Here is a 72,089-nt window from a genome sequence, read left to right as displayed (position 1 = left end):
TTTTTTTTTTTGCTCTCTCTCTCTCTCTCTCTCTCTCACTTCTCACTCTCCTTCTGTCTGCTTACAGACAATGCAATGAATGTATTGCATGTGGGGAGTGTTAGCACTGGATGCTTTTGTAGGTATCTGCATAGGTCCATGTGATGGCCTCTGCACCAATTGTAAGCCAGCATTTGCTAATTGCATACAGCCAGTTGTGTACTGATTGCAGTTCTCACTGTGATTTCAGGTCAGTGCTATAAAGGGTATGTGGGATAGGCGTTGCCCTTTCAGATTGTGAGGGGGACCATGCTGGTATGCTGTGGACAGTGTTCTGTGAGTGTAAAGGTTAGTATCTCTCTCATGCTTCAGGCTGTGTTGTATATTCACAATTCTCCATTCCTCTCTCATGTTCCCTGTAGCAAGTGTGTATGCACATTGACTCCTACAACTATATATAGATATATATTTATATATATATATATATATATGTACATATGCATACATATATCTATGTACTTTAACTGACCTTATTATCTACAAGCTGCCAACTAGCATGGCTGTTTCTGTTCACACACTACTATTATGGAAATCCAGTAGTTTTGACAGTAATTTTAAATGACATGCTTTGTGTACTACACATCCTATATTACCTTTACATTCATCCCTACTATTACATGTTATATTTATTTTAGCACAATGTTTTTGCATAAGAGTCATGGCTTAGTGGTAGGTCGTACAGACTAGTGTTTCCAAGGTCCTGGGTTCGGGACTGACAGTGGGATTTTATTTTGCTTTTGAACTGAGTACAGGACCTGTCAATCAAAGTGACTAAGGCACTTTTAAGCAGTTGTAACTGGGTTAGCGCTGGTTTGCGTGGAGCTCACGCATGCACACTGGCGGTTAGCTCCGCGCACACGCCAACACCGCTACAACCGCTTAACAGTGCTTACTCTGGCGCACACCAGCGCTAGTTTCTTTGAAAGAAAAGAAAATGGGGAGACAGGAAAGTGGTGAAAAGGGGTCACAAAGAGGGTAAGACAGTAGGGAAACAAGCTTGGGATGTGCAGGAGGGATGTAGGTAAGGCCCATAGCTGCCCATTTCTTCATCAGCAACAGCTGTGCATATGTATGTAATTTGGTGTGACATTTGAAACCTTCCACCCCTGAGAGAGGTTTCAGGACAACAATAATACTTGTTGTACAGCCAATTGTAATTGATAGGTTCCATGTCCAGCAGACATGTGCGGAATGGGCAGCTATGTATGGGGCATAATTTTTTTGTGGGTACAGAGTGCCTTTTTTTTTTTCAGGTGAGAGTGGTATGTCAGGTGAAGGAAGTCGGTACAGCTGGGGAGGTAGGTTGGGTAGGTAAACAGACAAGACAAACAAGACACATACAGGGGCGGTGTATGACACGTGTGGGGGGGTTACACAATTGACGGGGATGGAGGTTTGGATATCCAGAGCCCATGAGCCCACAGATGGCAACAGTGGAACTGATATCCCCACCCATAGGCAGTTGCCACTGTTCCTTCACTGCCCAGGACGGGGCTGTGCTGGGGGCTGTGTAGGCGGGGCAACAGGCATGCCCGTTACTTGCGCCACCCGTGCCTCGAGCTGGCGTAGGGGCTCAAGAACAGAGTCCTGAATCTCCCTACGCACCACAGTCCAGACGCTACGGAGGGTGAGTGGTGGTTCTCCTCCGGCCACACTTGCAGAGGGGGGGCGAGCCCCATCCCCTGCAGCGCTTCCACCCGCAGGTGGCACAGGGCCACCGGAGGAGGGTCCGGACTCGGCACTAGTGCCAGGTGCACTCGCCAGCTGTGGTGGGAGAGGTGGGTCCGCTGGAACCCACCTTCCCTGTCGTCCTATGTTTTGCATTATGTCATGACAGTTTGGGTTAGTGACATATAATACCATTCACAATTAGTTGTAACAGCATGCATTAGTATTCCCATCAACCAAACACCCAGATATTCACACCATTGAACAGCGTGCATAACACATGCATAATTTGAACAGAAATACACAGTCCAACAACATGCAGGGTTAATTGATGGCAACAGGCCATCAGGTGCGGATGTATGAACAGGGCAGATGCATCAACAGACATGCAGATATATATGACCCAACAGGACAAACGTCCAGGGGTGTTAATTGTGACTGCACATACCATTTTCACGTGGAATGGGTTATATGTGGTTATAGGGTGGGGTAAAGAAAGTAATATTAACACCTTCGAATAACAATACATATGCTGTACATTTCTAATAGCTACAGTTATATACACACTACTGTTCTAACTACAGTTTCCTATGTGATAACTATTTCAACTTGGTGATAGGACTGTTACTGCAACATCAATATACATTTTAGTGTTCTTCATACACATTCATATCTAGCTTTGTTCAGCTACATTATCTTGCTACATTTGCTTTATATAGCTGTAGACAAGTGTGGATGTTTGGTATATCAGACAATCATCCTATCTGCATATTTCAGACTGAGAGCAACATATCCAGATTTTGGGATACACATTCCACATGCAGCAACACTTTGAACAGATTTCGCTGTTTGGTTTTGAATCTCACATGCATTTCATTCTGTCTTGACTGCAGTATACTTTATTCAGGGTTATTACTACTGTATTGCTGGATTCATGACACTTTCTCACACTCTCTCACTTGCTTTCATTTTACTATTCAGGATGGTACTTACTTCTAAGCTTTATTGACATGTTTTACCTGTAGTTATTACAATCCTTTCCAGCAGTCTCACTTCTGTCATGTTTCAGTATTTCCACAGGGATATATTTCACACATGTGATTTCATCATCTTCTGCAGCTATACTTCTCAGCCTGCTGCAGGTTGTGTACTATTTTCTTACAGGTAGGGCATTTTTATTTCAGAATATATGTCAGACAGTTTCATTTTTTGGTTTAACTTACAGGCTGAAATACACTTTTGTAATCAAGCAAGACTTGCAGACCCTTTCACACTGTTACTTGCAGATTTTATTCCTTACTGACTACACTGCACTCTTTTGCTGACTGTCATACTTTTATATTTCTTTACGGTTACTGGTAGTGGATTACTGACCTGCCAGGTGGCACAACCGCACCAGCCTATCGCCATAGGCTCTGCGGTTCGCAGAACGGACACCTGCAGCTGTAATATAAATGAAGTAATATTGGAATACACATCTCCATAATATCAGCTAGTTTAATTTCTTACATACATAATTAAATGTTACTTACTCAGTAGTGGGGCGTTGGGTGCTTGCCGGGCCTCCTGGATCCAAAGGTTCAGTTGGTCCTGCTTGCGTCTCTTCAGGTCTGCATGGTGGTGACGGATCTGCTCACCAGTCCTTGGAATCCCTGTGGCACTGGTGAGATCATGAGCTAACCGGTCCCATGCCTCAGCCCTGTATGCTCCCCAGAGGACCTGGCCCTGCATGAGTTGGGCCTCATGATTATAGACTAGGAGCCAGACCATGTACCTGGACTCCTCAACACCCCACCTCTGTGCTCAGAAGCAACTACCCTCTCCTACTCCTGTCATTCTGCCTGCAGGTCAGTTCTACAATCGTTTATGTTGTGTATTCCCGCCTATGGGGCTTATATAGTCCGTTTTTCCCGCACATATCTGTGATTGGCCATTTTGGAATTGTATCAACTTCAGTAAACCTGCATTGTCATGCTGTAGTTTGTATTCATTCCTATATATTAGCTATTATTGCATTTCTAGGTACTGCTGTCATGGCTTAGTGGTTCTGTACCTTGACTATGGTGTATAGTATCCTGGGTTCGAACCTGGCCACTGCTTTTTATTTTTCATGACTGTCTGGACATGCTGAGGGGTGTGTCTGTGTAAAGGCAGTTTTGATACGGCTTGCTCAACGTTGCCCATCGGTTAGCTTGTTTGCGTGGTGCGCAGCTCCGCGCAAATGGGGTACGCTGCTTTAAGCCTCATTTAGCTATCGGCACGCATATTACGCTCAGCTCAGTTAGGGGCACATAGATTTAGCATGTTAGACCACTGCTCAGCTACGGGCACTCATTTTGCACCAGTTAAACCACTGCTCATCTACGGGCAGATGCACTCACTCTGTTAAACTGTAGCTCAGCTATGAGCACATCTGGCATTTTTTATTCTTTTGTTACCTCACATGTCTTCAATATAAATGGGCTATTTCATTACATTTTACATATATTGTGGTTTTATGTGTACATATTTGTCAGGGACTTGTTTCCTGCTTATTTTGCAAAAAAAAAAATTGGTGTTGTGGGGGCTCGAACCATGACTGCCTGCTCTTCAGCCAACATCTCTACCACTACGCTATTGCTTCCTGGCTTATTTTGCATATTTAGTTCTTATATGCTTTCCCACTGACTGCTAACTGTAGCTGCGCTACGAGCACGCCAGCATAAGCAGCGCACTCACGGTTAAACATTTTTACAATTTAAAAAAAATATAAAACATGTTTATTTATATGTTTTCTGTTCATAGTCTGTGGGGGCATGTGTTGTGTTCTGTTTATTCACATTTCCGTGGACTCTGTCGTGGGTGTTTACTTTGAGTACTTTTCCTCTTCTGGGGGCGTGTCCGCTTACAGGGCTCAGCCTACGGACATGCCCCCTACTGTCTTACATGGACCGTGTTGGCCTTAAGTGTGATTCAGCATGCTCTCATTAATATGCAGAGTATGCTGACATCACTCCGTTTAACTGCAGCCTCCTTGTATGAGTTATAACTCTTACACGGAGGCTTCGTGAATCCTGCCCTATAAGTTTTTATTATAAGTTGACTATCCAAAACCTTATGTTCATTAATGCATTGTTGCCAGCAAATTAATCGTTTCTTTTCCCAAGTAATGAAAACCGTCCTATGCATTTTGTTTAGAAAATTTCTTGTTACATTGAAAGGATATAAATGTTCTAGCCATAACTTTATATCTGTATTAGAAGTTACAAATTTCCTAAATGAATTATACATATCATTTACGTATTTTAGATTAGTAGGTTTTGTTAGATTATATTGAAGGCTAGCGCATAAGATATGCCATGGTTTATTAATATGATTGTCTATCATTAAATTCTTTAAAATGGTATTTTCATTTGAATAAATAACAGTGTGGAGAGATTTCCAGTTAGAAGAATAGCACGGATCTATTCTGTTGTGCTTCTTACCTTCACTAATTACAGTACTTTATTGAGAAGTACTTATAGACTCATGTGATCTGGCCCCATATGTCTGAACAGTATCCTGTCCTCTTCCAGGAGTCACTCCTACTTGAGTCTACTAAGTCCTAACTAGTATACGAATAGAGGTGACTACAAATGCTTGGTACTACCACACTCCACATCAGTGTGATCATGGCATCATCTCTACTTTTATCATTTCCAGCTGACTCTCTGTGGCAGTGCTTTGAACCCTAAGAATGTCATAGCACATCTGCTGCTGGGCAGCCAATGTTTTACATGTTTCTTGTGATAGCTGTAACAACTCCCCTTTGTAACATTGAAACTGTTGATATTGTTTCATAGTTTCATAGTTTCATAGATTAGTACTAAGCTAACTGCCCTTGCGAGCCATTTTAAGCATAGCCAATTATCCCTTGTGAGACTCAAACCCTGCACCTTGTGCTTGCAAGGCAAACACCTTAACCATTAGGCCACCCTCCCAATCCTCTGAATGTCTGCCATCATCGTGAAGTGTGAGTGTGATGTCATCATATGCATGACTTTATGATACACTGTCACTTCCTGCAGAGTTACTAACATGTTGTGGGGTGAGAGAGTTTGCCATTAAATTTGGACACTACATGTTACTTTCTTCAGGCTGCCTCATAAGTGTAACTATGGAACTGTCATCATATCTTCAACAGACACTGTGCTACTATCCTGCAATTGTATTGGTACAACAGTAGTATTATTTCTGCTGTTAGCCCTATAAAAATGATTTGAAAACATTACCCATGAAGAAGTACCATAATCTGCAGTATATGCTTAGTAACGAGGTATGAAGGAGTATGAAGGACACTTACCATGCTCAGTGTCTTCATAGCCATTTTGTGTAGATGTGAAAGGTTCACATATTAATAGTAATTATCATGTGTTTAATCTAACTATCCCATGTCAGCATTCAATACTCTCTATAAGTAGATACTACGTTTTTTAAACCAACCTTCTTCAGTAGAAGTCCTACTGCTGCAGATGTCGGTAATAGTGAATGTCCGCACCACCTCTGGTTATTCCACAGCTGTTAATATCTGTGTCATGGTCATCTCCATGAATGGAGAGGAGGTATTCCTCATCTGGAGTTAATTAGATAATTCCTGTGCCACCCCACCCCCTGTACTGGGATGGGAAATTGCATTTTGTCTCACTTGCTTCTACCACATCCTACCATATCATCTGCCCTCTTCTTGCAATGTACAAATGTATGGTATCTTCCACCCAATGCAATAATGTTGAGGACAACTAGATTCCAGGCATTTGTCCATCCAGCTTGTTTGGGCCCCCCATTTACCAAACAGTCATTTACCATATGTTCTTAGGGATGTGTTTTTCCTCATGGCTGAAACTGTGATTTATCTGCCTTTATCCCTTGTTCTGCATCATTACTGTATATAAAAATATATGCGACAGTCATCCATAAACAACTTTTGATGTAATCATCAGTCAAATAACACAATAATGAAAGCATGCCTGCCTTCCTCATTTTTTATGGTGATATAAACTCCATAATTATCCACACATGCAAATCTGAGTCCAGCCATGTATAGTTGTGCAGCAGTAATGTATGCAGTATCATAAATACATTCACAACAGTAAAGTGATCATTTTAAGACATGCATCCTTCTCATAGTCCTACCACTGCCTTGTATTCATTACACTGACAATTTTTATTCTTCAGTGACACTCAGAAATCTCCACGTAAAGGCACATTTGTTGAGCCAACAACACATGCTTGCCACTTCCTTTCTTCCCAATTAAAACACTGCATTTCTACAATGCATGCACAACCTATACACGACACCAGAGTAATAGATGTTCCTACTGATCACTAATCATGGTTTGCATTTCTGCTATCATGATTTTCTGTTTAGAAACAACAGCTTTACATTCTTCACTAAAGCTCTCATCCTGCACCAATCATATGCTTAAAACAAACCATTTCTTGAAGTAAGTCACTAATTTGGCATCAATTTGAAGTGTTTCATATTAAATTATAAAAGTAAAAATATTTTAAAGTAAGAAATTGAATGCTGTGTGACATGATGTGTGAATTTATTGTGTGCATTTTCTCCTTTATCCCCCCCTTTTCTTTCTTTTTCTTATTTTAATTATGTCCTTGTTTCTTCTTTATTATTTGCTTTCTCTTCCTTTTATGTTCATGTTTTACAGAATCAAAATCCTAAGGAGTGGGCCCAGCACTTACCAACCAGATTAGGGAGCACTCACACTCTGCCTGTCTGCAGATGTCCTTGCCAGGCTGGGGTGGTGGCACCAGCCGTGCAAGCTCCCCAGCACACATAGTAGCCTGGCAAGCCTCCCTGAACAGGAGCTTCAGGACTTCATTGAGGATGTGCTGGAGAAGACTGTAGACAAATGAGTTCAGCCAGTTGAAACCTCTCTTCAGAGTGTCCAAGAAACACTGTCCTAGTTGGTGCCACCACTGCACAAACAGAGGCCCCTACTCTATCAAGATCAGGGTCCTCCTCTGCACCACCATCTGGCAGTGGAAACATTTGAGGCTCTGTGGACTGAGGACTCCTGCACATCTCCTCCATTCTTCTTACTCCCTTACGCTCGGAAGATGGTAGTGAACCAGAACTGCTGGCTGCAGAGTATATTAAAATATCTTTATAGACTTGGGAGATTAAAGTTTTATATATATATATATATATATATATGTATGTATATATATATATATATATATATATATATATATATATATATATATATATATATGTATATATATATATATATATATATATATATATATATATATATATATATATATATATATATATATATATATATACACACACACACACACACACACACATATAGATATATGGAATCACTTCATAATCTTGAAATACTGAAATATCGAATTTCAGTATCTCGAGACTATAAAGCCAAAAAATCAATATACCAAAACCCAAAACCGGGAAATTCAAAACCGCAATTTGTAAACACAGCCTACACCACACAAACAAACACAGACAAACCTTCCTCCCCACACTACAACAAACTAACAAACCAGCACTAATACACACACCTACCCTAAATGCACCCCCCCTGTGCCCCCCACACCCCCGCTATGTATATATACCAACTCTGAGGTCGCACTAAAAATGACACAGACATGAAACCCACCACTACACAATCTACATTCCTCTCACACAGACACATATCACATACTTACAAACAACACCATTCTCAACACGTAGACACTCACACTCTTACCTACATACCTTAACCTACATCTACAACTTCCCACAACACTAACATACAATAAAATCTCTACCCAAAACCCTGAATCTCCAGCTATCCAGTAACACAGCGCACCACCATGACTGCTAATTTGACATTTCCAGATTTGGTTATGGTGAATCCATATATGACATACTTTAGCGAAAGTTCTTTTCACCGAAAAAGCACCTTTGCTAAAGTGTGGGAAAAAAAAACACAGAGCTCACATTTAGGTGTGGGGGGGGGCAAAACCCCCTGCACCCCCCACACCCCTTCTACTTTAATATTCTCAATCCAAGATCGCACTACAGTGGGAAAAAGGGAATATTCCCTTATTCCCACTGTGCTAAGATCTCAGCAACATCCATTTCCCCATGTTTTTCTCTTTTTTAGCACACTGTCACAAAAGTGCTTTTTCAGTGAAAAGCACTTTTGCAAAAGTGTGCTCGGCCATTTCACGTTCGGTGAAACAGATGTTCAGTAGACAGTACAGATCCCATATACATACACACGCACACACATATATATATATATATATATATATATATATATATATATATATATATATATATATATATATACTCAAACACACACACACACACGCATGGATGAAAACATATACATAGGTGCCTTACCTTCAACTACTTCTAACTTTTTTCTACCACTCCATTTCTGGAAGGGTCAGTTGTATAACTGCTGCTCACTGTGTCTTAAACCATATATATAACTTTGAAAATAATGTTATGTTTTGTAAAATGTGTTATAATAAGTTAGTACTATATGTGGTAAATGCTGGTCTTGCTTATGACTGTAATTTGCTTGAAACTAGCATTTACTAAATGTTCAGTGTGTATTATTATCTTGAAGCTTTTCTCCCCGGGCTTCCGCTGAAAATGGACATATATCCAGTCAGAATATCCCAGTCAGCAAATGTAAAATAAAATAAATGTATGAACTTGTATGCTTCTTGTTGCAAAATCATCAGCTCTCCCATATGGTAGGTCTTAGTGCCTGTCCTTCATCTAACAATGTATGCTAATAAACTGCCTTAACACCAATGCACAACTGCTAAGCACCATTTCTGATAACATGTTTAACAACTATTTTATTCACTGTCATGTGAAAGTTAGCATTTTGTGAAATATTGATGGCTCATTTGGACTGCAAAGCTACAAAATCATCTGCTGAATTTATTTTATTTTTTTTCTGAATTTGTTAACTGGGGTAAAGCACAGATCCCATTGAACCCATTTCAGTCTCATCCTTAGGAAAACACAATAGATACATGACATTATTGTGACGCCCGTGCCCTGGCTCATCAATCAAGGAGCCTCAATCATCACCACTAACACCAGTGAGGGGCATCTCATATAGGAGGAAAGGATAACAAATCCGCACAGTAAAGTGCAATTTCCCTTAAGAGCACACACAGATCACAATCAGTCTGGGGCTGGTCGCTCCCTTACTCTCCAGGTCCCCAATAAGACTCCCCACTGGCACAGCTATAGGGTCCAGATCTCAGCCAGCTGGGCAAGCTAAAATCTTCAGCACCATCTCTGTCCAACCAGTGTTTCATGTCCCTGCCAAGTAGCTGACACACACACACTTTGAGATAAGAGTTTATACAACCACACAGACACTCCTGGGGAAGGCTGGCACAGGTTTTCCAGCCGTGCCCCTTTTACCCAGACTATATGGTAGAAATAACTGCCACCACCCAGCTAATATTTATCAGCTACTCAAAGGCCCTTAAAAGGGTGTCCTATTATTACTGTGCAATATTATTATCCAATTGGTAGCCAAGGCTTATTAGAGTGACTTGGTACGGTAATCACTATGAATATGCAATGTACTCTAGAGCTTAAATTATCTCTACACAAAACAGCCACAGTTGAAAGGTTTTAAAATATTTAATAATGAATAATAAAAACACCAGACAATACTTCTTACTACACAGTGCTAGTCAAGAGTTCAGAGATCACAGAGAAATACTTAAAATAATTCAGTAGTACAATTCTGACATCACAGAAAAACACTTAGTCTCAACTTTCTAGTTTCTAAATAATGCTAAGAGAAAATACAAGTGTAAGATAATTTACATAAGAGCAAGACAGTGCTGTGAATTGGATGGTCATGACAAAAATGCTCAATCCTCTCTGGTTCTCTCTGTTTAAATTGAAATTGCAGTTCTGATTCACATTACATCATTCTTCACACTTTCCTGAGGTTTCCAGGCTACACATTACATAATTCTTCACACTTCCCTGGATTCCCAGGCTAATAGAAACTGCATTTACATTCTTAACATCTCCTTGTGTTATCTTGCAGCTGGTCAGGCAGCAGAGCAATAAAAATACATTTGCATGTTTAAAAATATCAATTTAACTCTTGGTTAAAACAATAGAAAGAATGTCTTAATCTAGCCAGGCTGGAGCCGACTTTAGATCAAAGGGTCACAACATGCTTTTACTTGGTCAGTAGAGAGCACCGTTGTTACATTTTTTTCAGTTCCACAGGTAACACTATTTCTTTACATTTGAGACAACAAGCCTGTAGTTTACATTCATATTTACAAATGACAGAATTATCTGCAAAATTCTATCTGGCTAGGCTGGCACCCTTCATCTATCTTTACCCACTTTTCACAATTATATACTGAATGAATGATGTATGCAATATATGCATATATTATATAGAGAGTGAATATCATAGTTGGCCTGAGGATATGAAGGAAATAGGTAAATGACATTATATATACAGAGTGATCAAAAATAACACAGTATATACATACATTAAATACAGAGTGGCATCAGAGCTGATATGCTGAAATAATCGCAAAAGTAAAGTCAGAGCAAGGTATGTAGACAAAAGAAAGAAGTAACTAATATTACTAATGAATAGCTAATGTTTGTAATTTACTTTTCTGCTGATATAGGATTAGGAAAAGCACCTAGTTCCTTCTTTAGTTCATGCTTCAATACCCACATGCCCCATTTCTATAGGTTCCTATTGGTACTTACTAGGCTATTGCTCCATGAGGACCATTAGAAGCTTAAGTCATACAACTCCGTAAAGTTTTTTAGCTTTAGAAATGAGCAGAATATTTATATCACCCCTATACATGATGGACAAGGGTGCTAAATCAGGGTGAATTTGTTGTTACCTATCTGTTCTTCCAGATTACATTTGAACAGTGTAAGACAAGTACTTTTCTTTATGCAGAAAGGAAGGCAATTACAAAGTTATGATATTCTTTGTGATACATGCATATCTATCCCTCCAGCATGTTCTCTAAATGTTGCAAAAGAGATATAGACCTCTTGACTGGGTGTTTATGCCCCCATCAGACTTGTGAATGTACAACAGATCTAACAGGATACGTTCTGCTGAGTTTATATATGCAAGGCAGAGATCACCACTCAGAAGCCTGTATGGCACCAGGAAGCGGGTCAAGGCTTTGAGATGATCTGCATAGTTTTATGATTTAGACCATTAATTTTCTTAGTAAGAAAGCATTGCAGACATTCAAGTTGTGCCAAATGTTTGGACAGGTGCATGCCAAAGTGGGCATTATACTCAATGCTTTGCCTGATGAATGTGGAATACAGTCGAATGATCATGTCCGGGAACTTGAATGCCTTACTCTTTGTAATATGCTGTGCAATAAAAAGCACTTTCTTACAATAGTGGAAAGGTGGTAGTCAAATAACTGTGTGCACAGGTTACCAGGCCTCTAACTACTGGATCAATTTTCAGGGGTGTGTTGTAAATGTGATAGTTACAAGGGCCTTATTACTTGCCAAAGGATATTATTATACATTTCTTCATATTCAGTTTTAGTCCATGGTTTTGACATAGGTATTGGTGTAGGAAAGGCCTTCTTGGAGGATCTTAGTGCCCTCAGGGGAGTTTATGATGGAGCAAAGTTTCCAGTTATCTGCTAACTCTGTCAGCTTTGGCATCTGGGATGTAAATGCCAAAGGGGGATGGCCCAAGGATTGAACCCTGGAGGCACTTTGCTAGTGGCAGGCCTTTTGGAGGAGGTAGATCCACCCACTCTAATTTCCTGAATTCTGTTTATCAACCAGTTTGCTGACCAAGAAGTTACATAGGGATTGAAATTTATCTGTGATAGTTTATCTATAATGCCTGAGTGTGAGATTATATTGATCACATTTGTGAGGTCTTGACATGCAGTGTGCACTGATCTGCCTTGTTTCAGTAACCTTCCCAAAGAAGTCAACCTATTTAAGTAGGTAGGACTTCCTTTAACAAATCCCATCTGGCTTGGTCTGGGAGATTGTAGGCTACCTATGTCATTATGTCATTATTTATTAATTCCATCTCAGCCTAAATATAAAAAAAGATATTTTATAAGTTGAATATCCAGAATGCAGAATGCATTTGTAGAACACAGAAAGACTCCTTTACTGTCACTGCCAAATGGGAGGTTTGCAGACCAGCTCTGCTCGCGCTATATATTTATATTTATATATATATATATATATATATATATATATATATATATATATATATATATATATATACATATATGTGTGTGTATATATATATATATATATATATATATATATATATATATATATATATATATATATATATATATATATACATACACATATATAGAAACACATACACACACACACAATATATATATATATATATATATATATATATATATATATATATATATATATATATATATACACATGGGAACACTTTACATGCTCAAAATTCTAATATATCGAATTTTAGAATCTCGAGCTTGTAAAGTCGAATGGAAGGAAATCGCGAACCCGGAAATGTTGAATGCAGAATGTCGAACCTGCGGTATGGATAGTATGTTAAGTAAGTGTACCTTTTTAGGGTTTTGGGGAGGGTTTGTATGTGTTTGAGTGTGTTGGGACGTTTGAAGTGTGGGTTAGGGTAGGTGTTGTGCAGTGTGAATGTGTTAGTGTTGGGAGTGCTGGTGTTTGTGTGTATGTGATGTGTGTTTGTGTGGGGGTGTGTGGAATGTGTGGTGCTGGTTGTGGAGTGTTGTGCAACCTCGGAGTTAGTATATATAAGTAGAGGGGGGGGTGCAGGTGGGCTTTCCCCCTGCATATACTAAGAATAGGTGTGTGTATGTGTTTGGTTATGTGCGTGTGTGTTATGTTTGTTGTAGGGAAGTGTTGGGAGGTATGTACAATTGTCTATGTATGTGTTTTCTAGTATGTGATGGGTGATTTTCGGGATTTTGTGTATTTGCGATTTTGGGTGTCGGGTGTATGAATGTTCAGTGTTTAAGGTATTCGGCTTCATAGTTTCGTGATACTGAAATTCGATATTTCAGTATTTCAAGATTATGAAGTGAATCCGTATGTATGTATATATATATATATATATATATATATATATATATATATATATATATATATATATATATATATGTGTGTGTGTGTGTGTGTGTGTGTGTGTGTGTGTGTTTGGTTGACATCTGTTTGACTGACCCCATTTGGTCCATTATACAGAGAGCTGACAAGTGTGCAAGATTGACAATCCCCAGGTAGGGGGTAGAGGAAGCAGCTTGACTGCGAAAGTGCTCACCATTGTGCTTGTTTCATTAAACTAGTATTTTATCTAGCCGTGGTTCAGTGCTCTTTACATATATTTTCTACATATATATATTTATGTATTTATTTATTTTACATTTGTCGACCGGGCTAGTCCAACTGGATATATGTCCATTTTCAGCGGAGGCCCAAGGAGAAAATCTCCACATGCTAAAAAGAGACAGTACATACATCACTGAGTGATAAACTCAGGCAGACATGTTTAAAAAAATATTGTCAAAGAATACAGGCAGATATCAATATACACAATGTGCAGACATTACATCTGATTGGCAAAGACATATCAGAAAATGTGAACATAGAATGCAATCAGATCTCATAATTCACAATTAGACATTCAAATGCTATGAGGCATAGATACTTGGCTAAACAGCAGGTTGGGTAGCAAAACATGTATTAGTGAAGTTGTTAGTCAGGTTTAGAACAAGAGCACAGCCAATGAGATGTGAGGTATTTTTTGAGTTCTCTTTTAAATAGGGGTAGTGAGGTTTTCTTGGTAACGGTAGTAGGGAGTAGAGTCCAGATTTTACCGTCTGAGTTGGCAAATATAGCATTGCCTGCAGAGTTGTTGGAGTTTTGGGTCAGTATCATTAGTTTATCAGCTGAGCGTAATGGCCTGGAAGCACTATGAAGGGTGAGAATATTTTTGAGGGCAGGGGTGTTATCAAGTTGATGAAGTATTTCATGCACTACTATAAGCTTGTTGAACTGTAGATGGGTAGGATACTCTAGTCATCCCAGTGCTTTGAGGTTCTGGCAATGGTGGGTCCTAAAAGCGAATCTGGCTATATGATTGTAACATCCTGATAATTTGTTGAGATCAGTTTTGGATAGGTTGGTGAGAACAGGGGAGGCATACATAAGGGTAGAGAGGAGGTGTGATCTTGCAACAGCTACCCTAGCTAGGGGGGGGGGGGTGAGGAAAGGTTTGGCTCTGTACAGGAAGCCAAGTTTTTTGTTGACGGACTTTATAGTGTGATTGACATGTTTATCAAATTTAAGGTTGTTGTCTATTATTACTCCTAGAAGCTTTGTGTGGTCATCAGGGGGGGTAATGGTGTCAAGCTAGAGCTGATGTTGAAGGAAGGAGGAGAATTTCTATGGTTGGGGGAGAGAAGTAGTAGCTTGGTTTTGTTAGGATTTAGAAGCAGGCAACCATTAGCTAGCCATGTTTCTACCGTGCTGAATGTAGTCTTGGTGAAGGTTAGAAGTTGTGTAGGAGAGGAGATGGAGCATATTAGCATTGAGTCATCTGCATGTTGGATGCAGGTGGCTCCTGGGATGGTGGTGTGCAGATCACTGATAAAGATAGAGAAAAGAGGGGGACCTAGTATGGATCCTTGTGGGACACCTAGGGTTAGACGAAGTTGAGATGACAGCTTGCTCTGCCATAAGACAGCCTGCTGTCTACCGTTTAGGTGGGAGACAAACCATTGTATTGCGTGTTGGTCTAAACCAATGGTTTGTAGGGTACTGAGCAGTAGCTGATGGTTGATCAAATCAAAAGCTTTTGAGAGATCTAGGAAGAGTGCTGAAGATAATTTGTTGTTGTTACAATGAAGACTGATGACATTAGAGAAAGATAGAAGAGCCGTGGTGGTACTGTGGAATGGCCTAAAGCCAGGCTGAGCGTTGGCGAGCTTTCGGTTTTGAATAAGAAAGTGCATGATTTGTTTGTGTATGCATCTTTCCATGATTTTAGCAAGTGGTGAAAGAATGGTTATAGGTTTAAAGTTAGATAATTCTGTGGAACTTCCTCCTTTATGGAGAGGTATAACATGTACTATTTTCCATATTGCTGGGATGGATCCTTTTGAGATGGATCTATCGATCAGAATAGAAATAGGAAGTGCTATGGCATCAGCTGCTTTTTGAAGATATTCAGCTGGGAGGTGGTCAGCAGTTAGTGTAGTAGGTCTTAGCTTTTTGAGTAAGGTCTGGATCAGGTTGGTAGGCATGGTTTGAAAGGTAAAAGTGGGTTAGGTGCTGGGAGGATCAGGGCTAGATGTGCCAGAGTTGGTGTTTGTGTCCGATGGAGTGAGATGGGTAGCTAGAGACTGGATAGTTTCAGTATAGAAGGAGTTGAAGCTGTTTGCAATTTCAACAGGGGATTTATCAAGGGCAGCTGATGGGGTAGGAGTGGCGGAACTGCCTGGGTGGAGAAGATTGTTAATACCAGCCCAGAACTTTTGAGGTTTTAGCTGATATTTTTGTTGTAGGAGGGTTTAGTGATTTTTTTGTCTAGAATGACAGATTTTTTGTTCTGGTTCCTTAGCTGCCGGTATCTTACTTGGTCATAGGGGCTTTGGTAACATGCCACCTGGCCCAGGTTTTCCAGCCTTGAGGGTGGTACACAGATTCCTTAAGAAAGAAAAAAATCAACAAAAAAGGAGGACTACTTGTACAGGAATGACTGCTTTTGATATTGGTATACAAACGTCTAAAATAGGCTGCTGTCACAACATCTTATGTAAGATCCGTGTCAAAGATCACTTTATATTCTTATTATTATATTAAGAAAAAAGAATTCAAGCTGGATCTGCTTGTTTAAACCTTGGTTTATTAAGTGACTACAAGAGATGAGTGCCCTTGTCAGAGCTTCATTAGATCCATCTGAAGTGTGGAGTATACCCAGTTTGAGGATATGAGTGCAACATTCCTTGCTGTTGGCATAAGGTGCTGTACTCTTAGCCTCAACTGACCATCATCTCCAGTGTGCACTGAAGTAATTATCTGTGATGAGAATAAACACTTCCAATTCACAGGCCATGGTGAAAGAGTTCAAGTATCTTAAATCTTGTTCACGAGTTAGAGTAGAGGGGATGAAGATACAGCTCAGTGGACTGGTGTAGTGGTGATAGTTTAATTATTTTAGTTATTTATTGAGAGTTGTTTACTGAGAAGGTCAGACTGGGTAATCAATACCCATTTTCAGTGGAGGCCTGTGGAGAAAATCTCTACAGAGTTAAGTAACATCAAATAAAACACTAGTACAAATGTAATTAAAAATATATACACATAGTAATTGATAGTGGAATATATGGGATACAATAAAGCACGTGGAGAAACCAATGATATAAAAATAAAAATAAATTAAAAAAAATGACAATTAAATATGACATTATATACAGAAGTATAGTCGACTATGCTAGGAAATAAAAATATACAAGTCCCCCCCAAGGGTGGGCAGAGGACAGGTGTTGAAAGGTACAGATAAACAGTATGACGGGATGTTAGGCTATTAAGAATTTAAAGTATTTTTTTAATAAAGATCATACAGCTGAGGTACACAAGTAGAGCCATGAGTCTGGGAGAAATTATTTGAGAGGGGATGTAAATACATGGAGTTAGATACAGTTCTGATTGAATTTGGGATAGAGTTCCAAAGTTTGGACATGCAGTGTGAGTATAAATTTTGTCCCATACTTTTCTGGTTTATAGATTTCAAGCAGGTTTTGTCTTGAGAGGGCAGAGAGGAATCTGGGAGATAGTGATGAAGTACTGAGAAGATAGAAGGGCAGGTAAGGATTATATAGTATTTTAGGGATTAGATGAAGTTGTGTATGGGCTAGCTGACATGGGAGTTCTAACCAAATGACAGCATGTAATGCAGAGCAATGCTGAGCTTTATGTGGCAGGTTAGCTACAAATCTAGCTATCTTATTATAGCATTGGCCCAGTTGTGATTTAAAAGATATTTGGATGTTAGTTAAAATAGGAGAGCCATAGGGAGGAGAGGGTAGAAGATAAGTGTTAGCCAAGGTGATTCTACTAGAAGGAGTAAATACTTTTTCTGCTCTATATAATAGACCAAGCTTTTGATGAGTTATTTTTATATAGTTTTGTATGTGGAGATCAAACTTTAAGTTGCCCTCTATGGTGACTCCAGACATTTTGCTATACGTAACTACTTCAATAGCTGTATTGTTTAAACAAGTATTGTAGAAGTTACTTTTAGCATTAGCATGGGACTCTGAAAAAATAGCAGTAGCATACTTTTGAGATTAAGTAAAAATAGTTTTTGATTTAGCCACAACTGGAGGCATTTTTTGGTATGGATTTTAGTTGCAGTGGGCTGTCAGATGAGCAGATGAGCTAAGTCATCTGATACTGAATAAGGCAAGCTTGATCTTTTAACTAGCAGAAAAGGAGAGAAAGACGAGAGCCATTTGACAGATTAATATATTTCAGATACGTAGTTAGAGAACCATAGAAGAGTTGGTTTGGAATGGCCCAGAGAGGACATTTGAGTCAGAACTTTGTCATCTGGCACAGAGTCGAAGGCTTTTGAGTGAGCTAGAAAAGCAGAAGAGATAAACTTCCCTTGGTCTCCAGCCTTATTAATGTTCACAAACAATCACAAAACACAAAATCACGAACAGACACACACCATACACCACACAACGCATACATCATCCAACCCAAACCACAACAAACAAAACACACACAAACACAAAAACACAAACAAATAAACCTACACTTCATATAAGCAGGGGGGGCGAGCCCACCTGCAGCCCCCATGAAGGGGGCTGCACCCCCGCACTTATATATACCAACTCCAAGATCGCACAAACAAACACAGAAAGGAAACTCACGCCCACACATTCTACAGCCCCTTGCACACACACACACACACACACACACACACACACACACACACACACACACACACACACACACACACACACATCACACATATACAAACACCAACACATCCAACACTTACACACCCATACTTTCACCTGCCTACACTAACCCACACGTACAACTAACAAACACATTCACATACACTCTTAACTCCCACACAAAACCCTAACAAAACACTTACTTACCTTAAATCACACCTAAATCCATACACAACACAAAACGCCATCCAGTCACAACACCGCACACAACGCACCGTAAAGACATAACCACGAATTCGAGATATTCAGATTCATGATTATGCACTTTCACGATTTTCAACATTCGATTTTATAAGTTAAACTGAAATTCGAGATTTCAGTTTTTCGAAATTATAAAGTGAGCCCGAGATAGCATACTTGTTGACCCAGTCAAGGATAGAAATTCTATGATTCACATTGTTGAGTCGAGTGAAGTGGGTGGAGAAGAGTGTCAGGAGTGATTTGTGACAGATGAGTACCAGTAAGAGTGAAAGGGAAGGTCTACAAGAGGGTACTGAGACCAGCTATGTTATATGGGTTGGAGACACTGGCACTGATAAAAAGGCAGGAGTCAGAGCTTGACGTGGCAGAGTTGAAGATGTTAAGATTTGCACTGGGTGTGACGAGGATGGACAGGATTAGGAATAAGTATATTAGAGGGTCAGCCCAGGTTAGACGTTTTGGAGACAAAGCCAGAGAGGCGAGATTGCATTGGTTTGAACATGTGTTGAGGAGGGATGCTGGGTATATTGGGAAAAGGATGCTAAGGATGAAGCTGCCAGGTAAGAGGAAGGCCTAAGATAAGGTTTATGGATGTGGTGAGAAAGGACATGCAGGTGGTTGCTGTGACAGAGCAAGATGCAGAGGACAGGAAGAAATGGAAACAGTTGATTTGCTGTGGTGACCCCTAACAGGAACAGCCGAAAGAAGAAGAAGTGTCATAACATCAGTGGAATGGATATTAAAATCATATTCTACTTTACATTTGGTTCTGTTTTTGTTTTCTAGTGTCAGTGTATTTTCTCAAAGATTATGACATTATGAACTCTTCATAAAAACCTTGCCTTAACCCTTTATTTGTTAAATATATTTTAAATTAGTGTAGAATGTGTTGACTTTGTAACAAGCACTTAAATATATGCTTTCAGTTTTATTATCAAGGATGCCTGCAAGCATATTCTATAAAATCATGCAAAGGCTGGTATGCTCCTGATAAATATATTCACGCTGCCTTTCTGCTTTCTAGCCATACATTTCATCTTCAGTTTTCTTACATGACAGCCTAATATATGGTAATATTTCCATGCTGGTCTAAGCATGGATTTTGTCACTTTGTTGATTAATAAGACAAGACAAATGAAATTAGATTATAAGTACAGCTTGTTAATTTACATTCTTCTTATTATCTCAGTAACAGCTGTTGAGCGAACTCTTGTAACAAGATAAGCACATGTGCATACGACTTTGCCCATTCATCTGCAAGATGCCATTGTTTTTTTTTTTTTTTGTTTTTCTTTTGTACTCCATGTCACCTAGACAGGTATTAGCAATCTGTTGAGAAGTTAATGCAATTGTTTATTTATCAATTAATTTATTACTGAGGTAAACAAGCTAATCAAACGTATATGTTTCAGGTATGTGTCAAACCATATAAAAATTGCTCATTGCTTTGTAACCACTTAGACTAGACAACATATAGCAAACACAGCTAGCTTACCGAAGCTTTAATTAAACTACAGGTTCTAAAATCTGTTAGCTAGCTTACCGAAGCTTTAATTAAACTACAGGTTCTAAAATCTGTTAGCTAGCTTACCGAAGCTTTAATTAAACTACAGGTTCTAAAATGTGTTAGCTAGCTTACCGAAGCTTTAATTAAACTACAGGTTCTAAAATCTGTTAGCTAGCTTACCGAAGCTTTAATTAAACAACAGGTTCTAAAATCTGTTAGCTAGCTTACCGAAGCTTTAATTAAACTACAGGTTCTAAAATCTGTTAGCTAGCTTACCGAAGCTTTAATTAAACTACAGGTTCTAAAATCTGTTAGCTAGCTTACCAAAGCTTTAGTTAAACTACAGGTTCTAAAATCTGTTAGCTAGCTTACCGAAGCTTTAATTAAACTACAGGTTCTAAAATGTGTTAGCTAGCTTACCGAAGCTTTAATTAAACTACAGGTTCTAAAATCTGTTAGCTAGCTTACCGAAGCTTTAATTAAACAACAGGTTCTAAAATCTGTTAGCTAGCTTACCGAAGCTTTAATTAAACTACAGGTTCTAAAATCTGTTAGCTAGCTTACCAAAGCTTTAATTAAACAACAGGTTCTAAAATCTGTTAGCTAGCTTACCGAAGCTTTAATTAAACTACAGGTTCTAAAATCTGTTAGCTAGCTTACTGAAGCTTTAATTAAACTACAGGTTCTAAAATCTGTTGAACTGTAGTGAAAAAGATAAACCTACTTAATGATGCTGACATTCATTCTCAGCATTATTGCATACAGGGTTATTATTCAAAATATGACCAGACATTAGAAAAAAGTAAAGTCTCAACTGTAGGATGTTCCTGGAAGTACCCTCCAGACAACTGTAATGCTTTATTCAAAGATCAGTAGGTGCATTCTTGCTGTTTACCAGTTCCTTTGGTGTGTACAGTGTGTGTGTGTGTGTGTGTGTGTGTGTGTGTGTGTGTGTGTGTGTGTGTGTGTGTGTGTGTGTGTGTGTGTGTGTGTGTGTGTGTGTGTGTGTGTGTGTGTGTGTGTGTGTGTGTGTGTGTGTGTATACAAGTAAGTGCGTGTGTGTGTGTGTGTGTGTGTGTGTGTGTGTGTGTGTGTGATTGTGTACATGCCGAAGTTAGGAAAAGACATTTTATATTTCTTGTTCATTTTCAGTTATTACTCTGAATGCAGATTACCTTTCTAATGAGTATCACAGAAGAGAGAATCTAAATTGTAATGTAAAGAGAAATTATTGTTATTAAGGGTCAACAAATATAGCACTGAATATCTGGGGTGTACAGAAATATTTAGCACATAGCATTACACAAAACAGCATAATGAGTGATGTGTAGGCTGCGGCTGATTCACAGATGCATATAATGTGAGCACACAAAAGGAAAACATTGGGCCGTAAACATAAAAAAAACTACCCACAATACAGTGTGCCAAAGGAACACTTCAGTGAACTTAGAGTGGACATGATTCTAAGAGCTACCACAATTCAAGTGCAAATGCTAATGAATTTGGCATAGGGTAACTGTTGACTCCATGAATGCTTGCCAGATTCCAAAGCACAGAATGTGCACCCAGCGACCATGAAATGCAACAAAGTGATATGCCATTACAGCCACACAGGTACTTGATGAAGGCCATTTATGCTACTCTCACACAAAATTCAGTTTTAGTATGTATTGCCATTGTAAATAAGTGAATTAATCTGAGAATAGCAGTCACATGTATAATAGAGTGCAACCACATTTTGGTTGCTGACTGCAACAGATATCAGCAAAGTTTCTAATTTCATTGTAAGACCAAAGTATTGTCAGAACACAAAAGGGATTACAACATAACTAAGCTTATTAACTAGATTGCTAAAGTTATTAAGTAAAACAAGAAAGATAAAAAAATGTATAAGGTGGTATATACATGCAAATTTATGTGATAAAAAAGTGCAATATATCAGAAATGCATGAAAGACGTAACAAACTGACAGAACATATTGAACTTTATCGCAAATGCTGTAACGTGCTGAATAGTACAGTTAACTATGTAATGGCTGCAGATTCGTTCATAAGCTGCCAGAATTTGCAATGAATAAAACAGCAGTAGGGTTCAAAATCTGCAGCTTTTAACAATGTGTGTGTGTGTGTGTGTGTGTGTGTGTGTGTGTGTGTGTGTGTGTGTGTGTGTGTGTGTGTGTGTGTGTGTGTGTGTGTGTGTGTGTGTGTGTGTGTGAGTGTGTGTGAGAGAGAGAGAGAGACAGAGAGAGAGATCTCAAGACATTTATACACAGACATAAGAAGTGTAGCAGATCACTGACTGACAATCATAAGAAATAAACTCCAGCAGTGTAATCTTTGCAATCCTGATCCCTAGGAGTAAACCCAGAAATGTATGTGAAAACTGCAGAATCCACAAGTGTGCAGTCTAATCGACACAGTACAACACAATACTAAGCCACATCCTACTCACAAAAATTTATTGCATCTTATAAATAAAAAATGTGTACACCTGTTTAAGTACATTTATCTATACATAATTCATGAGCTGGAATATCAGAATGTAGATGCACAGTTGGCAGAGGTTTTCTTTAACTTAACTTCTCCCAATGTGATTGCATTGACATTGCGGAATAAGGACAAATATGACTTAAGTATAATTTGCACAACACATAATTAATGAAGTTCATTAACAGAGAATGTCCCTGAAGTCCTCATAAACTCTTTGATATTGGTTCATTAACCAATAGTTTGGGTCAGCTGGTCAATAGACTAAATTGTTGAAATCAACATAGTAGTCAAGACTACACAATCGACAATTTAGGTGGTTGACAGTTTTGACTGAGATCTTGGTACAGTGGGGATTGGGGAATGTGCCCTTTCCCCCACTGTACTCTGCTATTGGAGTTGATACATATGTAATTATCAGGAATGTGGGGAGCACAGCCTCCCACGTAGGGAATATAGAGAGGCTTGTTCCCCTGCAAAAACTTTGTTTTGTTTTGCTTGCTGTTATTATTTGGATTATTCAAGTTGATCACAAACTAAATTGTTGATCTTGTAGTCTCGACCTTGTCAGTTTCAACAATTTAGTCTGTAGACCAACTGAAGCAAACCCATTGGTTCATCAGAAATGTACAGAGTTCGGTGCAGATGCTTATTACTAGCTTATATCTGAGTATGTGAACAAGACATGTATGATGTGCACCAAAAGGCTAATGCCAATCTTGTTGCACCAAATTAAAAATGCGACAGTGAAACAATTCCAGATCATTCCTTTGTTACCTATAAACTGACTTAACACCTCGATGAGCAGTTTTCTAACAGTGTATTTTACAGTTAACTACTGCTATCAAGGGAGAAGATGTCAACAGAGAGGAGGCTGAGGCAACCAAATGGACCAGTGAGGCCACTCTGCAGCTGCTGACCATTAGCATTACAAGGTGAGGATGGGAGTGAGACAGAGGAACTTTGCAATGATTGATGCCTGGAGCAGGAGCACCAGGGAGCTTCACAGATGAACTGGGATCTTCAGGATAGGCATGCAGGTCTGCCATCATTATGACTTCTTTTACTGGGGGACATGCAGCAACTTCAGAAATGGATTGCTGCGGTTCACAGATATCTATCAGATCCCTACAGTAAGTAAGATATTCCACAGTTTAATACTTTCTCCCTATAGTTTTCACCTATATAGAAAATGATTATTCTGTTTTAAATGTGTTATCACAGCAGAATGTTTCCATTCATAATAAAAATTATCCCAAGTGTGGCTGCCAACAATCTTTATCATGATATTACAGTAGTTTTCCTGAAAGAAATGTTGTATTTCCCTTTTTCCATAAGGAATTGAGAAGTAAACATGCATCCGCATTCTACCTGGTATTGGAGTATTGTTACTGTGGTATTGTTTGCTACATACTTTAGTAATACATGGTTAAGCTACAAATGATTTTGTATTTCGTAGGTATCAGTAGTTATGTGATTCTATACTATGTGATGCAATATATATATGTGATGTTATATATGGATTATGTTCAAAAGGCATCAGTATGTGTACCTGTAATACTTTTGTTGCAATACCTCTGGCTCCTTAATATATGATGCAATATATACGTGATGTAATATATGGATTATGTTCAAAAGGCATCAGTATGTGTACCTGTAATATTTTTGTTACTATACCTCTGGCTCCTTATTATATGATGCAATATATACGTGATGTAATATATGGATTATGTTCAAAAGGCATCAGTATGTGTACCTGTAATATTTTTGTTACTATACCTCTGGCTCCTTATGAGCCTATTATAAATATTAGAGTATCAAAAATATTCCGAAAAAAAGTATGTACCAGAGTAGTAAGAAACAAAGCTGGTAAAGAAACTAAGCATGGCGGATATTTTCCCTTTATACTACTACATATAAGAATGTTGTGTTCAATGCCCAATTCTGCTGATATTTTTAATTGTCTTCCCAGTGGTATGCCATTATAGCAATTTTCCTAGATATAGGTCACAGATGATTTTGCAGGTATTAGTAGAGCACATTAAACTTGTATTATGAACAGTACACTGAAAGCGCATGTGTATACACAAAAATGCAAAGGTAGCTTAACTGGTAAAGCATGTATCCTTTAAAGCAAAAAGTAATGTGCGTGTGAGTTCAATACCCGCATCTGTTTTCTTTCATAACCATATTTCAGTTATTTCAGCTGTTTTCTAAATTATGCATAGTATACACTATATCAATTAAATATTTTTCTTTTTGTGAATATGTATGTGGTTATGATTATTACTACCCACCTACTCCATGTAGGCTGTGAATAACTAAGCATTCCGCCATTATCCACAGACTTCAACAAGTATAATTGTCCCTTTGCACCATCTTACATGTATCTGCTAACCCTAACCTAAACCCTACCTCTGCCTTGAACCCCTACTCTGCATATTACATTAATACCTTCTACATAATAGTACTAATAATCAAGACAAAGGCACCCAAAACACTTACAAAACCAACCAGGTACAACATAAAACCTATCCAATTACAAAACTCTAACCCATGAAAACTCGGACACATATGCATGCACTCAGATGCGCATGCATGCACACACACGCACGTGCGCGCACACACACACACACACACACACACACACACACACACACACACACACACACACACACACACACACACACACACACACACACACACACACACACACACACACACACACACACACACACACACACACACACACACACACACACATGCACATACACATTACTTGTTAAAACACAGGCTTACACCAACATTTAAGCCAACCATTCTTTCCCCTACTTGGTCTTTCATACCTACACTGTTTAAAACTTGATTTCAACCAATGTGATTCTTACAGATGTGCAGTGATGCAGTTGAACTTCACTCTTTTTTATCACTCATCTATGTTTTTCACATTTGTATTTTCTGCCAAATGAATGACAACCATTTATATGTGTGTATATATAGCATTGAGTTTTTTCAAAAGGGTCTGATGAAGCCGAAAGGTGAAAGCGCTAACCCATGTCTGCATTGTTACTTCATTAAATAAGTCATTTTAGAACTGAATGAGTCTGTGCTTTGCTGCTCTGAAGGATTAACGTTATCATTTGCCTATTTGACTACTGTGACTCGAATGAGTTGTTTACGTTCCACATTGCACTTTATCTGCTTGGACTCTTGATGTTCTGAAGTTATTTTATGGACTTTTGGTATGTTTACCATGTGTCGCTCCTTCCATTTTTGACTGTTTTTTTATTTATAATTTTGGCTGCTTTGGTTGGAGCATTTACTCTGCATAGGCATTATTATTTTTTGAGTAATATACAATAGCTGAAAAGTGTGCAAACACATGATATGTACAGATTTATATAGGTAAAACTATATAAATCTGTACATAAACTAGTAAACTGATTGTAATATTAAACACAAGAGGTAATACACTGAAGAAAACAATAATTTAGTGGTATTTTCAAGGTGTTTTGAGAGTATAGGCAGCAGAGTGGAATGAAGGTGTAGATGGAAGGACGAAGATGGATAGCAGAGCAAAAGTTAAATTGTTTGTTTTATGTAGTGATAAAAGAAAGTCACAAGAGGTGAGGATGTAAATTAAGGTGTGAACAAATTTAGCATGTAGGCAGTCAGATTATGGATGGATGAGAATTGAAACGTGCATTACCATAGGGTAGAGAGATTTGCTGTAGAGATATTAATGGCGGTTCTGATAACTAATGGGAGAGAGTTCCAAAGCCTGGCAATGGAGAAGGAATAAAGCATGTTGCCAGCTGGAAGTTTAGGTGTGTCTACTTCCAGGAGTTGATTTTCATATCTAAGTGGCCTATTTGGGTGGTAGTGGGTTAAGGTGGAAGATAGGGCTGAGCAGTCTGAAGGTTTGTAAATGTATATATATATATATCTATATATATATATATATATATATATATATATATATATATATATATATATATATATATATGTCTACTTCATTTATGCGAAAGCTTAAAACAGCAAATTCATATTCATCAAACCATATGCATGGAAAGTGCAAACCGTCGAAAACTGTAAACGGAAATTTCTGTAGGTGGAGATTTCTGTTTACTTCAATGTAGTGCGATCTTGGAGTTGGTATATTTAAGTAGCGGGGGGTGTGGGGGGTGCAGGGGGGCTTGTCCCCCTGCCTACAGCTGTTACATGTCATGTTTGTTGTGTAGTTCTGTTTTTATTGTGTTTCGATGGTTTCTCGGTTTGATGCATATGCATTCACTGTTTTAAGCTTTCACCTAAATAAAATAGACCCATATATATATATATATATATATATATATATATATATACATATGTGTGTGTGTGTGTGTGCTTCTGTGTGTATAAAATGTTCAACAAAAAAAAAAAAAAACAACACTCAAAGTAATTAAAGTTTCCTGAAATTTATTAAACACCGAAGTGGTAAGCTCAGTGTCACAACAGACCCAGGAACTAGGGTTTCACTCAGTTTATCAGTGTTGTGAGGTACCAGGCCCCACATATATATATATATATATATATATATATATATATATATATATATATATATATATATATATATATATATATATATATATATATATATATATATATGGGTCTACTTCTAATGACCAAACGCTTGCAGTGAAATCACCGTCGCCAGAAAACCGACAACACACAAACCCGACAACGAAACACCGAACACCATAACACCGACACACTGCGTAAACAACACAGTACACTACAACACATATCCACTAGCCCTAACCCAAACCCTAACCCTAAGGTCCGACACTACCGCACACTCTCCTACCTGCACCCTAACCCTAACTCACTTACACCCCAACCCCAAGCTCCGACACTCACTCTCCTACCTGCACCCTAACCCTAACTCACTTACACACCCGAACCCCAAGCTCCACTCTCCCTACCTGCACCCTAACCCTAACTCACTTACACACCCGAACCCCAAGCTCCGACACTACCGCACACTCACCTATCACACACCCTAACCCTACATCCCTGAGTATTGCACACTTACCTGTCCGCTCCCTACTCCTAAATCCCTCACTATCGCATACTTACCAGGTCAGCACACACATTCCCCTTGTCGGTCTTCCGTCTGTCGGGATCGACGTCGGTCAACTGCGCTTGTCGGTGATTTCACTGTCGGCGAATCGGCGTTTCGGTCATTAGAAGGAGACCCATATATATATATATAGATAGGAAGTGAACCAGCCATAAAGCAATCACCATCGAATTAAAATTAAACCATCTTTAAAACCTGAAGAATTCATTATGTTTGAAATTTGGCTAGTGTTAAATTATACATAATTGTTCAGACGTTGCAGACCTTTCAGTGACAAGATAAAGCATATGCTTATGCGTAACTCCCCTCTCTCTTATATCTGCTGTCACTCAGATGGGTAACAATTTCTTAACTTCCAAGGAAGCGGAGTTTTCCTGCATAAAAATTTCCAAAATAACTTGCACCTAAGTACACTCTCCAGTGTGTAAAACATATATTTAGATTTTGAATTTTAAAAACATTAAAAGTGTTAACAGAGGTGAAATGTTTAGTCTTAGTAACATGAGTTCAGTAAACACAGTTTCTCAGGGAGAATAGCCTTTTAAAATTGTATTCACATCATCTGCATTCTCACCATCTTTCAAACTCACTTTATATCCAGAAAAATAACTTTTCAAGTTTTTACCATTTATTAGCCAAAACTGCATATCTGTGTTACTTTATATTCTAAAAATCTATCATCAGGCATGATTTCTGTATGACTTCTTTAATGTTTTTTTAAACAAGAAACATCTTTTTTGAATTATCACTGATGATATAGTGAATCATGCATTAATATAAATGAAAACAAACCATATTGACATATTTTCAGTTCCAAACATTATAGATCACATATAATCTTCTATATAGTCATTACACATCAAACATTGCAACAACTCCTGCCTTCCCTTAAACCTCATTCATCCTTCAAAACATAATTCTGTATGTATTGTTCCCACAATTTCCATTTTTTTTCTATGTAATTTGCTCCTACCCTTTTCTAAAGATCCCATTTCCAATTATTTTATCTCTGTTACTATATTCACCACTCCTAGTCTGGGTGATTTAAACTTTGATTTCCATTTTCTAGTGATTGCCTTTTCGGCAGCCACCACAATTAAACCCAGCAAGGCCTTACTATGTCTAGGCATTTCTTATCATGTATCACAGCTCAAAAAGATCATTTCCTTAGTTACAGCAATTTGCTTACCTAGTATCTCTGACAGAGTAGTCTGCAGGGCATATTTAAAGTCTGCCAACTCATTACACTCTCAGAAAATATGTTCACAATTATCCACTTCCTCCCAATCACATCTCCAATACTTGCACCTACCCGAGGAAAAACTATTCAGAATCTGCTTGGGGTATAAAAATACCTATGCAAACACTTCCAAGCAAAGATTCTAAATCTTCTAGATCTGGTTGCATGTCTGAGGGCCATACATATATCCTCCCATTGTTTCTTTTTGAATTGTTTAAACAATCTATCTTCCCAGTCCTTTCTAACCTCCTCATAAATATGTGCATTGATGTACCAAATTGTATATGGCATATAGTTTACAGCTATTTCCCGTGTGTTATGTTCACTAATTTTGTATCCCAAAAAGACTTGAAACTGTTTCAGAATGTTCCACAACACTGAAATGATCGTTTCTTGTTTAATCAGGTACAAAATAATGCTGTCTGTCAATAAAGCCAACTTTCTTGATTACAATATCAATTATATCCTTGAATTTCTGAGTGCCTTATATTATTTGCCAGTGCTTCTAAATATAACATGTATAACACAAGGGGAAAAAAAGACACCCCTGCCTGGTTCTTCTGTTCAAACCGAACTCATCAGGGAGGATCCCCTCTCTTTACTCATCTCCAAATCCTGATATGTTCTTCTAATTAACCTTATTATTGTGTCAGGGAATGCAAATGCTTCTATTGCCCTACACATAAAATCTCAACTTACTCTGTCAAAGGTTTTCTCTGCATCAACACCCACCACCAAGAGTGGTATTTTCTTAAATTCTGCTTTCCTCTGGATCACCATTGTTCTATTAATGTTGTCAAATATTTGTCTCCCCTCCAAAAAAACACATTGATCCATGTCTATCAATTTTGGCATTATCTTTGCCATTCATTTAGCCATTATATACATAAACATTTTATAATCATGATTTGGATTCAACATTGACTAATAAGAAGCTGGATCTGATGGGATTTTAAAATTTCTGAAATATTTCTAATACCTCTATAAGCTCTCTGGTTATTTTCCTAGTTATAGACTCCCTAAACCTGGCAACAACCCTTTCTACTTTCTGTTACCTGAAATGATATGCTAAAAGCTTCTGTGCTCTGGAGTCATTATCAAAAAACAGTTGCTGAAGAGCAGTCTTACTAAATGCTTTATGTTATCCAGGTAGTCCCTTATTTTCTCTTTATCATGCTGCAGTTGCTCCTCCTCTTGTTCTGTGGGATTTCCCCCTGTTCTGCAATACTTTAAACTTTTTCAGTCCCTCTAAATCATTCTTGTTACTGCTTAACCATATCTCTTTTTTTCTTTTATTTCTAGTATATTTTTTAAACTCTACTTTTTTTTTATCCCACTCCCCAGCTATAAAAAAAATGTCTGTCTTCCCTAATAACTCTTCAATATCTTCCACTATCTATTCCTGAACAGGTAGGTGGGAAAGCACCAGTGTCTCGGTTTTATTTAATTATTCTGCATTTTTATTTTAGTTAGTATTTATGTGTTATTAGAGCCGGATCATGGTCAAGTGGGACCCTAGACAGGTTAATGAATGAGGCCCCCTCCCAACAGCAGTCCTCCACTGGCATCACCACCCCCCAGCCATTCCATTGTCCCATTACTTGGCTGTTTCTCCCCATTTACCACAAACACTGTTCAAACCTGTCAATATTTTCTTCTTTACTTGTGTGATGATAAGAGAAATTTAAAACTTTTATTTAAAATTTTATAGCACAAACATTGATCGTCATTTGCCTAATAAAACAATACAGTCTCACAATGAAAACAGACTTAGCAGGAACTGCCCTTGAAACACACATTCATTGAAACAGCAATGAAACCCACATTCAAGGAAAATGCATCTGGACAGTGATGATTTAGGTTTACCTTTGGGCTGTTTTTAAACCATAGGCCCATTGCACACACTTTTAGAATCATGCAAAGAAGCAAGTGTTCTTTGATGTACCATCTGGAGTGTATTAAATTATATTCCTTGTATAATATATCATCACTTGTGTTTTAAATTTGTAGGTTTGAACATTTTTCTAGTAAGCAATGTAACAAAATGTTTGAACCAATAAGGACAAAAGTACCCATTACAGAACATTTCAACCATCAAAGTCAACTCAAACTTTTGTCATTCTAATCTACAAATATTAATCAATATACACAATCTCTGTAGAAGTAAAATTGATCTAAATAATTCTACTTTAAAGGAATCTATAACTAATAAAAAGGTTGCTGCTGGCAAACAATTTTACATTTCAACGTTTCATGTACAAATTCAGTGCCTACTGCCCCTGAAGAATAAACTATCCATGTTATATTTAAAAAAAATGGTAAACTGATAATATTGCAGTTGGGAATGTCTATCAAACAGGCAACAGTTTCATAGTTACTAGGCATCTCATTCAATGGAGGATACACTCAGGAGTGCAGCACCCCATTCCCCCTTAAAGAAGGCACTACAATATCAGCACTCTATGTACATGGTGAGGGAGTATAACCCACAGCCTTCTGCACCTAAGGCAAGTATGCTGCCTGCTGTGCTACTAACACTACTTTTGAAATTTATAGCACAAACACTGACTATGACCATTTGCTCAACAAAACAGTTACACACTGAAAATAGACTTAGCATGAGCAACAGTGATCTTCTATTCCTGCGAAACTCAACACTCCTTGAAAATGCACAGAAACTCAACATTCTCTGAAACTACAGCGGAACTAAATATTGTTTGCAAATGAACAGGAGTTCAACATTCTTTGAAAATGCACTAAAACTCAGCAGTGCTTGATATGCTTTTGCTGATGACAGTTTGTCAGTTGGTACAGAGGATAAAGGGTCTAGGGTCCTGTATTGAAGGTACAGCATTTGAACCTAAATGAGTTAACCAACCTGCCATCCCTAATTGAGGCATAGCACACACACACACACACACACACACACACACACACACACACACACACACACACACACACACACACACACACACTTCTCCACTAGCCTATAATTTAATGAATGACCCGTTCTCTGCAATTGTATGCACTCCAAGTGTGTTTGTTTCTTAAAAATGATGTTCTGCATTTCATTTTAAATGTGTGTGCATCATAATACAGACGCGTGTATGGATACTAGTAAGGATGCACTGTGTGTGTGTCCTTGAAGAAGATATTAAGTTTTTGTGGCAGCCCCTCTGGCCAGTGGACCCTAGTTGACTGTCTAGGTAACTTATTACTGGATCCAGCTCTGTATGTGATCTGGAATAGTTATTTCATTTTAAACATATTGCATCCATAAGTCAAAACAAATCTCCCCGTTTAGATTGCTGAGTGTCAATACAATCTCTATAATTTAATATACTTTCCCTTGGAATGAAAGCTAGTTGAATTTGTATTTTATTCATAAAGCTTAATTTATAATCTCTTTGAACAAAACTTCTTCCACCTGTAAATTATAAATTGTATTGTCACTTCACAGCCTTCTCACTCTTAAAAATTAGAGACTTAGGAAGTTTCTTAGATATACGTCTCAGATGACAACTGCTTGCCTGTAATAAAGAATTTTTTGAAAAGGTTTCTTATATACTGTAGTCGTTATAGTACCATAAATGCTTTTAGTAATTAAATTATTCAAAAAATTCTTATTAAAGTGGTTGGACAATGCCTCAACCCTTATCCCAAACTCATTTTGATTTAAAACTATAACAGACTTTTTTAACTCATCCAAATTCCCATCCCAAACCATCTGAGAGTCATCCAAAAAATGAGACCAAAAATCAACAGATTCAAAAAAAGAATTCATACTGGCACTCCGAACAAATCATTCTTCAAAAAAGCTCATGAAAATATCAATATGATTGGGACAAAATCCCCCCATGGCTGTACCACTCATCTGTAAAAAACATTCTTCCTGAAACAAAACATTTTTTGTTAACCTGTCATAAAAGATTTACTAAAAATTCACCAAAACCAGGCTTATATTCTCAATACTTAATTTAAGAAATACTCAGCTGCCCCTAACCCCCCCACCGTGCGATACTTATACATAATGTGTTCATATCTAATGTAGCCATATAAGCTGAATTTTTCCAGAAACAGTATGGCCCCCGAGAGGTGGAGAATACTTTTATGAATTTGAGGTAAAAAAATTACAGAATCTGTTTCTCAGGGTCATCCACTATTAATTGTGCTTTCTGATCATCACTAATTATCCCTTGTTCGACAGTCATTAGTAAACATTCATCCATTTCTTAAAAAGAGGTGGTGGATCCAAAAACATAGGGGAATACACCTTCCTATCAGACAATTGTCTTCTAACTTCATTTAAATGAAATTTCTGCACCACAGTGGTAAAATATCCATAATGTGGATTCAAACCCTGCATTGTGTGGGCTTTTTGTCAGAACGTGTTTGTGTGGTGCTGGTCTTTCCAAAGCGGCAGTTGGCAGTGCTCTTGTATAGATACAAAGGCCTAGAAGCTCAGTTTTTCCATAAGCAGCTGTCAGCGAAACACTTCCAAGCTTTTCTGCTGCTCTAGGATCAACTCAGTTGTGCTCTGAGCAGTGTTTCCTTAGAGATCAATCTTAGCCTACACGAAGTATAGGTCTGTCTTGTAGTCTCGGTGTTACCAGCATAGTCCTGTCAAATTAACCCATTCCCTTCCCTAATAAAACATACAGTAATAGTCTGCTATCATAGATGGACAATTTTCCATGATCTCTCTGACCAGCCTGATAGACATGGGCATCCTGAGGCAATGTAGCAATTGTCTCATGTATACTGACAATCATTTACTCCTGAAAAAAATACTTTATGTGAGAGATGTAGTTTCACTATGAAATTGGAGGCAAGACTCTCATATAAGGACAAATTGAATACCAAGCAGGTTGTCAGCACACACACTTCCCACACTAAATAAGGACATAACACACAAACCCAGATATACGGAGGTATTCACTAGTAACTTACCAAAAAAATAGGAAGCCTCCCAAACAAAACCCCCTTACACACAATGCAAGAAACCACCACAATACATAATAACACACACACATCAGTGTCTCAAAAAATAAGCCTATATGGCATAACGCCACAAAACTCAATGTATTGGTCATAGGCAACTCCATTGTGAGAAACATGGATGTTCTCCTCACAAACTGGATAAGGAGTGGGTTACAGTTAGCTGCCTGTCAGGTGCCAGGATCCATCACTTCACTCAAGTACTCAAGTCACTCAACTACAAGTACTGGTATGACTCTGTCAGAGTCCATGAGAGGGAGTATGACTTGAGACGTACCTCACTGGATTATATGAAGAGAGACATGACGGAGCTCTCAGATTGTGTCACAGGCCCTAAGCAGCTTCTACCTTCCTCAGGGATGATGCCACAATACAAACAAAAAAATGGTTGACTTTAACAACTGGTGCATCTTTTGGTGTCAAGTCCAAGGGGATCCAATATGTGTTAGCCTGAGAAGACATAGTTGACAGACCACACTGCTTTGCCAAAGATGGTCTGCACCTGTCTCATCTAGGCTTTCAGATACTGGCAAAAGCATTAGCACCCCTATTGTGCCTTTTTAAGGCAGTGTCAAAATGACCATCTTCCCAACATGAGGAGTCTAAACAAGAAACTGCACTCCTTGAAAGCACTCTTCACTTTGGAAGATACTGAAGTCTGTGCAATCACCGAGGCATGGTTCAAAGGCACAGAAAGTATCCCAGATGTGCAGGGCTACAATGCCTTCCATATGTTCAGACCACAAACTGAGTGTGAGAGAACCAAAGGAGGAGGTGTATCCATCTTCATTAAGGATAAATACACCCTGAGAGTGGTCTAACAGTATAACTCTCAAGCTTCTACATGTATGATTAATGATAGTCAAAGCCCCCTACCACATCATAGCTAGTTATAGCTCTCCCGCAATGAAACAAGAAATGCATACTTCATACCTGGACTTACGGGAGTCACTTGTCATACAGCCCAACACCTCACTCATGGGTGATTTTAATTATCCTACCATCAACTGGGAAATATACATGACCACAGATATGCTAGCTCAGAAGTTCTTGGACTTTGTCAGTGCAACTACTCTAGAATAGCTAGTCAGCACATAAGCAAGAGGCATAAATGTCCTAGACATAGTACTCACTAACAAGGGAGAGCATTGTGCCATTCACCTCCCATGTGATGTCTTCCCTGGTAAGATCAGATCATAAATTAGTCTCATTCAATATAATTATAATACCAGATATGCCATCAAGCTCAAAAATGCTTAAGAATTTTTCTTAGACAAATTACCTCCTACTAAGTGATGGTATAAAAAAGTTTCAAATCCACCTTGAATGCAAATAACATGGGCTCCTTTGCAGAGGTTAACACCGATAGCCTGTATAACCACTTAAGCAGTTGTACAGAATCAGTTGTACCTGACTGGATTATAACCAGCTCTTGCCAAAAAACAAGCCACCCTTGTAGACCTCTAGTAAAACCAGGTTATACAGCAAGAGAAAGAAACTAATGTCTAAAAGGGAACTGGCTCAGCAGAGGAAGAAGTAGCTCTCTAGTTTAAAGAAACAAATTAGTGGTCTTGTGAAGTCCTCCAAAGCCGCAAAGCAAAAATAACCTCCCTAGCTAAGGATAGTCACAAGGCATTCTTAAACTACATCCAAAATCTAAAAGGGATTACTCAGCTCTGCACTGAACTGATTGTGGATGGCACCACCATTACTCAACCAGACACAATAGCCAACCTGCTAGCTCGCAGATTTAGAGCAAACTTCACCCCCTCCAGTCATACCCCAAAGTATATGTCACACCATTCCTCAGCCTATTATCTCAAGACAGCAGTTTGGCTTGGCACTCTCCAAGGCCAAAAACACTGCATGAATGGGACCAGACAACATCCCAGGTTGTCTTTTAAACAACTGAAAACATCACCTAGCAGAACCACTTGGAATTTATTTTATGTATGTAGCTGCTTCTACGTTGTGCTGGATCCAAAGTCTTCTTAAGACACACAGTCTTGCTGGCTGTTTACTGCTGAATCAGAGACACACAGCTTTGCATGACTCCATCTGTAGTCTGTTTAAAGCACCAAGCCTTTCAAATTGCACACTGATAAAAAAATATATTTTGCAGCTATAAGCACAGTTACAGATACTTATTTTTATAACAAATGATACATACTCTTTCTGTCAGATTTTAGCATATATTTACAAAGTTTTCCTTCATTACAGATATGAATGATGACTTCTACAAAATACCTCTCTCTGTCCCTCTCTCACATAACTGAACTACTACAATTGTTATATATAGTGCTAGTCACACACACATATATTTTGTTATTTCCTCTTGGTATCTTTTTTGGCCTTCTGTGGGAAGTCACATAATGTCTGTTTTTTTATTTTTCTATTGTCCTGTCAGCAATTCTGCTGATGTGAAAATGCACAAATGCACGCAATCAGAATAACAGACATATGAAAGGAAACATCTCTTCTGTTCCTATTGAAAAAACATCACATAATGCTGAATTTAGATATTTGTTCTGCAAACATGAGAAAATCATGTAATACTTGCTTTCCAATATTGCTTTGTTAGGCTTTTCTGATGCTGTGAAGAGAAGCCTGCCTGTTATACAAACAGTATGAATGCCCATTTTACATTGCTAAACTCTATACATATATTCAAGCAAACTTTTTATTCTATGCTTTATCTTTCAGCATATTTACAACAGAATTAATTTCAGCCTTATATTCATAATGTCTAACGATTCCCTCTATTTTTAAACATACTCAAAACACTTTATACTGATATGTATTTTTGATCACATTATATAGAAAACGCATTAAGAAACAAAACCTTTAGTCTTCTTTAGATACAAGTCAAAATGCAATTTTACATAGTTAATACAATGATATAAAAGTATTACTACCAAAACTGAATGTATCTAACAACTTTTTCTTTTGCAGACCATTCTGAGAAAATATTTCATCAATAATGAGCTGTGTCTGCTTTAGTTTTATTTTTTAACTTGATTAATTTATTCATTTGCAATTACAGAATTTAATTTATGACTTAGAACTGTTCCATTAACTCTTTGCAACTGTTGAATTAACTATAAGAGACAAGAATGATGTGCTACTGCAAGCATTTATACACTGCTGAAAATATACAGTTTTAATGTAATTTTAACCATAATATTGTGGTTATTTTTTCTGAACTGCCCATTAATTTTAATTGACAGAAAATATACTCTGAAAAATGCTGTTTACATATTAGTCCATTAGCTGTATGAATACAATATTTTAATATTTTTTCTCTAGCTGGGGTAACCAATACTAGTATAGATAAAATGATGGTCCAAAAACCAATAATAAAACTACAACTTGAAACCAGTGATAATATTACAACTTGACACATTACTTTGAACGTATTACAATATATCCTGTACAGTATGTATTTACACAGACTATTTGATATTCATGCATTTCAGTCTAGTAGGTACCCTGGGCCCATGTTTTTTAAACATGGTTTTTCACATATATTCATTACTAGACATTCATTTCATTTGTACTGAATTTTTCTGCATTTGTACATACAAAGACTGTAAAGTACATTTAGTCTAATCTTACAAATTTAATAACATTAATATTAAGTAAAATCTTGGAAAATGTTTGTCTCTTTAGAAATATCTAGTGGAATTGGCACCAGAGGCATACATCCTGTTATTTTAAACTACATTCTCAGCAATTAGAAACATTCATGCTTTTTTATACCAACATTGTTTTGCCAAAAACATATTAAAATAGTGACCCGTCTTGTTCAATTTTTTACATATCTTTACTCTCTCTCTTGTATAGCTGTAATAAAGCAATTTTAAATCATCTTGTGTATAGATTTACAGTTTAAATGGTTGTAAATACAATTTAATACTAAACAATACAATAATAACTAGCAAAAAATATCTTGGACTTTCAGATTTAATCTGTTTACCAGTGTTTCTTATGCACTAATACCTGTTTTTTCCTTCCCTCCTAAAAGAGTATTGTCAAGAAGGAATGAAATATTATTTCTTCCTTTAGCTCTATTTCAGACCCTTGTGCAGTACTGCTTATACAGTCAGTGTAAAACTGAGAGAGTGCCCCTCCCCCTGTAGTATACTGCAGTATTGTTTATCTGCTTTATTAGGTTAACAAACTATGGACCTTTGCCTGATTTGATCATTTTTATAAAGCTTTTGCTGTTTATTACCACTAGTAGGTATTTATACCCTCCTGCACAATTGATTTGAACTGTATGTATACTATAGCCCATCTGCTGGCTGTACTTGATGCAACTGAGGTTTTTTTACTTTTAACATTTACTTGCAAACAGATTATCAGTGACATCTATGCACAATTGTGACATTTTATTACAGTTACCAAATAGTGTTGCCTGTAAACATTTTAAAAATTAGGTTTTAATAACAATAATAATTTAGAAAAAATATAAGCCACTTGTCTGGCAATCAGTCTTGTTTTTGATCTTGTTTTTACATTTCCTGTAACTATTTATCCAGTCTGGGAAGGTCTGAGTTCATATTTTATACTCTATAAACTATAGTTAACGTTTTTAGCATTGTTCTTTAAATTATCTGTTAATATACTTACAGTTTGAAATTCAAATGTAGTAGTAAAACATTTAGAAATATAATAAGTGTTTGTGATTTGCAGAACTATGCATTTATACTAAATAAATAGACATTATTTTACAATTAGCTTGCGTGGATTTCAGTATTTTTTTATTTAACTGCCCTACCATTAATTTTACAAAAAACTGTTTGACTAATACCATTTGTGATTGTATTTCTTTTTTAAAATTCAGAACTTTAACTGTTTGGTGTGGTGTTACAATACAATTATAAAACAAATTGTAAAAAAACAAAATAGATATTAGCTTATGTTAGAAAAATGTGTATTTGAATATATGAGAAATGCTAGTTTAAAAGCAAAGTAGTATATAATGCATTTTATTCTATTAATCATATAACAGAAAGGATTAATTCATGTGTAATTCATACTTTGTACTGGGATACTGAGGGGAACAGTGTAGTTAGCTGTTCATTACCTCAAGAATTCCTTGCATTATATAGATCAAATCGATTACCACGTCAGCTTGACAAAGAACAAAAGTGTAAAATGGGCAGACTTAGGAGAAAACGTAACAAGATGGGAGAAACAGACTGACTTAGAACTATCAGAACAAGGGATACAGAAACAAAAACTGAATTGGTTGACACAGACACATCCAGCTGTACACTTGCAATCTAGCAAGGACATCTGATTAGTATTTTTATTAGAAGAAGAAGAAAAGGCCTTATGTGAAATTCCGACAACTCTTTGGTCAACAGGCAAGTCAGATGTAGGACTTATTCGAACAGCAGGACCAGTTACAATTACCCCGAAGTCAGCATTTAGACCACAGAAAAGACAATACCCTTTGAGAAAGGATGCAGAAATAGGAATTAAGCCTATAATAGCAGCATTACTCAAAGAAGGAGTACTGGTAGAATCTCCTGATTCACCATGTAATACACCCCAATTTCCTGTTAAGAAAGCAAACGGGGAATGGCGGATGGTACAAGATTTACAAGCTGTAAATAATGCAGTAATACCTAGAGCACCTACGGTGCCAGACCCACATACTTTGTTAAATGATTTAAAACTGCAACAGAAGTATTTCTCTGTGGTAGATATCAGCAATGCTTTCTTTTCAATACCTATACATCCTGATAGTCAATATTGGTTTGCATTTACATTTCAGGGTAAAAGGTATACATATACTCGACTACTACAGGGATATTGTGAGAGTCCAACAATATTTGCACAAGAAATGGCTAGCAACCTGGCAGGGTTTACCCCACCAGGAGGTATTCAAATTCTACTTTATGTGGATGACATCTTGCTAGCAGCCCTTACCCAGCAACAATGCAGGGAGGATACTGTAGAATTATTGAAATTTTTAACAACACAAGGACACAAAGTAAACAAAAGTAAGTTACAACTTTGGAAAAAACAAGTTAGATACCTAGGATATGTAATATCCAATGAAGGTAGAATACTAGACGAGGAAAGAAAAACAGCAATCTTGCAAGCACCTAAACCAGCAACCAAGAAGGAAATGATGTCTTTCTTGGGTACAACTAATTTCTGTCGGAGCTGGATACCAAATTAAGCTTTGGAATCTGCTCCACTGACTGACTTGATATATAAGACACCAATGGCAGCACAAGATATTTTACAATGGACACTCGAAGCAGAAACGGCTTTCTGCAGGTTGAAGCAGTTGATAGCCTCTTCATTAGTTTTAGGACTTCCAAATTATCACAAACGGTTCTTTCAGACCGTAGATTGCAAGCAAGGATATATGACGTCAGTATTGACGCAACAACATGGGGATAAGCAACGCCCCATAGCCTATTTTTCATCGCGGTTAGACCCAGTGGCGCGATCTTTGCCTCACTGTGTACAAGCAGTAGTTGCAGCTGCAATGGCAGTACAGGCTTCAGCCTCAGTGGTGTTATTCCACCCTCTCACATTGAGAGTGCCTCATGCAGTTGCAATAATTTTACTACAAGAAAAAGTGGCATACCTTTCTCCTGCTAGACACCTTTCATGTATGACTATACTGCTGAGCCAACCTCATATGACAATTGAACGATGTATGACATTAAATCCATCAACATTACTTCCAACTCCTGCGGATGGCACACCACACAGCTGCTTGCAGGAAATTGAACAGTTAGCTTTACCTAGACAAGATCTCACAGATATGCCCTTGGATAATGCCGAGGTGACATATTACGTGGACGGCTCATGCAGAAGGGGTCCTACAGGAAAGAATCTGGTAGGGTATGCAGTAGTTACAGACACTGAAATTCTAGAAGCCCAATCCTTACCACATAACTTATCTGCACAAGCAGCAGAATTAATAGCTTTGACACGGGCATGTAATTTAGCAAAAAACAAGTGTGTAAACATATATACTGATAGTCAGTATGCTTTTTCTACAGTACATGTATTTGCGCAACAATGGAAAAATAGAGGAATGATAACATCTAGTGGAAAACCTATTAATCATGCGCAATTTATTTTGGAGTTATTAGAATCTATTCAGTTACCTATCAAAGTAGTTATTTGTAAATGTGTAGCTCATACAAAACAACAGGATAAGATTTCAAAAGGCAATGCACGAGCTGATGCAGCTGCAAAGCAAGCAGCCACAGACTCAGAAACTTTACTTTTGAATGAGGAATTACAACCCTCTGAGATTTTAGATTTAGACATGTTAAAAACAATGCAGACACTTACTACAAAAGCAGAAAAACAAAAATGGGTAAAACAAGGTACAATTCTTGAAAACGGACTGTACATTTCCAAGGAGAGAAAACCGATATTGCCGTCTAATTTATTTAGATATGCAGATTTGTTGAGCCATGGGCAGTGCCATGTCTCAACAGGGGGGATGGTACAGTTAGTAAACCGAATATTCCAAACATATGGATACACAAACTACACAAAAAAATTTTGTGCAGCTTGTCATACTTGTAACAAGCACCATGCACAAGGGGCATTTAAAACCAAGCAAGGAAGTTTTCCTATACCACCATATCCGTTCCATACTGTTTGTATGGATTTCATAGAATTGAATAAGTGTGAAGGGAAAAAGTTTTGTTTAGTTATCGTAGACATGTTTTCCAAATGGGTAGAAGCTTTTCCAACCAAAAACCTGGATGCAGCAACAGTGGCAAAAGCCCTGATAAAAGAAGTAATCCCTAGATTTGGCATTCTGGAAAGGATTTATAGTGACAACGGCACACATTTCGTGAACCAGACAATTCAGCAACTTGGGAGATTTTTTGGTATCTCCTTAAAGAACCATTGTGCCTACCACCCACAGTCAGCAGGACTGGTGGAAAGGTACAATGGGACCCTTAAGAATAAACTAAGGAAGTTAGTTGAAGAGACCCAAAAGAATTGGATACACTGTCTGCCTTTGGCACTGCTGAGTATGAGAACGGTTCCAAATGTGAAGGGTTTGAGTCCCTTTGAAATGATTTTTGGGAAAGCATATTATGTGCCTCAGTGGAAAGCTCTCATGCCTGCAGAGCAAGAGGCTGAAAGTTCATTAGCTAGTTATATGAGAAAACTGTTAACAAATAAATCTGTCTTGCAGTTTAACTCTTTTTCAGATAAGGAACAGACCAGACCGGTAGAAGCAGTCTTGGCCCCCGGAACGTGGGTGTGGCTGAAAGTGACGAAAAGGAAGAATTGGGCGAGTCCAAAGTGGGAAGGACCGTACCAGGTTCTGTTGGCAACGCCTACTGCAGTTAGAGTGGCCAAGAGGACGTCCTGGGTTCATTTGACACACTGCAAACCGGTAAAGAACTTTCAACTTGATAAAAACTTTGTGACAGATACACAACCAGAGCAAGATGGCCAAAAACAAAGTGAAAAGAAATCTAGATCAACCCCAGAGATGTTGCATAATCATTTTGTTGAGTATACATTTATTGACTGTAATTGTGACAATTTTCCTCTTGTTGTGGTTTATCCTACACACAACCACACAAGTGAAACGTCTATAGACTGGCATCCAAATTTTAACACATACCTAGCCATGAAGCGTGTATATGCAGAGACTATGAACATTTCAAATTGCTGGGTTTGTACAGCTATACCAACAGCATATGGAGGACTGATAATGTCCGCTGTCCCTTTGGGGATAAATGAGACTTGGGAGAATTTACTCTTCGATACAGGAACTGTGAGATCACAGGACAAAATAGCTTTATTTTTACCTGTTACACAAAAAGGAATTCTATGTTTTTACAAAAATGATACTCTCCAGGTGGGCTGGAGCAATTGTAATATAACCATATCTTATCGGTGTTATATTAAGAATAGTAATGGCAATACTTTTTGCAATACTAATTATGACTCATATTTGAACTCATTGAAAACAACCATGAATGACATTCGCAAGAATCCTGTTTTGTTTAAACAATTGTCAGTTATAGATCAGAAAATGTTTCAAGCAGGGCTAATGTGTATTAGTACTAAATTAGATAACTGTTATTTTATTTGTGGGAAAAAGGCATATAAATGGTTACCTGAGAATTGGTCCGGCAGTTGTTTTTTGGGTTATTTGGTTCCGGCAATAAGACATACTGCAGAATTACCTTTGGGTAAGATACGAAATGTGAGAGAAGCAGCCCGAAAACCCGAAGGTCCAGTTGAAAAACCTGTGAATCCAGTTGGAAAGATCGAAGCTGGCTGGAAAGATCACAATACCGTGAAAGACAAAGTTAAATTGACTCATATGGACTTGAGTGACAGTGTTATATCTTGGGCAGGAATATTCCCAGCCTATGGAGCAGTCAAATCGATCTGGGAGCTGAGGAAGTTGTCGAAACTTCTCGTAGTAATGAATAATGCAACTTTTTCTGCCCTAGAACTGGTGACTGATGAACTGAATGCAATGAGAACTGTTGTGCTACAAAATCGAATGGCTCTTGACTTCACCCTAGCAGCGAGAGGTGGTACGTGCGTGCTTATCAAAGAAGAATGCTGTGCGTACATACCAGATAACAGGCATGAAATTAATAATCACCTAGAGTTAATTCAGCAAGTATCAGCCATGACTGAACCAGGCCCAAACCCACTGACGGACTTTTTCCAGAATCTATTTGGGTGGTGGGGTTCCATCCTAATGAATATTCTGATTGCCATTTGTATGGGTATACTCTTAATAGGAGCATGTGTTTGCTGTGGAATTCCCTGCATGAAAAGATTAATCAAAGATTTTATTGATGTATCTGTTACTGAAACTTTGTATCAAGATATTGAGATTGAAAAATTGATCTCAGATGACATTTTTTCTGAAGTATAGATTGAATGACTCACCTAGCTGAAAATCCTAAGTGGAAGAAGTTGGGAGATGAAATGACACTATGCATACTTCAAAATAGAATAAAAAGTATAGGGGGGAAAATGTTAGAAAAATGTGTATTTGAATATATGAGAAATGCTAGTTTAAAAGCAAAGTAGTATATAATGCATTTTATTCTATTAATCATATAACAGAAAGGATTAATTCATGTGTAAATGTAAAGTAATTTTGAAACTGCAGTGTGGCTTGAAGCAAGCTGACCTTCAACCCTGGCAGATGCTAGCTTAGCAAGTTTTAATGTTTATGCTTTTCACAAATGATTATCTGCTGGGTCAGGAAATTAGATATGTGAAATAATGAAATCTTCTGCTCTTTCCTGCTGGGATGATTTGGCCTTGTATATGTGTTACTGAGATAGCATGCAGCTGGTGGGAAAGTGTAACAGTGAACAAAGATGTGTATTAAAAGACTGAATCTGCTATTGTAGTCGAACTGATATGAAACCTTGAAGAAGTAACTTTACAGAAAGACATTATGTCTGACCAGGTGGATAGCAAGGCCGTATTGTTACCAGAGGAAAACTTTTTTAAACTATACAGCATCGGCAGTTTTTATGAATAGAGGACTGTAAGCTAAAGTGATGTAGATGCCCTGTGACATACCACGTCAGTAAGGTGGGCGCAGCTTGAATGTTAAACCTATATAAACTTGTGTGCTTCCTGTTTCATGTTAGACAAAATTCTGTACTTGTACATTTTTGCCTCCTGGTGTACACTAGTAAACTTTTGAATCTGAACCTCCTGTGTATTGAATTCTTAATTTTAACAGCTTAACTAACACGTTTATATTTACATTATTTATATTTGCTGTTGTCTGCCTGTTATTCTTGTGCATTGTAAGAGATGTATTTTAGATGAAAAGAAAATACATGCATGTCAGTCTCGTGACTTTAAATCTATATTTAAGCATGTCAGTCTTGTGACTTTAACTTTTTACTCATTAACTATTTTTATTTAATTGTATGCACTAGAACTGTTTTGTGTAACTATTTTTATTTAATATTTATACACTAGAACAGTTTTGTATACCTTTTGACTATGCTAAGAATGGCAGTCATATACTCTACTTTACTGTAGTACTGATAAATTTCTTGCTTTAACTGAATGGAAGTTTTTAAACATTTGAGAATGATTTGTCCAGATTCAACCATCCTACCATGTATGTTTAACCATTTTCAAAATACAAACATATTATAAAATATATTTCTTTAAGCTCAGCTGTTATATGGAGGAAGTCAGTCTCATGTCAGTTTAGCTAATTTATTTTCTTTATCCTGCAACTGCTGTTCAAGAGTTTCCTCATAGTCTGCCTGATATGTCTCAGGAGCCTGTTCTGCTGAATCTGAAACTCCTAAGTACTTTTGAAAAAATGTATTTATAACTTGTCTAAGCTTCCTGGACTTACTGTGTCTGTCTTTTAAAAGTTTATTACATTCTTTTGTAACAAACTATACTAGAGGCTTTATTAGTAACTGATTTGACTGTTGTTGCAACTCTGAAATAAACCTTTTACATTTGGTGACAGAACATAACTGTCTAACAGCTGAATATAATGTCAGAATAGTTACTTTTCTTGGTTCTTTACCATTCAAATTTTTGTCTGTACAGTCTAAATTTTGAATAGTGGCATGCACTGTATTTTTATGACATTGTACACACAATAAACATTTTTTTATACCACACATGATTTTGTTTCAGATAAAATATTGTAATCCATTTGCATAATGCCTTATTATTAACTTGCCCTAATAAGGTTTTACATTTGCTAATATGTTGTATATACATTTCATTCTGTTATTATTATTATTACCTTTATGGCATTCATACAACACAGAAAGCATTTCTTACCAGTCAACAGAGAGGCAGATGACCAAGCTGCTTTACTGTAGATGGTTGAAAAGTCTCTGTAGTTACTTGTGAAGTTGGCACAACAAAACTGGCAGTTTCAGTCTTACAACTTTGTATTGTACCTTTTTTGAAGAATTTATGGCACTGAAAACCTTCCTGCACTGCAGTCTCACTCAGATTTAGACGTCTAATAAACTGTATTATTGCTGCAAACTGTAGAAAACTGTAGAAATCTGAAGCACTTCACATAAATGTTAGTTACTGTGCTTTTACAGGAGTGACCTTATACAAGGCATTACCCACTCACTCCCCCTGTTTTTGGATACAGGCTAGGAACGTTGTCAGGGGTCACCATTGAACATTTTATTTTATGTATGTAGCTGCTTCTATGCTGTGCTGGATCCAATGTCTTCTTAAGACACACAGTCTTGCTGGCTGTTTACTGCTGAATCAGAGACACACAGCTTTGCATGACTCCATCTGTAGTCTGCTTAAAGCACCAAGCCTTTCAAAGTGCACACTGATAAAAATATATATATTTTGCAGCTATAAGCACAGTTACAGATAACTTATTTTTATAACAAACAACACATACTCTTTCTGTCAGATTGTAGCATATATTCACAAAGTTTTCCTTCATTACAGATATGAATGATGACTTCTACAAAATACCTCTCTCTGTCCCTCTCTCACATAACTGAACTACTACAATTGTTATATAGAGTGCTAATCACGCACATAGATTTTGTTATTTCCTCTTGGTATCTTTTTTGGCCTTCTGTGGGAAGTCAGATAATGTCTGTTTTTAGACTTTTCTATTGTCCTGTCTGCAGTTCTGCTGATGTGAAAATGCACAAATGCACGCAATCAGAATAACAGAAGTATTTGTTCTGTTCCTATTGAAAAAACATCACATATTGCTGAGTTTAGATATTTGTTCTGCAAACATGAGAAAATCATGTAATACTTGCTTTCCGATATTGCTTTGTTAGGCATTTCTAATACTGTGAAGAGAAGCCTGTCTGTTATACATATAGTATGAATGCCCATTTTACATTCCTAAACTCTATACATATATTCAAGCAAACTTTTTATTCTATGCTTTATCTTTCAGCATATTTACAACAGAATTAATTTCAGCCTTATATTCATAATCTCTAACAGTTAACACCGATACCCTGTATAACCACTTAAGCAGTTGTACAGAATCAGTTGTACATGACTGGATTAAAACCAGCTCTTGCCAAAAAAAACAAGCCACCCTTGTAGACCCCTAGTATAACCAGGTTATACAGCAAGAGAAAGAAACTAATGCCCAAGAGGGAACTGGCTCAGCAGAGGAAGAAGTAGCTCTCTAGTTTAAAGAAACAAATTAGTGATCTTGTGAAGTCCTCCAAAGCTACAAAGCAAAAATAACCTCCCTAGCTAAGGATAGTCACAAGGCATTCTTAAACTACATCCAAAATCTAAAAGGGAATACTCAGCTCTGCACTGAACTGGTTTTGGATGGCACCTCAATTACTCAACCAGACACAATAGCCAACCTGCTAGCTGGCAGATTTGGAGTAAACTTCACCCCCACCTCCTCCAGTCATACCCCAAAATATACCTCACACCATTCCTCAGCCTACTATCTCAAGAGAGCAGTTCGGCTTGGCACTCTCCAAGGCCAATGGGACATCCCAGGTTGCCTTTTAAACAACTGAAAACATCACCTAGCAGAACCACTTGGATCCCTGTTTAACCACAGCCTGAGAACTGGCTATGTTCTGGTGTAATGGAGGACAGCAACACTAATCCCTCTGCAAAAAGGAGGCCATTAACTGACCCTGGGAATTATAGGCACATAAGCTTGACTAGCCTCATTTGCAAGGCCATGGAAAGAATCATTATGGACCTTATTAACAAGGACATAGGTAATCTCCAAACTCTGGACCTGACTCAACTCAGATTTGTTAAAGGTAGCTTATGCCTGTAAAACATGGTTGACTTCTTTGAGAAAGTCAACAAAGACCTGGATGAGGGAAAGACAGTGCATACTGCCTATTTTGGTTTAGCCAAGGCATTTGATACAATCCCCTTCTCAGGTACCAAACATCTGCAAAAAATAGAGAGACCAGAGAGGTTTCTCACCAAGAAATTACAGGGTACACAAAACAAGTCTTAGTCTTAGTTCTGAAGGGTGAGTCAGTTGAGAACTTTGCTATTTTATTGTAGCAAGTGTTTAGTTTATTTAAATCTGATTTGTTTAGGTTAATGAGTATGGGTCAGGCAGAGACAAGTGAGAAGACTAGATATGTTCTTGTGATGGTAGCTTTATTGTTATTGATGAGGTACGTTTTGCATCTATATAGGCTTCTGAGTTTTTTATTTACTTTTTTATTGTACGTGTGATATGCATATCGAATTTTATGGTGTGATCTATGATAACTCCTTGTATTTTGGCAAGTGGGACAGGTGTGATAGGGGTATTGTTAACTGAGTATATTGTAAATGGAGGTATGGTGGGATGGAATATCATTAGATGGATTTTTGGGGAGGGTTGTTTTGGTGGCAAATGATTCCTGTGTCAATTTCTGGAGTTGAGGGAGTGATGGGGTGGAACGGATTAGGGTGAAGTCATCAGCATACGGGACTACAGTGGCATGTAGGGTAACTTTGTGAAGTTTATTGGTAAATATGATGAAGAGGAGAGGACCAAGGATGGATCCTTGAGGGACACCTAAGGTTACAGGTAGGAGTGGAGATAAGGTATTTTGCTGTTTTACTGCCTGTTGGTAGTTAGATATATAGTCTTGAAACTAGGCTAGTGTGGAGTGGCTTAAATTATGTTTGCAGAGTGCAGTCAGGAGCTTGGCATGGGAAACCATATTGAAGGCCAGGAGAGATTTAAGAAGACAGTGGAGACAATGTTGCCATTGTTTCAGTGTTGATTTACAGTACTGGTAAAGCTAATAAGGGCTGTGATATTACTGTGATTGGGACAGAATGCAAGTTGGGTGTTGGTCAACAGTTTATTAGTATGTATTTTTTGAGAATTTTTTACAAGGGAGATAAACTGGCAGTAGGTTGGTGTGTCCACATGCATTATAATAGTCTGCTTAAGCTTCTTGGTGAATATTGAGCCTCAGTATATGAAACAGTCACAATTCATTGTTGTAACATTCGTAACTCTTAAGCGAACTACAAAAGTGTGATTAACACAGCTGTACAAGCATCATTAAGTCCCTGGCAAGTTACAAGAGTCAAGAGATGAAAGCAATACTTAATTCATGAGAACTTGTTTATAAGACGCTAATATATAACATACCTTAATTTCTTAATATGAAACTAACCCAAAGGTAAAAAGAGCGTTTGCACATCATCGGTGAGATGCTGGTTGCACCTGACAAGTGTATCCTATTTCTTTCCACAGAAGTTATGGCTTGTGCTACTTTGTACTCTATAAGTAAAGGGTTGTAGTGCATGTTTACACTCTAAGAACAACGTCATAGGTTCATAGGTAAGTACTAGGCTATCTGCCCAAAGGTATTTATAAGCCTAGCCAGAATATGTTGGCTTTTGCCACTCCCTTACATTAATTCCCTGTGCCTCTGTCCAGCAGAGCCATTGAAGTGATCCCTGGGGTAAACATTCTGTTTCCCATCCACTCGTCAAGGTTTCTCTTGAAGAGGGTTAGTGAGGAGCTCTGCCTAATGTAGACTGGTATCTTGTTCCAGAGGATGGGAAGTCTGTGGGAAAGGAATCTATCCCTCCAGCACGTCCTATTTATTGTTGTGGTGAGCTTTAGATCCCTGGAGCGTATGACTCAAGGGGATATGGTTTTCTTTAGGTGGAGCATGTCCATCAATTCTGGGTTGGACATGGCCTTGTATGTCAGGCAGAGATCACCTCTGAGTAGGCGGTATGCAACAGAGTACAGCTGGAGTTTCTTCAGTCGAGCTGCATAGGGCATCTGCTTGAAGTCATTAATGCAATTGCATTGAAAACTGCAAAGCTTTTGATGAAAGCTCACCGGTTCTGGCAGTTCCAGAATAATATGATAACTATTCAAGAGAATGATAATTTAATTAAACACATTTTATATGATTTATTTTGTTAATCAGTAAAACTGACCAAGCCATATATACCAGCAACTAAGCTTTCTAGTTAGTATTTCATATAGGTTTGAGTTTTGTAAGGTTAGTATTATTTTTATAGATGGGATGTGTTTCATTATCTGCATTTTAAATAAGATCCTGATGTATATGTTTTTGAAATTAAGTTGCATCACTATGCTATGCTCTGTAGAATGGATGCTTCAGGGTGTGTGATTCATTTATAATCTTTGCATTGTTCCTGTTCCCAGAATAAACAAAATAATTCACAAATATAGGTCAGTATTTTAATTGGAATGTGTTTATAACACTAGGTATGGTTTATAAATATCCGTTCCTCGCTGATTTTAAGTTTTCTTTATTATTATCTATTAGAAAACTGAAACATATAAAACAGGACTTTTAGTTTGATAACAGTTAAAGTGACTAATACTGAGACAGTAAACCAGATTATCTACCAACAATGTTCAAAAATCCACTTCCCAACCTCATCATCTGCAAAACTGCACCCATTAATGAAACATGCTAAATTAATTATATGATTAATCTAAATGGGTGTTTCCACAGCTGAAGAAACATTATTTTTATTTAACCTGTCTAGTAATGGATTGAAAACAGGATTTTGTTATTTAATAGCTCTTGAATGAATATTGCTGGAAATGCACAGAAGATTGTTGGTCACCTTAGTATTTTCAAAATCCTTTTCCCATGTACATCCCCTAGACATTTGCACACATTAATGGAACACAAGTTCATTCTGTAACTAAATCAGAATAAAAAAAGTATAAGCATTCATAGCATCAGAAATATTAATTTCCTTAAAGATATTTAATGTCTGGTTAAAGCATTTCTTGTGTCACTATCTCACTAGCAAGCAAATGAACTTAACAGGCCCTGGAGTGCTACCTAAAGGAATGAGTCACTGAAAGTAATTTCATTTCCAGCTGTGAACTAGATCAAGCATTCATGATCAGTAATCCTAACCTGTAGTTGTTTCCTTTTATGAAGATTTGTACTGGGACATGGCTTTTTTAGGAACAGCATTCTGCTTGTAATTATCCTAATGTATGCACGTTGTAGTCAAAATAAGTTTGAGATATGTGGATAAGTGAAAGAAATCTGAGGACACAATGACAATCTCAAGAGAAATTCTATAATAAATAATGTCATTTTCATAAGCAGGGAAGCATGTTTCCTCTGGTGGGCAAACCTGGATATTGGTAGCAATGCATCTCAGCTCTATTTAAAATGCCATTGCCTATAACGTATTGTCTTATGTTCTTAGTGAAAAGGGAAGTAAATTAATGGTTTTATTGATATATATATATATATATATATATATATATATATATATATATATATATCTCCTTAGTCATTAGTCTGTTTTGATATAATGTGAGGGATCTTGGGCCTTGTAATGAACAAAGGAATGTAAACTGTACAATGAGTCCATCATTGTCTTCCTGTGAAAAGATTTTATTTTTTTTTTTTAAGGAAAATATGATTGTCTATTGTCAGATAAATATGTGCCTATACATCTTATGTATGGTATGTATGTATTTATTTATTTATTGACATTTACCAGGAAATTCTGACAAGGTAATCCATTTTGAGTGGAGGCCCTTGGAAAAAAGATTGAAAATATTAGAAAAGCATTTTAAAAACAATGATGTTTCAGTCTTCAAACAGAATACAAAACCACTACAGTTTAAATAATTATATCAAATTAGATCTACCTTGGGATTCCATAAACTTCCTGCAGGCATCGCCTGAAGCCTACACAGAGTACATGTATGAGCAGTGATATGCAGTGAGCAGCAGCACTCATTGCATAGTCATGCAGCGTACCACATTTAAATGTAAATAAGTGAGGTTTTGTGGCCGGCAACACAGAAAACCTTGTAAGCGAACAATCTGTATAAGTCAGAGCACTGAAGGTCCGTGGTTTTGTGAGGACTGCCACAATGATCACCAGGGTTTAACAGATAATAGTTTTCATAGCTCTCAATCTCTTAGTGCAAGACTTCTGGACAAAGGGCAACATAATGGGGGGGGGGGGGTGACCCAAAAATAGTGACAGGTTTGAGATATTTGCTCTTTAGAAATTTACTAGAATAACAAGGGGTTTGTGTGAAGATACATTTTATGAAGGATTTGAAGTCTGAAACTCAAATGTATGTAATTATTGAGTCACATTAGTCCTAAAATCATCCCACTGATATGGCAGAAAAGCACACATTTGATAAGAAGCACACCAAAAGATATATAAGGCAAAAACTGGACATTCTGTGAAAATCTGGATAGTTGAGTTGTTTGATAGTTAAGTATATGGTCCAAACAGAGTACAGGACAGTGTATACAGTGCAGATTATTGTGAAATGCCATTCCTGGCATTCTCTACTGAAGATGTGTAACTAATCTGTAAGGGTACATGGACTGCCAAGTAAAATAAACACTCAAGGGAAGAGTGTGTATTAAATAGGGGACACACAGATAAAATGAAGGAAAGAGGACAGGTGGAACAACCTAATGTACAGCAGATGAGGGCATGTCACTGGAAGATGGTTGTAGCAGCAACACTAATCACATATCAATCTGGTACAGTAGGGACCATGCAGTGAGAATGTGTATTATATGACTGTCCTATAAGTTGAGATAACAATAGGGAGGATGTCTGTATGAGATAAGCATCCTTACATGAATAATGAAGAGGACATCTAGCAGGGATGTTACATGCAATTGGGGTAATGTGCATATTGTGAAGCTGTGCAAACTGATTTGCCTGAATGAGTGTAACCTCAGCAGAGGTCTCCAGCAAGTGGGTCAGAGGTAAAGCCTCATGGAAAACATTAAAAGAACCAACCACATTCATGGACAATATAAGACTAATACCAGAAGTAATCCCATGTCTCTGACATAACATATGTGATTTAGAGTGATCAGAGATGATTATGCACAAACACTCTTGAACAACTATTATGACATGTCCACGCTCTGAGGGTAATCATGCACACTGTCCTGGCAATGTAACATCTACCTGGAGGTCTTAGGAGGAACATTGCTATATCCACATGTGACATTATGATCAATACAGGCTAGTTCACTGCTGTGCATGGCATATTTATATGGCACAATCTACACTGCCACAAATGTTACCCATGCCAGTGATGTTGTCAAACAGCTATATATGTACTGTGTGCATCACCAGAACAGGTAGCACACATGCATCTGGTGTATCAACTTGATGGGGGGTTCCTCACCATCACACGGTAATTGTTATTCCACAAAAAGAATACCTTGGCAACAATCTTTGGTGTTTGTGTGTGTTGATATTGTCTGTATTATACTAATATCACAGTTGGAGTCAATGATTGCCCACAATGTGTAGTCCTTCATATGGCTATTTGGATACAGGATGTGTATGTCATCCTGTGTATGTCATATGTGATGTCCATCACTTAAATAATGGACAAGAAAGGGCCTAACAGACAGCCCTAATGTATGGATCTGATCACTGGACCTGAGATATAGATCACTTCACACATGTCAAAATATTTAGATCCCATGTATGTGATGCAGTGGTTTACCCACTTGGTGATGTAGATGCATATAGCCACATCTGACTGTGCTGAGTGAAAATCTCAGTATGGATTTTTGTCAAATGCCTTGGGCTCATCAAGTTCAAAAGGATGATAGTGTTGTCATCATGCATGCCCTCGATAACTTCTTTGAGGACATCGAACAGATGTAGCAGACATGATGTAGCATTAAAAACTCACACAGCTCTGTTGCACACAGCTGGGATATCAGGAATATCCATTTAGGAAAGGTCCATGATAACATGTTGGTCTACGTCACAGATGATGAGAGTCAGGATATATCTATACATGCATGCATCGGGTGTTGTTCCCCTCCCCCCATCTCAGACGGATGCATGTTGATGTACATCCTTCTACAGGAACATAGTCTGTGTGGGTGGTCTGTTGAAGTGTGTATTCAACTATGTCAGGAATGTGTATGTGATAAGTCATGTGACAGATGATCTGTTGAGTGATAGGCCTGGATGAAGGTAAGGCAGTGCATACTGACTAGCTTCAGTTGGCCTAATGTATGAACACAATCCCCCGCACAGGTATCATTCAGAAACTCTCCCAGTTGGAGATTAAACCTTATGTCACTATATGGGTAACCAACTGGCTGCCTAACAGAACACACATTGCCAAAGTTGGTGAATCAACCTGTACCAGTAGAGATGTTACCATTGGTGTACCCTAGGGATCTGTGTTTGGCCCTTTACTGTTTGGAATCTATTTCCTGACAGTTCAGGGTACAGTATATGGCCTTTCAGTTACTGCATCTGCTGATTCTTGTATGCTGGGTGCAATCATTGAGTCCACTTATGATGATAACATACTACAGGAGTGGCTAACACAGGTGCTTGATTGGTGACAAAGTCACACTGTGTACAAATAAAAGCAAGAATATGTCTTTATTTTGGTCTTCTGTGAAGTGGAATTCCCTGCTAATTACAGCATTGACAACAGTCCTGCTACGCTGAAGTGATGCAAGCACTGGGAACACATGTAGATAGCAATCTGAACTTTGTCCACCAAGTGTTTACACCAGTATTGAAAGTCTATGGTGTGCACATCATACGTCATGCCATCATTCTCCAATCTCAGGAGTTTACAGGACTGTACTCAAACCTCATCACTGTTGCTCTTTTGTCTTGCCCTTAACCCACTAAGCTGTCTGCTTAACAGAATAGGTAATGGCTATAATTTGTCTCCTAGAAAAGAACAAGAGTGTAAAGATCTCATCTTTTCTTTGTTGATGACTTAAAACTGTATAGCTCATCAGATGAGGAACTGATAGCACATCTGCAAGTATTCAAATTTTTTCAGATGATATAAGAATGTCATTTGGTCTTAATAAATATGCAAACGTAACCTTTAAAGCAGGAAAGTTGCAGCACCAAGAAAACAGTTTAGGACAAGACTGTTAAATATATAAAAAGACTTGAGCAAGAGGAAGTATAAAAATATTTGGGAATTGATGAAGGATCAACAATAAACATGAACAAATGTGAATAAAACTTAGTAAGGAATATTTTAGAAGACTTTTAAATTAATTCTGAAAATAGTGTTGACATCTAGGAACAAAATTCAAGCCATAAACCAACTTGTACTTCCTGTCCTAACTTACAGTTTAGGAGTGAATGGCCTCAAAAGGTGTTGGATAGATTAGATAGGGAAAACAAGAAGGATTATTCATGGTCATCAAATGAACCAAGATTATATATACCCCATTCTGAAGGAGTATGTGCCTCTTTGAAACTGGTTACATGTATAGATCTGCAATTGTGGGACTGCATACATAGCTACTGACCTCACTAGACCCAACCATATTGGAAGTTTTGAAGCATGAGGAGAATAAATCTAAGATTAATTCCCTGCTTAGTCTAGCAGAAGTATATTGGCATCAAATGGGAATAGAAATAATACGAGAAGTAGATAAAAATCAGGCAGCAACTAAATGTGCCAAAAAAACAAAAGAAAGAATATAAGGTGAAGGATTAGATGAGAAGGCAAGAAATGTGGAAAATGCCTAAATGTAGTTGCAAGTTAGAAAACTCCTGGAAGAATGTCATGGAGATCAGGATCAAATGCAAGAATGGTTAAGTAGAGGTGAATTCAAACCAAAAGATAAAAGGTTAATTAATATTGGTGGCCCAAAATAATGGGCTATGTACACATTGGTTTGCAAAGTCCATTCAACATATGGGAGAAACAGACAAATGTAGGTTTGGTAAAACAGAATTGGAAAAATGTGCACATCTTCTTGCTGGTTGTGACATACTATTGGCAGAAGGACTTTATACTGGAAGGCATAATAATGTGGCAAGACTGTTGCACTGAGGATTGTGCAAACATTATGGCATTGAAGTGGCTGAAAAACACTGGAAACATGATCCACAAATCAGCATAGAAAATGATGAAATCTACATCACATAGGATCACCCATTACAACAGCTCAAAGGATAGATGTAAAAACACCTGATATTGTGGTCCTTGAAAAGAAGACAAAAGTAGCATTGATCATTGAAATCTCTACACCCAGTGACTACAGTGTCTTGTGTAGAGAGAGATACAAAGTCATAAAATATTAGGATTTGCAGGTAGAAACTAGAGCAATGTGGAAGAAAGATACCCAGACAGATCCAATAGTAGTAGGAGCAACAGGTCTTATAAAAAAGAATCTATAATTGTATTTAGATATGTTACCAATACATGTAACTCCTTCGAATTGCAGAAGGAATCATTACTGGGCCATTGAATGTGCTGCGAAGAGCACTTCTGGTTGACATCAAAGATTGAAACAATACTAATTACATGAACTTTAACAGTACTTTGACATAGGAATGGGGTCCATTCCTGTCATAGTATTAGAAACCCAAAAGACTTGGAGAAATTAAAAAAAGTGTAATGCTCTCTATTGCATGTACCTCACCAGACACATGCAGCAGCTGGAGATACCATGACAGTTACTAACCATGAAAACACAGTGCCTACAAACCATGCCATGATGTATGTGGACAGACTGAAATACATGTCACTGTAATCTGTATTGTATAGGATGAAGTGACTTCTGCCTGGCCTCCAGCCAGGCCAGTCTCTGACCCTGTCCTAGTGGGAACAGTGCACATCCACAAATCAGATATAACTAATGACATCAGTAGTGTCTGGTGAGGAGAATATGGGAATAACAGTATCCCATATGCCAGTGTAAAAGGCTCTCTGTAATATAAAGCAAGTGCACACACACCCCAGTTGACTGCAGTTAGAATAAAACTTCTACCTATCAAAGTACACAGACTACAAAACTCTGTATTTAAGGCAAGCGCCATAGCTGAAGTCTCACTTGGAGTGTCTCAGACAACACTTTATAGCTGATGACGTCAGCAGTGTCTGGTGTGGAGAATATGGCAATAACAGTGTCCCACATTCTGATGTAAAAGGATCACTATAATGTAAAGCAAGTGTGCAGATGCACGCACACATGCACTCACATGCATACACCAGCTGAATTCAGTGAGAATAGAACCCCTACCTAAGTACACAGATTACAGAATACAGTACTTTATGCTAGTGCCACAACACAAGTCTGACTTTTGTAAGGCTGCAGCACAGCTTATAATGGATGACATCAGCAGGGTATGTTGTAGAGAAGATGTTGGGAGGCCTGCATGAAATAGATCTATAGGCATGTGCAAGTATGAAAATACTGTCAATCTATCAGACTGGAGAGGTAACCATAGGATACACACCTCTGCTCTTCTGGCTAGACACACACACACACACACACACACACACACACACACACACACACACACACACACACACACACACACACAAACCTGACTGCAGTGAGAACAGAATCCCAACCTAAGAACACAGACTATAGAACACAGTACTTCATGCTATTTCCATGGCACAAGTTTGACTTTTACTAGGCTGCAGGACAATTTATAGTGGATGACATCAGTTGGCCATGCTGGAGAAAAGATGTTGGGAGCATACCTCTCAACTGTCCAGATTCTCACTGAATGTCCAGATTTTTGGCTCACATTTTTGGTGTGTTCCTTATAAAATGTGCGGTTTTCTGGGACATCACTGAGATGATCTGAGAATTGAGGTCACTAAGTAGTGACATACATTTGAGTTTCAGAGTTTGAATCCTTCAGAAAATGTATGTTAAAAACTGTTACTCTAGCAACTTTCTAAGTTTATAAGAGCAATATTTAAAATATGTCCCTATTTTTGGGCTTTGTCCAGATTCCTTGCACTAAGAGGTTGTGAGGCCTGTAGGAAATGGATGTGTAGGCATGTGCAAGTATCAAAATACTGTCAATCTATGGACTTGGAGTGGTAACTGTAGGATACATACTCTGCTCTTCTGGCTAGGGACACACACACACACACACACACACACACACACACACACACACACACACACACACACACACACACACACACATGCACATACACATGCACACACACACACACACACACACACACACACACACACACACACACACACACACACACACACACACACACACACACACACACACACACACTCTCGACTGCAGTGAGAACAGAACCTCTACTTAAATACACAGACAACAGAACTCAGTGCTTTACACTAGCACCAAGGCACAAATCTGACTTTTACAAGTCTGCAGAACAACTTATAGTGGATGACTTCAGCAGGGCATGTTGGAGAGATGTTGGGAGGCCTGCATAGATTCATAGGAGGTTATTAGGCTAATGGCCCTAGTGTTTACAAGCCTAGCTGTGTAAAAACGCAAATACCCTTATTAAGCATAGTTAGATGGTCATTGTTAGCAGAGTGATTTTGTAATCAGCACCAAGTTTAGTGCATGGACAGCCACTGCATGCCCATCAAAGCTGATTCTCAGGAATACACAGTAAGGATAGGGTCTTAAAGGTAAAAATGCTTCTGTGCATTGTAGTTAGATATATAGTGCTAGAAGATATTTTATTTATTCATTTTTGTTCCCCTTTTGCTTCATTTTGTCCAGCTACCACAGTGCCCCCATTCATTGATGGGTCTACCAACCTTTCATACTGCCCTCAGGTTGCTTATGTTAGGAAACAAAAAATAAGTTATCACAGAAAAAGTCTGAGCAAAACACAAACAGAAAAATCACTTGCGAATTTAAAGGCTCATTACACCAGCCAAGGGTTTGTTAATCCGTCCATAAAAGTGGTTTCACAAAATACTTCCTCAGGTTCATACCTGACTGCTTCCCCTGTTTTTTTTCATTCATGATCTACCCCTTGGTAGATGCCCCTCCCCTGCATTTGCCTGCCACATCTGGGGGTTGCTTTCATCTATGGACCACGCCTCACTCCCTCAGCACACCTCACTGCCAGAGTCTATGACACCAAGCTGCTAATCAAACTCAGTTTACCTGGGACGTAGTTAGGGTTTTATCTCTCTATGCCATATGCCATAGTACTGGTTTTCTATATTTTTATGTTAACTTTTACATTCTTAGTTCTTAGAAGCTTAATTAGTTCACACTACATCATCACTTTGCTTATTTCAATAAAGTCTGTTTTTTATTGTACAATGTTCTTTTGATGCAGTTTTGGTCTTGTCTTTTGCAGTTCTGTATTCTTGCATGTGCATTTTTTTCGGTTTTGATTGCTTTCATATTTTTCCTGGAGCTTTTCTAATGAGGCCACCACTACACAGGTTTATTTATTTATTTATTTGGTTGGTTTGTTTGTTTATTGACCTGCTCAGAACTTTTCCAGTAAATAAATGCAAGAAAATAAAACAAATAAATAAAATATACAATCCTTTTCACAGATGGAGACATCACTCCCAATCTGCTCAACTCTTACTCCCAAGGAATAATTGAGCCATGGTCATCTTTCAACGGGGGAACAAATGGGTCAGTAGGACATCCAAGAGAAGGGTTCAATAGCCAGCAGGGGGACTGAAGCAAAAAAACCCTAAAGGCAGTCTTAGGGAGGCTGTCCACACAGGTATGCAAACCCTACATAGTTCTGCATAAGCAACAGGAAGTTTTTCTTGCAACAAGCTTACATTCCACTATTACTTGTTATGGCACATATCCATTTCTATCTTTTTTATACCATCAACCATTTTCTACAGTATTGACTTCGTATTTACTTTTTGGCATGCTGGGAAAGTAAAATCTCCGGAAACAAATATCTCCTTTAGACATAGGTAAATAGGATGATATTAGGTTACTGGCCTGGAGGCCCTTATAAACCTAGCCAAGAATTTTGCCCATGTTCACATAAAGTCAGCACCTGTTTCCTCTGTCCAGCAGGGACACAGGTGGGATCCCAGGGGGTGTATTTTCTGTTTCCCATCCAGTCTTCCAGGTTCCTCTTAAAGAGGGCTAGAGAGGTACTCTGCTTGACATGGAGATGGAGTCTATTCCATAGATGAGGGAGTCTTTGGGACAGAAATCTATCCTGCCAACAAGTTCTATTAATGCCGCAGACCAGGTTGAGACCTTGCATGCAGGTTGTGTGAGTGAAGTTTGACTTACGGATATGCAGCAACTCCATCAAGGCTGGGTCAGAGATGGCCTTGTATGCCAGACACAGGTCACCTCTGAGCAGTCTGTATGAGACTGAGTAGAGGGACAGGCTTTTAGCCTAGCAAAATAGGACAGGTGTTTGAGACCCTGGATTCTCCTTGTCAGGAACCTCTGTGGTCTCTCCAGCTGCTGCATGTGCTTGGCAAGATACATGTCGAAGGGGGCATTGTACTCAATAATGAGTCTGATAAGGGAGGAGTACAGGGATGTTATGATGACCTTGTTTCTGGATGAAATACCCTAACTTATGAGGTGGGCCATGTAGAAAGCCTTCCATACAATGGAGGCAACATGGTGGTCAAAAGTCAGGTTGCTATCAACCTCAGTGCCCAAGTCTCTCATGACTGATTGTATGCTTAGTACGCTGTTATTAATGTGATAATTAGTGAGGACTCAATTTTCCCCAAAGGGGATAATGATGCCTTTCTTGGCATTCAGTTTGAGGCCATGCTTCTGGCACCAGTCATTAGTTTGGGTAAGGCCCTCTTGGAGGATGTTCACATCACAAAGGGAATTTAAGACAGCACTCAGCATGCAGTCATCTGCAAACCTGGTCAGCCACAGATCACTGGTTTTGGCTTGCACCTCAGAAAAGTATATCCCAAACAATAGAGGCCCCCCTAAGACCAATCCTTGGTACATCGCTCATTACAGGTCTACTACTAGAGGTGGCGTCCCCTATTTTGACCGAGTTTGTTCCATCAGTGAGCCAGTTAGCTACCCATCTGGTAACATATGGGTTGATGCCTAGCTGGGAGAGTTTATCTATTATGCCTGAGTGGGGAATAGTGTCAAAGGTTTTGGCTTCATCAAGGTAGGCAGTGTGCACCGTCTTCCCCTCGTCCATGGCTTTGGTGACTGTTTTGAAGAAGTTGAGCAAGTTTAACAGGCATGATCTCCCTTTGACAAAACCAAACTTTGTGGGGTCAAGCATTTGGAGGTTGCCAATGTCCTTGTTTATCAGGTCCATGATAATGTGTTCCATGGCCATGCAGATCAGGCTAGTTAGACTGATGGGCCTATAACTGCCTGGGTCAGTGGCCGCACCACCTTTGTGTAGAGGGATCACAGTAGCTGTCCTCCATTCAGCTGGGATGAAGCTGGTACTCAGGCTTTGGTTGAATAGGGGGCCTAATGGAGCTGACAGCTCATGCCTGAGTTCATGTAGGATACAGCCAGGGATGTTGTTGGGTCCCATAGAGACTGTATTTTTTGCCTTGAGGGCATTAAACACCTTCTCCCTGGTGATTAGGGAAGGGGGGCAGTTGCTAGGGATGTCCTGGTTTATTGATGGAGGGACAGGGGGCGTGAAGTTTTCACTGAAACTGTCTGCCAGCAGGTTGGCTTTATCTATAGTGTTTGTGTATATAGTGTTATTGAACACCAGTTCAAAGCAGGTTTGGGTGTTACCTTTCAGATTGTGGACATATGTAAAGAAGGCCTTGTGATTGTCCTTAGTGGATGTGGCCAATATGGACTCATTTAACTTTAGAGGATTTCACCAATGACTTTATTTGCTTGTAAAGACAAAGGAGAGCTTGCCTCCAACTTGGCACCTGCTCCTTCTTGGTCAGGACAGCAATTTTTTCCTTTTTTTATAGAGTTTGTTTATTGCTGCTGTACAATAGACAGGTTTGCTCTTCCTTGACGAAGATGATTTGGTTCTGTCAGGTATTGCTGAGTCCATACAGCTATGTAGGTGCTCATATAGTTTTTTGGTGTAGGCTTGGACTTTAGTGCTAGTTCCTACTGAAGGGACAGTGGATGAGAAGCTGTTTATACCTGCCCTCAGGAGATTGTAGTCAGCTTTGGCAAAATGTTTTTGTTCGACTCTGACAAGGGTGGGTCAGGGGAGATGGTGAATTCAGAAGTGATCGCTTTATGGTCAGATCTTACCAAGGAGGATGATACTGTAGGAGGAGCTACAGTGGCTACTCATATTGGTTAGTACCAGGTCCAGGATAGTTTCACCTCTCATAGGGGTGTCAGCCAGCTGATCCAATGCATTAGCATTGACAAAGTCAAGGAATCTCTGGGCATTCATTTGTGGGCTAGAAAAGGTCTTCCACTCTATGGTTGGGTAGTTAGTCACCCAAGATCAGGATACAGCATTGAATCTTGATGGATTCAAGTAAATCCAGATAGGTGGAGTGGGTGTCTTTAGTCATGGTTGAGGGTCTGTAGCTAGCTATGATTTGAATAGGTGTTTTGTCAACTAACTGCACTTGGAGTGTCTCCTGTGTGTCATACCATTTGACCAGCCTGGAGGTGTGTATGTCTTTGATAAATATTAAACCTCCACCTCCTTTGGCTTTGTAGCCCTCCATTTGGGGTCTGGAAGTATGGTAGGATGAGTAACTTGGTAGGCCCAGGGTGTTCTCCACAGCTTTGAACCAAGTTTTAGTGGCTGAACAAATGTCAGCATCCTCCAGTGAAAGGAATTCTTGCAGTGAGTGCAGTTTCATGCTAAGACTCATAGCATCTAGCAGCATGACCTTTACATTTCGTTTAGAAGAATTTTTTATGTTGGTCATTTTGTGCTCATGATTTTGCCTAATAAAGGCACTATGGGGGAGGCAAAAGCCTTTGCCAGAAGCATGAAGCCCATAGGAGACAGATGAAGGTCATCTCTGGCAAAGCATCATGGTCTGTCAATCATGTCCTCCCAGGCTGTCAGGTACTGTATCCCCTTGGAATGACACCAGAAACTAAGCCAGTTGTTAAAGTCAATCATTTCATACCTCTAAAAATCTGGACAGATCATAAAATAATGGGGGACAAAGTCCAAAAAGAGGGACAAATCTTAAATATTGCTCTTATAAACTATGAATGTTGCTAGAATAACACTATTTGTGTTAGTGTGTATTTTCTGAAGGATATGAAGTTTGAATGTATGCCATTATTTAGTGACATCAATCCTCAGTGATTTGCCAGGAAAACCACAAATCTGATGGGCAACAGACAAATACAAAACAAAAATCTGGACAGTTGAGTGATATGCCTTCAGAAATTTGTTCCTCCATACAGAGAGGGAAAGATGTGCTTCTTTTTGTAGGTTAGTGAGGATTTTTTCTTTACTGTCAGTTCTGTTTACTCTATACAAACTTCAAATTTAATACCCTTTCTGAGAAGAGGAAAAGAGTTAAAGTTGAGAATGACCCTAATACAGTAGTTCTTTATGTTTGTTTTCTGTACGAGATTAGCCACAAGTAACATGATTAGCAGCTTAAGGTTTATAGAATTCTGGGTAGTGGGGCATTCTCATGGCACAAATCACAAAGCATGAGTCATCTTGGAAAGTGTCATTCATTGCAGCATTACTAGGTTTTGGAGAATAGTACTAGCTTAGAACAATGTAGCTGGCATAAGGTGGATGCTTGAATACATCTATCAGTTGAATGTATATGAGAAGAATCCAGTTTTATTGCCTATTTCATGTGAACTTGCCAGATTGCTGTACTTAATGCTTGGGGAAGCAATTGCAAGTGCATGTTGCATACAGAACCCCAATTATGGCGACCAGAGTCAAACAGTAAGAGTTATGTTATCTGTGTGCAGTCAATGGTGTTTTAGAACCGCGTTGTGGAGCTCATTCAAGTAGGAAGCAATTTATGTAAAACATCTGCATTTTCTGTATCTTAGACCAGATTATCCAAGTGCAACCAACTCTGGACAAGACCACAATCCAAATTGTAGCTTGGTACAGATCCCCCACCATGCCTTAGGATTCCCACTCCTCATTTATTGATACACTGTAAAATATTAGGGTACAACCTAACTGCCTAATAATGGGCAATTTCAACTACCACACCATTAACTGGGAAAACTACTCGTATCAACTCTTTTGCTCAACATTTTCTGGAATTCATAAGTTCCAACATCTTGGATCAACTTATCCACACCCCCACCAAGGGCAGCAATATCCTAGACCTGGTCATTACCAACATGGGCGACTGGTGTTCCACACCAGAGGTCAATTTCTCGTTGGTCATATCCGACCACAAGCTAATCACCATAGACATCCACATCCCACCCCCACCCACCATTAGAGAAACCACCGTAAAAAATTTCTCCAAAGCCAACTTCACGCTTTTTAAGACAGAAGTGGAAAACTTTACAACACCCATACAGGCGGACAATAAAGGAACGACTGCTGAATCCTACACAAATGCACTTTATAGGCACTTACACGAGTGCATGGCTTGTGCTATCCCTAACAGAACCAAGACGCTATCCTCCAAAAAAAGGAAGCAAATCTGGTGGTCCCCTGCCATAAACAAACTCTACAACAGAAGAAACTGCTACAAAAAACAGTAAACTCCCATGATTGGAAGAACTCCCTGGTCAGCCTGAGTAAAAATCTGAAATCCCTCATAAACTTCTCCAAAGCTAGTTACGGAAACAAAATCACCACTGTTTTTAAAGACAACCACAAAGCATTCTACAGCTATGTCAAGAATATCAATAGCAACACTCAGATCTGGTCTGAGTTACAGCACAATGGCACTAAATATACAGAACCAACTGATACTGCCAACATCCTGGCAGATAGGTTCAGTGCTAACTTTACCCCCCCCCTCACCCCCTAAAGGGTCCATATCTATACTGGAAGAATGCAGAGCCCCTGTAATCGCAACTATGCAGGTAAAAACTGCACTCTCTAAAGCCAAGAACACAGCATCCATGGGACTGGACAACATCCCAGGCTGCGTTTTCCACTGACTTCAGAACAAATTGGCTCACCACCTAAGTACCATGTTCAATCATAGACTCACTTCAGGCTTTGTGCCCACTGAATGGTGCACAGCAACAGTTATCCCACTCTACACAGGGTGAGCCACCATGGACCCCAGGAACTATCGCCTTATTAGCCTGACGAGACTGCTCTGCAAGGCCATGGAATGTATCATCATGGAACTTATAAACAAAGGCATTTGTAACCTCCAAACTCTGGACCCCACCCAGTTCGGGTTTGTGAAAGGCAGATCATGTTTCCTGAACCTGACTGATTTCTTCTAAGCAGTCACTGAAGCCGTAGATGTGGGTAAGGTGGTTCACACAGCCTATCTTGACCTCGATAAGTCTTTTGGCACCATCCCCCATTCTGGAATTATAGATAATCTCACTAAACTAGGCATAAATCCCTACGTCACAAGATGGGTTGCTAATTGGCTCACTGACAGAACCCACACTGTAAAAGTTGCAGACTCCAAATCCGACTTTAAACCAGTGACAAGTGGAGTACCATAGGGTTCAATCCTGGGTCCTGTCCTGTTTAGTATCTACTTCTCTGAAGTACAGGCTAACACAGATTGTTTCTGGCTAACAAAGTTCGCAAATGATTGCAAACTAGGAGCCATAATCAAGTCCTCAAACGATGTGGACATCCTACAGAAGGGCCTCACTAAGACAGATGCTTGGTGTCAGAGCCATAGCCTCAAGCTCAATGCCAAAATGTGCATTGTCATCCCCTTTGGTAAAAACTCTGTACCCATGAACTACCACATAGGTGGCAGTCTACTTAACACTGAAAGTGTGATAAGAGACCTTGGAACCCAGGTGGACAGTAGTTTCTCCTTTGATAATCACACTGCCACAGTAGTCAGAAAATCCTTCTATGTGGCACACCTCATCACAAAAGGGCTCTCATCCAGGAAAAAAGAGGTCATTGTTCCCCTCTACTCATCACTCATCAGACCCATTATAGAGTACAATGCCCCTTTTGGAATGTACCTCACAAGACATCTACAACAACTGGAAAGGCCGCAGAAATACCTCACAAAGAGGATTACCGAGCTCAAACAGATGCCCTACGCAGACTGTCTCAAAAAACTCCAGCTTTACTCCATCGCATATTGCCTACTCAGAGGCAATCTCTGCCTAACATACAAAGCTATGTCAAACCCAGAGCTGTTTGAATGTTCCACTTAAAGAAATCACAGTCCCTCCAAGCTACATGCTCTAGGGACCTAAACCTTGTCACCACAATAAACAGAACATGCTGGAGGGATAGATTCCTGTCCCAGAGACTTCCCATACTCTGGAAAAAACTATCTATCTATATCAAATAAAGCTCCTCATTAGCACTCTTCAAGAAAAAGCTTGATGATTGGATGGGAAATAGGAAATACACCCCAGGAATCACTTCTGTGGCTCTGCTCGACAGGGGCACAGGTAAATAATTTTTATGAGTAGCGAAAGCTAGGGTACCTTTTTGGCTACGCTTATATAGGCCTTAGGGCCAATAGCCTAGTACCTACGTATAGTACTGCATTTGTTTGCTAGATTCTTTTCTTTATTCCCCAAAAAACTGCTTTTGAAAGAGTCATCTTTGAAAATGTTCTTTATTTCACGTGCCTCTTTTTAAAGTTTGTGGATTTCATTGCAAAATTCAGTTTATATTGCATTAGGCTACTCAAACTGTGCTTCAGATAACTGTGCCCTCTGACATTGTTCCATATTCATTCTTGTGTGGTGCACATTTTTGTGTTATTATTTGTACTTTGAATTGTTTACATATCGCCTGAGCTGCTTGTTTCCTACTCATTTTGTATTATTACTTTTTGTTATTTGTAATGTCAAGCTTTACTTTTACTTTGAGCTGCGATGTTTTAAACTGTGTGTCTTCTGTCTCCTTATTTTTCATGAATCATTACTATAACTTCACATTTAGACATGCACTTGCCTTCTTATTTAAGGTGCCCTAATGAATGGCCAATGGCTTTATAATCAAGTCACACTACATTGATCACAAGACTTGAGAATCATTCAACAGTGGACCACAGCTGAGATAAAACCAAACACCTACAGAGGCATTTTACAGTGAAGAAAGGTCCATATATCCCAGTGTGGGGGGGTACATCACCCACACACTCCTGGCACTTCTACAGAGACTACAGAGTGCAAGATAGCACCCTCTTGGGAAAAAGAGAAATCTCCATGATAGTGCAATGTCAGTCTTCATTTTGAAAAGCCTAGTATCTCATTGTAGAAATCAGTAATTTCAGGTGTGATCATGAGTGTCGTAATAATAAGTCTGATGCCCACGGTTTACGTTTCCATTTTAGAATCATCACATCTATGTCATTCCTTTAATAACTATCTAACAAACCACCTTCCTAGTTTAACTTCATTGTGGAATGCTTCCATCCTTTTCACTCTATCCCTTAGCTGAGGAATTCTGCCTTTAACCTCCTGCCCATATGCTAACCTTTGCCTTGCTTTCATTCTGACAGCTTTATCTGTTTTTCTATCTCTCTCTATTTACTTTTCTTATAAAGACCATAATCCTATTCCACCACAGTGCTTTGATACCATTACACTCCATTTTTCCTGTTTTCTCCATATTATCCCCCACTACTTGTACCACCATACATTTCAGCCATCTCACATGCTTTCCTGATTCCACCTCCAGCTTCTCCCTCAAGTTCTTTCCAACAGCTATACCAACTGCATAATTTGAAAGTCTTCTAGCTAGAATTTCTACCAGGACTGTTTTTCTTGCTGCACTTAAGTCCATAAGAAGCCTTTGTACAACAAATAAACATATTTTCTCAAACATACTACTCTTAACTACCACAATAGCCTGTCTTACCATACCTTACTCACTCACCTCCTTTGAATATCTTTCTATCCCTGAACAAAACCATTACATCCGTCAAACACTAACATCTTCTTTCATCTTCTCCCTTAACCACAGTAACATAACCTGTAACTCCAACTATATGCTACCAAAATTTCACAGAGCAACCCACATTATCTACTTCTCTTCCAAAAAGACTTTTAATAACCTCTATAAACTCCTTAAATCTCTACAATACCCTCAGGAACACCCCCTCCTAGACGGTGATATTCATCCAAACCCTGGCCCCAATACTAACTACACCAATAACTCAACCAGTTTAACATTGCCTATAATTTCTACACTAACAAAACCATGTAACTCCCTCTTGATAGCTCACCTTAACATTAGAAGTATTAACAAAAAAATTTCCCATCTACATGCTCTCCTAGATGTACACTCATTTGACAGACTATGTCTTACAGAAACTTGGCTAAAATCATCTACTCTAGACCAGGAAATGACCCCTCCTGGCTATAACATCCTTGAAATGACCGTAAAATCAAAAAAGGTGGAGGTATAGCCATTCTCTATAAATCTAACCTCCAAATTCCCCCCATTAATGTGATTCCATCATTTGCCACCAAATCTGAAATCCTAACAACCAAACTCCAAATCAATAACTCCAAATCTATCTATCTACTTTGTATGTATCTACCCCCAGGTAATAATACCAATACTCCTGAGAACCTACTCAGTCACCTCTCTACCCAACTACCCCAGGAGACCATTGTACTAGGTGACTTTAACATAGACTGGTCCAGTTGCAGTTCTCTAAATCCTACCAATCACATAAACCTCTTTGGATTCTCACAATTAATAAAAACTCCTACAAGAATCCACAAACCTAGCAACAAGGAAACTACTCTGGATTGGATCCTTATTAATATCCACCCTAAAACTTATACTCCAGGAACCCTTCCCGATGATATTAGTGACCACATGCTTACCTACATTATTAGACAAAAAGTCCATATTCCAACTACTCATAACCTCAAAACCTCCCTCTTAAAAAAATTCTTTAATCCAGACAACTTCCTAACTGAATTGCAAGCATGTGACTGGTCACCACTAACCCATCTAGAACTTGATGAATCTGTTACCTACTTTAATACTAACTTTCTTCAAATCCTCAACTGCCATGCACCTTATCGCACTACTGGAATAAGAACAAAATTTGCCCCATGGCTCACAAAACATACTAGGCAGAAGATACTCCTTAGAAATAAAATATGGGCTAAATGGAGAGCTACCAAATGCCCAACAAACCACCTTCACTATAAACAGCTAAGAAATGCCACCAAGAAGGATATTTTTAGAGATAAAAAAGACTTTTACTTTCAACTACAACAAACCAGCCAACAAACTCCACAAAAATTTTGGTCTGGAATAAACACACTTCTTCAGCCAGGCCACACCACTACTCCAGACCTAACTGGTTTCAACCATAACAACACCAACCAGATCCCTGATGCCTTTAATAACTACTTTACAGAAGTCATTCTAACCCTGGCCAATTCTTTACTACCTTTCACTACTTCCCAAACAAATACCTGCAATACTTCATTGCCTACCTTTCAGATACAACCTGTATCTACATCCCTCATCTGTAAGCTACTTCAAAAACTGAAACCTTGCACCCCTTCTGCTGACCGTCTCCCATCTGAATTCCTACAAATAGCCGCAAAAGCCATAGCCTATCCCATCTATATCCTTATTAACAGAACTATCTCAGAAGGCAAAATCCCTGCTCTATGGAAGATATCCCACATCATCCCTCTACACAAAGGTGGACCTTCTACTGAGCTTTCAAACTATCGCCCTATTGCTTTACTCTCCCCTTTAGCTAAGATTATGGAAACATGTATTCACAAACAATTACTTAACCACTTACTACAAAATAACCTACTTGCAAACTGCCAACATGGCTTTAGGCCATTCCATAGCACATCGACTGCCCTCTTATCCTTTACCGACTCTATATATAAAAATCATAACAATAACTCTTTTTCCTCTGCACTATTTATTGACCTGTCGAAAGCCTTCAATATGGTTAACCATAACTTACTACTAGACAAACTAAATGCCCATTCTCTTGACCCACAAGCTATACAATGGTTTAGGTCTTATCTGGAAAATAGACAGCAAGCAGTACTTTGGCAGAACAATCTGTCTTCTCTACTCCCAGTTAATATTGGAGTACCCCAGGGCTCTATCCTAGGTCCCCTACTCTTTTCTTTATTTATTAACAATCTTCACATGAACATACCTCAAGCCACCTGCTGATGACTCCACCTTAATCTGTACAGCCAGGAATATAGCCACTCTCCACTCCCTTACCCAAACTGTTTTTCAAAATGTTGAAAACTGGTTTATGCAACACTGCCTCCTCCTAAATCCCAAAAAAACTAAACTACTGCTTTTTACCCCTACTCACAAATCACCTACTCCCTTCTTCTCTATAACCTCTAACAATGGTACCAACTTTACCCCAGATACTACAACCCGCCTACTAGGTGTAACAATTGATAATCGCCTCAGCTATGATGAACACATCAACTCCATTATAAAGTCTGTTAACAAAAAACTTGGCACCCTCTATAGAATCAAACCCTTCCTTACCCCTTCTGCAAGGAAAACTATGGCCCAAACCCACCTCATTTCTACCCTTTTCTGTGCCTCTGTTATATATACTAACCTATCCAAAAACAACCTCTCTAAACTCTCCACCTGTTATAATAACATAGCTCGATTCATCACAAGCTCCCCCTTTAAAACTCACCACTGCCTTAACCTCAAACAACTAGGATGGCTAGAACTGCAAAACTATATACTCTGTCAACAACTACTTATTACTCAAAAGATCCTATACCATCCTAACAACACCCCTATCCTCACTAATCTAATTACACCATATAGAAATATATCCACACTACAATCTGCTAATAAGCTTCTAGTTTCCTCAAATAAAGCTAATAACAAAGCTGGGGATTCACTCTTCTCAAACACTGCAGGAAAATTCTGGAACCAGCTTCCCTCAGAATTATCTACCCTTGCTTCTACTTCTCTTTTTAAAAAACATCTTAAAGAACATCTGAAAACTCATTGGCTTTGTCCATGCGCTAACTCAGACGGATATTTTTCTTCACTTTTACTCTTACCCCTTTCCCTACTCCTGTAACCTATGTCTCCAAAACTAGTTACTACTCTTTCTTTGATTTATGAGAATAACATTTATGTTCTCTTCCCCTACCTGAGACTTGCTCATACCTTCTACTGTGTTTTGTATAATTATTTAGTAGAATTTTTACTAAATTTGTTGTAGTTTAAAAATGTATTATTATAACTGCTTTTAAGACTAATACTACACTGCAGTGTGATTCTTTATATTACTATGCATTGTTAACTTTGTCACTGTTCATGCTTGGAGCTTTTCTCCCCGGGCTTCTACTGAAAATGGACATATATCCAGCTAGACTAGCCCGGTTAACAAATGTAAAATAAATAAATAAATAAATTGTAAACAGCTGGCCTGCTTACATTCATTCCTAGAAAAAGAGAAATACTATCAAGTCATTTATCAATCATATGTCTAAGATAAGCTGTTCCATCACCGTCAGTGTCCTTTACTTTAAAGGTGTCGGTTATGTGCTTCATCTGCAAAGGGGCCAAAGTCTCAAAAGGTAAGGTTAGTGGTTCCTGTGGAACTCTGTTCTGTCAGCAAAGCAGTAGTCTGCTTCAGAGAGACACTATGAGGAATCTGCAGCTGCTTCTGCGTGTAAACAAGGAACTTTACTGGAGTTCAGCCATTTTTTGACTGAGATTTTAAACCACCAAGAGCTTCACCAATGCTTGGTTTTGATATACTACATATAGAAAGGAACCATTCTCCTGTGTTTTTCTGACACTGCATTTAAACGCTTTACATCATTGTATATAAGGTAAGGCCTCTTTTGACCTTAAAGGCAGTTCACTATAAGTATTCTGTCGAAAAACACTAGAATAATCTATCACAGATGAGCACCAGCCCATCTCTAAAAAGTATACAA

The sequence above is a fragment of the Protopterus annectens genome, chromosome 14.part0 (assembly GCF_019279795.1).
Source record: "Protopterus annectens isolate FY-2018-M chromosome 14.part0, PAN1.0, whole genome shotgun sequence".
NCBI lineage: Eukaryota > Metazoa > Chordata > Ceratodontiformes > Protopteridae > Protopterus > Protopterus annectens.
The sequence above is the reverse complement of the archived record's forward strand: the minus strand, read 5'-3'. Positions refer to the sequence as shown.